Source organism: Carcharodon carcharias, chromosome 33 (genome assembly GCF_017639515.1).
Source record: "Carcharodon carcharias isolate sCarCar2 chromosome 33, sCarCar2.pri, whole genome shotgun sequence".
NCBI lineage: Eukaryota > Metazoa > Chordata > Chondrichthyes > Lamniformes > Lamnidae > Carcharodon > Carcharodon carcharias.
In genome coordinates this window covers 8,613,184-8,684,197 of record NC_054499.1, presented here as the reverse complement: position 1 = coordinate 8,684,197, position 71,014 = coordinate 8,613,184, and the positions used below count along the sequence as shown (strand labels likewise).

General features: G+C 47.4%; 2 protein-coding genes across 4 annotated transcripts in view; both read left to right on the top strand.

The window, feature by feature from the left end:
- The window catches only part of wrap53 (WD repeat containing, antisense to TP53), a 22,453-nt gene extending 6,768 nt beyond the window's left edge, over positions 1-15,685 (top strand). Inside the window, exons 5-11 of the mRNA XM_041178996.1 lie at positions 3,357-3,445; positions 5,255-5,345; positions 6,304-6,436; positions 7,476-7,684; positions 13,723-13,826; positions 14,253-14,396; positions 15,406-15,685. Coding sequence (XP_041034930.1) covers positions 3,357-3,445; positions 5,255-5,345; positions 6,304-6,436; positions 7,476-7,684; positions 13,723-13,826; positions 14,253-14,396; positions 15,406-15,634 — 999 coding nt within the window. The 3' untranslated portion in view covers positions 15,635-15,685. The remainder of the gene's footprint in view (positions 1-3,356; positions 3,446-5,254; positions 5,346-6,303; positions 6,437-7,475; positions 7,685-13,722; positions 13,827-14,252; positions 14,397-15,405) is intronic.
- Positions 15,686-25,061: 9,376 nt separating this feature from the next.
- Positions 25,062-55,393, top strand: LOC121272179 (schwannomin-interacting protein 1-like). Of its 3 annotated transcripts, none has more exons than XM_041178684.1 (8): positions 25,062-25,257; positions 27,707-28,189; positions 30,956-31,056; positions 31,680-31,785; positions 33,907-34,029; positions 35,924-36,032; positions 42,168-42,277; positions 55,359-55,393. In XM_041178684.1, exons 2-7 carry the CDS (start codon positions 27,722-27,724, stop codon positions 42,263-42,265), a joined length of 1,005 nt encoding a protein of 334 aa, XP_041034618.1. In that variant the 5' UTR covers positions 25,062-25,257; positions 27,707-27,721; the 3' UTR covers positions 42,266-42,277; positions 55,359-55,393. The 3 variants fall into 3 exon arrangements, with proteins under 3 accessions (XP_041034618.1, XP_041034619.1, XP_041034617.1); XM_041178685.1 differs by lacking the exon at positions 55,359-55,393 and adding an exon at positions 44,806-46,383 and having other exon boundaries at positions 27,713-28,189; XM_041178683.1 differs by lacking the exon at positions 55,359-55,393 and adding an exon at positions 44,806-46,383.
- Positions 55,394-71,014: the final 15,621 nt, after the last annotated feature.

The window sequence follows — 71,014 nt, the reverse complement described above, 5'->3', positions numbered from 1 at the left end:
CATTAACTAGTGAGTAAGCAGGGTTGTTTCTAGCAGGCAGAAACAGATTGCTTAATAGCACATCAACTGGCAACTTTGAAACTGGTGTTAAATGCAGATTTTTTTTTTGGACTGTATAAGCATTCTTTGGGCATTAGAAATCACCCTGTTTTAAATGTAAATGTTTTAAGTGGTAGGCAATCTTGTTTGAAATGTTAAAGTATTCCGAGAGGGCTTGACAAAAGGCTCTTTCCCCTTGGCAGAAAAGTCTAGAAGCAAGGGCCACAGTCTCAGGATAAGAGTTGGCCATTTCCAACTGAGGTGAGTTGAGGTTTTATGAAAGGGAAACCGTGTTTGATTTATTGGAGCTCTTTGAGGAAGCAACAAGCAATGTGGATAAAGGGGAATTTATGGATGTGCCATACTTCAATTTCCAGAAGGCATTTGACAAGGTGCCACATCAAAGGTTACTACACAAAATAAGAGCTCATGGTGTAGGGGTAACATATTAACATGGATAGAAGATTGGTTTGTGAACAGGAAATACAGTAAGTATAAACCTGTCATTTTCAGGCTGGTAAGATGTAACGAGTAGAGTACCACAGGGACCGGTGCTGGGGCCTCAACTATTTACAATCTATATCAATGGTTAGGATGAAGAGACCAAATGTAGAGCTGCTAAATTTTCTGATGACACAACAATAGATAGAAAATTAAGTTGTGAAGTGGACGTAAGGGGTCTGCCATGGGATGTAGATAGATTAAGTGAGTGGGCAAAAATTTGGCAGATGGAATATAATGTGCGAAAATGTGAACTTGTCCACTTAGGCAGGAAGAGTAGAAAAGCAGCATGGAGAGAGATTGCAGAACTCTTGAGGTACAGAGGGATCTGGGTGTCCTGGTACATGAATCACAAAAAGTTAGTATGCAGTTACAGCAAGAGATTAGGAATGCAAACAGAATGTTGGTGGTTAGTGCAAGGGAAATGGAATCTAAAAGTAGGGATCTTTTGCTATAGTTGTATAGGACATTGGTGAGACCGCATCTGGAGTACTGTGTACAGTTTTGGTCTCTTTATTTAAGAAAGGATATAAATGCATTAGAAGCAGTTCAGAAAAGGTTCTTTCGACTGATCCCTGGGATGAGGGGGTTATGAAGAAAGGTTGAACAGGTTGGTCTGTATCCATTGGAGTTTAACAGAATGAGAAGTGACCTTATTGAAACATAGGGGATTCTGAGGGGACTTGACAGAGTGGATGTCGAAAGGATGTTTCCCCTTGCGGGAGAGACCAGAGCTGGGGGACCCAGTTTAAAATTAAGGGGGTCTCCCATTTAAAACCGAGATGAGAAGTTTTTTCTCTGAGGGTCATGAATCTGTGGAACTTTTCCCCAGGGAGTGGTGGAGGCATGGTCCTTGGATAATTTGAAGGCAGATAGATTCTTAACTAACAAGGGAGTTAAAGGGTATCGGGGATAGGTGGGGAAAATGGCATCGAGGTCACAATCAGTTCAGCCATGATCTTATTGAATGACGGAACAGGCTGGAGGGGCGTAGTCCTAATTTGTATGTTCATATCTTATTGACTGGCAGAGCAGATTTGAGTGGCCATGTTGCCTATTCCTCCTATTTTTTATGTGTATCATCTCTCATATGAATAAAAATGAATGGCAGTTTTCCCTGAACACGGGTTTTTCAAATTTATTCTTTACGGGATGTGGGTGTCACATGCTAGGCCTGTATTTGTTGCAATCCCTAAATGCCCCTTGAGAAAGAGGTGATGAGCTATCTCTTGGGCCACTGCAGTCCATGTGTTGTAGGTACACCCACAGTGCTGTTAGGGAGGGAGTTCCAGGATTTTGACCCAGCAACACTGAAGGAAACCGATATAGTTTTAAGTCAGGATGGCATGTGGCTTGGAGGGGAACTTTCAGGTGGTGGTGTTCTCATGCACCTGATGCCCTTGCACTTCTAGATGGTAGAGGTTGAGGGTTTGGAAGGTGCTGTTGAAGGAGGCTTGCCAAGTTGCTCCAGTGCATTTTGTCGTTGGTACACACTGCTGCCACTGTGTGTCAGTGGTGAAGGAAGTGAATGTTGATGGTGGTGGATGGGGTGCCGATCAAGTGGGCTACTTTGTCCTGGATGGTGTCAAGTTTCTTGAGTGTTGTTGGAGTTGCACTCATCCAGGCAAGTGGAGAGTGTTCCATGAGGCTCCTGACTTGTTCCTTATGGACAGTTTTTGGGGAGTCAGGAGGTGAGCTACTCACCACAGAATTTCCAGCCTCTGACCTGCTCTTGTAGCTACACAATTTATATGGCTGGTTCAGTTCAGTTTCTGGTCAACGGTAACCCTGAGGATGTTGATGGTGGGGGATTCAATGATGGTAATACCATTAAATGTCAATGGGAGATGGTTAGATTCACCCTTGTTGGACATGGTCATTGCCTGGCATGCATTGTGGGAATATTATTGCCATTTAGCAGCCCAAGCCTGAACGTTTGTGAAACCAGGTCTCCTTCCTATTGGGTGCTAGGTTGAGAACTGTCTTAGTGCAACTTCCCTTTATTTCAAAGCTGGCTGCTGCTCAGGTCTACCCTGGGCTCCATTTGTGAGCCACCCACACATCCAGCTGACACTTAACACTCCTTGTGCAAGTTTTATGTATTGCCGTACAAACTTTGAAACATAGAATGATGCATAATGTCCATTTTTCACCCCCCCACCACCTGCTGCCTCAGCTCAACTACTGCTGAAACCCTCAGCCGTGCCTTTGTCACTTCTAGCCTCGACTGTTTTCCTAGCCAGACTCCCATCTTTTAGCCATCATAAACTTCAGCCTCATTCATCCATCACCCACTGCGTGTGCTGATTTACGTCAGCTTCCAGTTCAGCAGTGCCTCAGTTTTAAAATTCTCATCCTTGTTTTCAAATACTTCCATGGCCTCACTCCTTCCCTATCTCTGTACCCTTCCCCGGCCCTACAATCCTCAGATCTCTGCGCTCCTCCAATTCTGGCCTTTTGCAGGTTCCCAATTTTAATTGCTCCACCATTATCACCATGCTTTCAGCTTCATGCCCTAAGCTCTGGAATTCCTACCTTAAACCTTTCTGCCTCTCCACCTCTCTCTCCTTCATTAGCGTGCTTTTTAGATCCTACCTATCTAACCAACCTTTTGGCTATCTGTCCTTATATCTTCTTAGGTAGTCAGATGTCAAACCCAGTTTGGTAACACTCCTGGAAATGCATAGGGACATTTTAGAACATTAAAGTTGTTATTTAAATGCAAGGTGTCACAACTTGCCATGTAAGAATAAAGAAATAATTCTCGCCTCTGGTTCTTTTGCTGTTGTCTTTACCTCTTGCCTTTGAATTTGCAGAGTGCTGTATTGCGTATGTCTGAGGGAGATACCATATATGATTATTGCTGGTATCCAGTCATGTCCTCGATGGCTCCTGAGACCTGTTTGTAAGTGCTGGTTACTCGTAAGTGCAGAGCATTACTGTATATTCCTATATACTTGATGTTTTGTTTTAAGGGTCCGTCTCCCCCAATTCAACCCCCACCCGCTACCCCCCCAACTCCGACCTCTGCACTTAACCCATTAACAAAATTGCAGGAACATGCACCATTTTCAATTCTATTGGCCTGTTAGTTATTCAGAAAAGCGAGTTCACTCTCCTCTTGACTATTGGAATGTCTCACCCTTGAAATGGGGAGGCGGTGACGTAGTGGTATTGTCACTGGACCCGGGTTCGAATCCCACCACGGTAGATGGTGAAATTTGAATTGAATAAAAATCTGGAATTAAAAGTCTGATGATGACCATGAAACCATTGTCGATTGTTGTCACTAATGTCCTTTAGGGAAGGAAATCTGCCGTCCTCGCCTGGTCTGGCCTACGTGTGGCTCCAGACCCACAGCAACGTGGTTGACTCTTAAACGCCCTCTGAAGAAGGGGCACTAAATGTTGGCCCACCTAACATGAATGAATAGAAAAATGAGAGAGGTTTTTTGATCTTTCAGTCGTACAGCACAGCAGGAGGCCATTCAGCCTGTCATGCTAGTGCCGGCTCTGCGAAAGAGTTTAGAGACACTCCTCATAGCCCTGCAAATTTTCCGTTTCAAGTATCTATCTAATTCCCTTTTGAGAGTTATATTGAATTTGCCATCACTGCGCTTTCAGATCAAAACTCTGCTGTATAATTTTTAAAAGTTCTTACCTTTTTGTCAATTATCTCAAATCTGTGTCCTCTGGTTACCAACCCTCCTGCCAGTGAAAACAGTTTCTGCCTATTTACTTGATTGAAACCCCATGTCATGATGATGATCTTGATTAAAGCTTCTCTGCTGAATCCAGAACATGTGTAAAAATGCTGGGAATGTTTTTGATGAAGCAGATATCAGTACCGTCACTAACCCATCCTCCCACTTTACTGATATTGACACAGAGAAGGTGTTTTGCTTGTGGGGTGGGGATGCCAGGGCATGAATATGTGGCAGTTACTAATAAATCCAATTGGGAATTCAGGAGAAAGCTCTTTACCCAGAGATTAGTGACAATGTGGAACTCGCTACCACAGAATGGTTGAGGCAAATAGTATAGATTTGTTTAAGGGGAAACTTGATGAACATAAGGGAGAAAAAAATAGAAGGAAAAGAATATACTTTCAATGCTCAGTTATTCTTTGTAAATGATCCTTAAAGCAAAATGGAGGAGGCTTGTAATGGTGTTTAAAATCGTGAAAGGTTTAGCTAGAATAAAGAAAGAGAAATTGGTTCCCATTGGCTGAAGGGTCGACATTCAGAAGGCACAGCTTTAAGTTGCTTGGCAAAAGAACCAAAGGTGACGTGAGGAGAAACTTTTTTTATGCAACATGTTTGGATTTGGAATGCACAGTATAATAGTCGCCTTCAAAGGGGAATTGGACAAATGGATCGATTTTTTTTTTAAATTGCAGGGAAATGTGGAAAGAGTGAGAGGCTAACTGGGCTACTTTTTAATAGATGGTCTGAATGGCCTCTTTCTGTGCTGTACACATTCTGTGTAATATTGACTGAGCTGCCTGTATATTTCCAGTACTTGTGGGTTTTTATGTTGGTCTTATTTGTACTGCAGAGTAAACCTTACTTTCCACAAACCCAATTTCACTTCAGAGTTGCTTAGTTTGCTGAAAAGTTTCTTTGTACGAGTGAATCAGCATAACTGAAACGTGATGCGAGACAGCGGTCAGAGCATGGCTTCTGAACTCCACGATGTCGCCCTTCTTTTCACAGCTTGGCCAGCAGCAGCCGCGACAACCCGATTCACATCTGGGATGCATTCTACGGGGACCTGCGGGCGACATTCAGGCCTTACAATCACCTGGTGAGTCCAGATGCTGGGTTGGCATGACATGCTGCTTTATTCCCTCCAGCATTCACCCCACACGTTTATCCAGCGGATTTAACAGACTGGATCTTAGGGTATGAGGCAATGTCTGCCAGGGAGCATGCTGTGAGGGGGGAGCTGCAATTCTGGGCAGGGGTTAGGTTTGGAGGGGGAAATCTCCCTGGTTACCACTGCTGGTGAGCGGCTGATTTGGCATGCTCAGTATTTGTGGAATCAGGTTCGTCTGTAATTCCTTATTCAGCGAGATAGCTGGTGTTTACTGTCAGACAATTTTAGCCAGAATGGGCTGGAAGGAGTTGAGAAAGGGGTGTGGTCGTGAGAAGGAATTTCATTTTTCGTTACAGCCACAGATAATACACTCCAAGGAGCTTTACCAAAACAAAATTTGACACTGAGCTACTGAAGGAGAATTAGTGCAAGTGACCAAATTATTGATCAAAAACATAGGTTTTAAGGAGGGTCTTAATGGAAGGGAGAGGCAGAGAGGTTTAGAGAGTGAATTTCACAACTTATGGTCTAGGTAGCGGAAGACATGGCCGCCAGTGAAGCGATAAATCAGGGTTGTGCAAGAGGCCAGAATTAGAGGAGCATTGAGTTCTCAGAGGTTAATAGGACTGAAGGAATAGGTTATTGAGATAGGGAGGGAGGAGGAATGGTTTGGAAACGAAGGATGAGAATTTTAACATCAAGGTGTTGCTGGACCGGAGGCAGTGTGAGTTAGCAAGCACAAGGGGGAGATGAGTGAACGGGACTTAGTTGCGCAGTAGGATGCAGGCAGCAGAATTTTTGATAACTTTAAGGTTATGGGAGAGTTGGGCCTGGAGCTAACAAAGGCATGATGAGGTATATCTGGATACCCAGATGCTGTGGAGTGTCAGCCACCAGAGATAATTGCTGTCGTCAAGTGGGGTGTGTTCTTTTTTGTTGTTTGCAGGATGAGCTGACGTCTGCTCACTCTCTCTGCTTCACACCTGATGGGGCTCAGCTGTTCTGTGGCTTCGACAAGATGGTGAGGGTGTTCGAGACGTCTCGCCCAGGCCGGGAGTGTGAGAAGAGACCAACGCTGGGTACGCCTGACCACTTTTCAATAGCTGTGTGAGGGAATTGGGGTTTGGGGCTATATTGGTTGGAACAATAGAACTTGCTAATTCATTCTTGCATCACTTTGAAATGACTTTAAACAGTCTCTTTAAACACCATGGGTCCGACGTTTATTGCTCCTTTGTGTCAAGCTACGTGGCTGCAGCATCTTGCATGCCATCATCATCGAGTGCAACTTAGATTGGTCATCATGTCAAATTTATCTCAATCCTTTGAGTCAGGAGGTTGTGGGTTTGAGTCTCAGTCCAGAGACTTGAGCATAAAATCCAGGATGACACTTCCAGTGCATTACTGAGGGAGCATTGCACCATCTTTTGGATACAATGTTAAATTGAGTCTCTGTCTGCCCCCTCAGGTGGGTGTAAAAGATCCCCACTGCCACTATTTCAAAGACGAGCAGGGGGGAGTTCGCCCAGTTGTCATGGGCAATATTTATCCCTCAACCAACATCACAAAAAACAGTCTCCACAGGTCAGTGAGTCAGGAAGACATAAGATCATTACTGAATAATCGAAAGGAGAGGTTAGGAATTTTCTTTTAATTATGCAGAGGTTTGATAGGGAATATAATGCCCTCTGAGAAGCTATGGAGGGATCAGACTCTTCGGCTTTTAACAGGGGGAGCAAAGAAATATTTGAAGAGAAACATTTAAACAGGGCAAGGGGACAGAGCTGATTGGCCCTGCACAGCTGTTTGAGAAAGCTATCCAATGGGCTGAATGGCTGTATCCTGTTCTGTTCAATCCCCTCATTCATGGTTCACAGCTTCTTTTAAAAAGTCAGCCCTCCAAAGAATTGCTGCACTCCGCACCTTGACTTGAGATGTGGACAAAGGGAAAGAGACTAGTACAGCAGTGCCCCAAGGGAGTGGTGAGTTTTCTGTTGGGTGGTTGGACAGAACAGGCAGCAATCGGCAATGAATTTTCTGTGAAACAAAGATGGGGAATTCAGGCGTGCCCAAATCTGTGGTCTCCCACCGCTGACCCACTTCTTGTTTTGTTTCCAGTGAAAAAGCAGGGGCAGACCGGGATCATCTCATGCATCGCCTTCAGCCCTGAACATGACCTGTACGCCTGCGCCTCCTACTCGAAGACGGTGGGGCTGTACTCCCGGGACAAGGGGATCGTGCTGACCATTCTGCAGGGCCACCAGGGAGGGGTGACACACGTGATGTTTTCACCCGATGGAAACCTGCTTTATACTGGAGGGCGGAAGGTAAGCAGGGAATCTTTCAGATGTGCGGGAGGTAACTCGGTGTACAAAAGCAAGGAAGTTATGCTGATCCTTTAAATGTCATTGGTTAATCCCTAGCTGGAGTATTGTGTCCAATTCTGGGCACCACATTTTAGGATGTTTGTGATTTGTGATATTTGTATTTAATGTTTATGCTTTCTTCTAAAAAGACATTTTAGTAAAAAATAGAAATGTTATATAAAAAAAACCTGCCACTAGGTTGTGCGAAGTCCTGGATGTATTACCCTCTGGTGCAGAATAGGAATAAAGTTGGGGGGGTGGGGGTTGGTGGGGTGTGTGTGTGATGGCGACGAGGATGGGATCATCATTATTAGGGGCTTGTTATGAGGTAGCAGTTTGGTAAAACTGAATTATTTAAAGACCCCCAGAGGACAACTTTAAACAACTGTCATAACCTATATTTTTGTATGTGTGAGATGCAACTGTAAATTCAAAAGTCAGACTACCAGTTCTCAGGAGGTTTTATATTAAACTAAATGAAACATTTTATTAATTTACACAAGCTAAATACATACACATGACTGCAAATTACTACTAGCATAACCTTTAACAAATTCATAAACTAATCTCCATTAAGGCAACAGCAACCCATAGACTTAACCAGACACCAGGCAAAATATTTTCACCGTAAAAATTCAAAATGAGTTTCACTTTGGTTCCTGTGGAGAGAGTTGTAGGCTTACAATTACTTTGATCTTACATTCCCTCTGCCCTGCACAGACAAAACTGCTATCCTTATACCTAGCACAGCTCATTGAATATAAATTCTCATTGTATCACCAGCTCTTCTAACAATAAAACCCCTTTCATAGTACCAATTTTATTCATAATATAAAACATCAACTCTTTTCTTCTCCGCCGATGCTGCCAGACCTGCTGAGTTTTTCCAGGTAATTCTGTTTTTGTTTAACATTTGCTTGATCTCTGCTACTCTGCTAGCTAGGTGTCAGATTTCACTCGCCTTCTTGAATGCTCTATTCAAAAAATGCAAATTGCTCTCTTACATCTCAAAACTAGTATACATCAAAGCACCCAGACTAGCTGGCTTTAATCCAATTAAGACACAGCCACACACTAAACCTCTATTTTAAAAGAAAAATATTTCCCAATATTATATACATTAATAGCTTCATGACAGGCTTTAGAGGCTTTTGATCCAGCTATTATGGGCTTTGTAATTTATGTCGAGTAAATGGAACAGTTTCTCATTGCAAATGAGATTGAAGAGGAAGAGCAAGCTTCGGTGTTCCTTACAGTCATCGGAATGAAAAATTTCACTTTACTGAGAAATCTCATTGTTCTTGACAAGCCAGCAGATAAAAGCTTTAAGGAACTTGTGGACATTTTGAAAAAGCACTTTGATCCCAGACCGACAATTATTGCTGAGAAATTCAAGTTTCACTACTGAGAACAGCATGAGAGAAAGTCAGTTTCCCAGTTTTTGACTGAGTTGAGAAAGGTAGCAGAACATTGTAACTTTAAAGGTTATCTGGAAAAAGCATTGCGTGATCGCTTGGTTTGTGGACTAATAAATGAAAGAATTCGGCGTAGATTGTTAGTGGAGCAAGAGTTGACACTGAAGGAAGCATTCGAGATTGCGCAAAGTATAGAAATGGCAGAGAAACAAGCTGGCGATTTGAAAGCGCATTCTAACAATGCCAAAGTTAAAATAGTAAAGTCAGGGTATACTTGCTCTCAAACATGTTATTGCGGTAATGGAATAGGGCACGATGCAGAAGCCTGTAAGTGGAAAGCCTCTGATTGTCACTACTGTGGGGGGATAAAAGGGCAAATACAGCATGCATGTAGATCAAAGGCTGATCACAATAAAGCAGTACTGCCAAGAAAAGGGCATCACGAGGAGCACACACACAAGTTGCACTTGAAAATAGACAGCTTAAAAAAACACATTACTTGGAAACAAAATACAAAAGTGAGAGTCCAGACAAGACAAAGTGAAACAAACAGCGACAATGCAGAAGAGCAATTGTATTGCATTCAGTCTGATCTGAAACTAGACGAAGGACTAAAGTTGGCATTGCTTTAAATGGTAAAATGGTTGAAATGGAGATTGACACTAGAACATCTGTTTCTATTGCTTCAGAGAAGACATGGCAGAAAATTTTCAAGAAATGCCCATTGGAGAAAACCTTCCTCCAGCTTAGCACCTACACTGGTGAGCCTGTGAATATACTTGGAAAAATGTCCATTCGAGCTCAATTTGGAGATCAAATAGCCAGGTTGCCACTTATCATTGTGAAGGGGGGGGTCACCCATCGCTTATGGGCAGGAACTGGCTAAAAGAAATTTGGCTGGACTGGAATAAAATAAATAAGGTACATTGCAACCTCATGTTGCAGCCCTTGTTAGACAAGCATACTGATGTCTTCAAAGAAGGTCTTGGAGTCATTAAACACATTGAAGCCAAACTTGCTGTGAAGGCTGAAGCTTCTCCAAGGTTCTTCAGACCACATTCAGTTCCCTACTCAATGTGACAGAAAATCGAGCAGCATCTAGAATGACTTGAAAACTTACAGATAATTGAGAAAGTTGATTATGCAGAGTGGGAAGCTCCAATAGCCCCAGTAGTGAAGGATGATAGGTCTATCAGAATATGTGGTGAGTATAAAATCACCATTAATCCTTTCCTGAAAGTGCATCAGTAACCTATACTGAAAATTGTTCGCTGCTCTGAATAGAGGTGAATTATTCACAAAGCTTGACCTATCACAGGCATTTTTGCAAATGCAGCTGAGTGAAGATTCCAGCAAGTATACAACTATCAGCACACAACAGCTCTATACCAATACAAATGACTTACCATTTGGAATTGCGTCATCACCAGCCTTATTCCAGCAGGCCATGGATAAAATACTGCAGGGCCTCCCTGGTGCAATCTGCTTCCAGGACGGCATGCTCATCACTGGGAACTACCTCCCAACTCGTTTAGAGAACCTAGACAGGGCCCTGTGTAGACTGGAAAAGTACAGCATCTGCTTTAAGAAATCCAGGTGCTCGTTCCTGAAACCCGCAGTGGAGTACCTGGGACATGTGATCGACGAAACTAGTCTCTCAACCTCCATAGAAAGTTGGAGGCAGTGGCAAATGCCCAAAAATGTTAAGGAGCTTCATTCATTTTTGGGACTTGTGAATTACTACGGCAAGTTCATTTCCAGTTTAGCTACCAAGGCAGCACCACTGAATAATCTGCTGAAGAAGAATGCAAAATGAGATTGGTCATAAGCCTGTCAGGAAAGTTTCAACGAACTCGAGCAAGAGCTCACTTCTGCTAAAGTCCTGGCCCATTTCGATGAAGTTTTGCCTGTCAGCCTGGCTTGTGATGCATCTCGTTATGGTGTTGGAGCTGTCATCTCCCACATATTTCCTGCTGGCAGTGTAAGGCCCATTGCCTACATCTCATGCACAATGTCCAAGGCAGAACAAAATTATGCCCAAATTGAGAAGGAAGCTCTTGGACTGATTTACAGAGTCAAGAAGTTCCACCAATATTTGTATGGACGTAAATTCAGGTTGATTACAAACCACAAACCTTTGACTTGGTTGCTTAGCCCAAAGTCACAAACCCTGACACTTGCCACCACATCCCTTCAAAAGTTGGCAGTGATCTTATCTGCTTACCAGTACAAAATTACATTTCGCTGTACTGAGAATCATGGAAATGCAGACGCACTTTCCAGATTTCCATTACACCACAGCTGCACAATCAGAAGTCAAGTCACTGCTTTCAATGTGAACCAAATAGACATGTTACGTGTTAAATATATCAAATTCAACTTGAAACACAGAAGGATGCTGTGCTCTCCAAAGATTACCTGTACACACAGAAGGGTTGGTGTGTACCTCGAGAAGTGACTACTGAATTTAAACCTTACTACGTGCGTAGATTTGAGCTGACTCTGAAAGACAGTTTTTTGTTATGGGGAATCAGAGTTGTTGTTCCTCCAAAATTCCAAACCTGAGTGTTAGAAGAACTTCACCTCAGTCACATGGGAATCGTCAAAATGAAAGCATTAGCTCATCTCCATGTACGGTAGTCACACCTGGATAAAGACATTGAACCACGGTCAGTGATTGCCTTCCATGCCAAGAAATTAAGTCTTCTCCTGCACCTGCCCTATTACATCCATTGGCAGAGACTTCGTGGACTTTGCCAAACCACTTATTGAACACATGTTCCTGATTGTGGTGGATGACCACACAAAGTGAACTCATGTTATTCCCATGAAGTCGACTACTTTAGCAAAGACCATTGATGCTCTCCCGAATGTGTTCACTATTTTTGGATTGCTGGAGCAGATTGTGTCTGACAGTGGCACACAGTTCACATCATGTGAATTTCGAACATTCCTGCAAAACCATGGGATCAAGCAGATTCTCATTTCACCTTACCACCCATCCTCAAATGGTGAAGTGGAGTGCTTTGTCCAGACATTTGAAACAGCCATATTGAAGGGGAGGACAGATTGGAAGTTGAAGTTAAGAACTTTTTGATGATGTATCATACCACTCCACATTCGACGACAGGCGTACCTCCTGCTGAGCAGATGTTTTGAAGATGACTGTATACCCTTTGCTGTGTCCGGATTTGAAAGGATTGATTGGTTCAAGGCAACTTGATCAGAAAAGGTCACATGACACAAGTAAACTAGCTCGTGAGTTTAATCTGTATTGGTCTGTTTGGAACACCAAAGTGGCCAGCGTCGAGGACCACTGACCTATGATGTTGAATCTTCCTGTGGAATCTGGAAGAGAGACACTGATCAGATTAGAGAAGCCAAATCCAAGGAACTAAATTTTGAGGGATCTCCAGCACAGTGGGAGATTGCTAGGAAACATCTCCAGTTGGTGAAACCTGACTTGATTCAGCTGACAAACCTGTAGCTGCAACTGTTGAACCTGAACAGAAACAAGTTGAACAGCAGAACCTTCCATTTCTAAGCAAACAAACTGAGATACCGAAGCCAACACTCCTTTCTAGGCCAAAGCAAATCTGCAAACCACCTGACTGATTTGTTCCTGGCTAAAGGGGGAGGAGATGTGATGTTTGTGTTTAATGTTTATGCTTTTTTGTAAAAGGACATTTTATTTAAAAAGAAATGTTACATAAAAAAACACTGGGGTTGGGGAGGCGGTGGGGGGGGGGCCTAAGTCCTGGATGTATTGCCCACTGGTGTAGAATAAGGAATAAAGGAGCCTTCTTTTCACACAGGAAGCTGGGGTTCAGAAGCAGATAGCTGTGTGTGTGTGTGTCTGGTGTGTATATTCTTAATTGTTAAGAAGTGACAAAACACTTCAGATTTCAAAGCCTTAAAGAGAGTGCAGAAGAGATTTACTATTTACTTGAATGATACCAGAGATGAGGGACATCAGTTACATGGAGAGACTGGAAAAGCTGGGATTGTTCAGCATGAGAATTAAAGGAAGATCTAAAATGAAGGTTACGGGAAGATTTAGTCTATTATGGAGGCGAAGTCACTTTGTGCTTCTCTAATCTCCACTGCCAGGAGGGTCAATAACCAGAGGACACAGATTTAAGATAATTAAGAAAAGAACCAGAGGGGACGATGAAGAAAAATTTTGTTGTGATCTGGAACGCGCTGCCTTTAAGGGCAGTGAAAGCAAATTCCATAATAACTTTTAAAAGGGGGATTTGGATCAACGTCAAAAGGAAAATTTTGCTAGATTATGGGGGGGAAAAGCAGGGGTAAGTGGGATTCATTAGAGGAACCAGCACAGAAAGGATGGGCCGAATGGCTTTCTGCAGTGTATAATCCTATATTCTGTCAGACAGGGGAGTATGATTGGGGGCCGCCTATTTTAAACCACATCCCAATATCAATTTCAATCTTTCAGCCGGCCCAACGAGACTCCTTGATACCTGCTCAAGTGAGCACATGGTCCACCTCACCGGAGTTGTACTCAGTACTATTTTCTACTGCCTCTTTTCCGAGTACTCTGTTCTCTCATGTTCCCCTAAGGATCCCGAAATTTTGTGCTGGGACCTACGCCAGCCTGGCAAAGTGCTGTTCTCCATGCTACGCTCAGCGACCACCAATCAGAGAATGTACTTCGATTTGGATCTGTGAGTAATCCTTTAACTACTTTCAGTGAGTTGCCGGCTATTGGTTGGTGATTACAAGGCTTTTGTTTCCCCAGTATGTCTACTGACAAAGTTGTAGCCAGGCAGCAAGTCCCTCTGGTTCGCTACTGAGTTGGACGGAGTTTACACGCTGCACATCGTGGCCCCCCCCCCACCCGCACCCCCTCTGCTGGTGATCAGAGTCTGCTATTACACTATGCCCTCTTGGATGAACGTAAAAGATCCTGTAGTGCTTTTTGAAGAAGAACAGGTGAGTTCTCCCCCCACCACCTCTGGTGTCCTGACCAACATTTACCCTTCGACCAACCCCGAACAATAAAAGGCGATCTGATCATAAAGACATCATTTGCTGTGAACAAATTGCTGCGTCTCCAACATTGCATGAACACCCTGCTTGTCCCTCCACAGTTATGGGCGCTATGTAGTCAGCGGGAACACAGAGGGAACAGTTTCCGTGTGGGACACCACGTTACCGCCGGCTGAGGGGCCAGACTCTATCCTAGATCCAATTCTTCAGTTCCACACTCAGCAGGACTGTGTTAATGGGATAAGGTAAGCTGTAGCATGTTCTCCATGGAAGCTGTTTGTAGGTGCATTGGTGATGCCGAGTGGAAGGAGAAATAGGTTAGGGGACAAGGAGAGGGAGGTGGGCAACAATCCCAATGTGAGGATTAAAGGAACATCCTAAATGAAGATCTTGAGCCTGGTGGATATATTGAGATTTGTGCAGTTGTTGAAGTTGAACTGTTTGGGGAGCCACTGAAAGTTGTGTTTTTTGACCCTGAGCTGAACTTGCAAAGGCATTTCCTCTCCATCACCAAGACAGTCTGCATCCACTTCCATAACATCGCCCATCTCCTTCCCTGCCTTAGCTCATCTGCTGCTGAAACCCTCATCAACGCCTCCATTACCTCCAGACTTGACCATTCCAATGGATTCCTAGCCAGCTCCTCCACCCTTCATAAACTTGAGCTTGTCCAAAACTCTGCTGCCCATGTCCTAACTTGTGCTAAGTCCCATTCACCCATCACACCATGTGCTCATTGACTCACATTGGCTCTCCATCTGCAATGTGTTGATATAAAAATTCTCATCCTTTTTCAAATCCTTTCATGGTCTTGCCCCTCCTTATCTCTGTAAACTCCTCCAGCCCTACAACTATCCGAGATATCGGCACTCCTCCCATTATGGTCTTTTACGCATCCCCAATTTTAATCGGTCCACCATTGGTGGTTGTGCCTTCAGCTGTCAGGGCCCCAGACTTTGGAATTCCCTCCCTAAATCTCTCCGCCTTTCTACATCTTTTTACTCTTTTAAGACGTTCCTTAAAACCAACCTCTTTGACTAAGCTTTTGGTCACCTGTCCTAATATCTCCTGAAGTGGCTCAATTTCAAATTTCTGTGTGGAAATGCTCCTGTGAAGGATGTCGGGACATTTTACTATGCTAAAGGTGCTCTATAAATGCAAGGTGCTGTTAGAAGCCCTGGCAATCTCAGCAATGTTCTACTGCTTACCTCATACGTTAAACTCTGACCCCGTGGCTTGCTCCCCCTTCCGCAGCCTGCACCCGCACATGACCCTGTTGGCCACGACCTCGGGGCAGCGCAAGTTTCCGGAACCAGCCGAGAGCGAGGATGAGGGCAACGGGATCCTGATGACACACCGCAACATCAGGGCTGAGAACTCCATGAAGCTGTGGCTCTGCTCTCAGCGGCCTTCCCTGGCGACACAGGCCGGCTATCCAGGAAGCAACTTGCAAACCAAGGGCTCTGTGTTGGAGCTAGATTAACTGGTGCTCATAGCGCTGCCTTGTGTATGGTAGAGAGGGGGTGGGGGGGTGGTGTGGGGCGGGCATGGTGGAGTGTTTCCACATTGAGACAAAAATTGCTCCCCATCGAACGGGGTAACGTTATGTTTCTCTTGTTTTTCTGTGAGGCTGACTGTCTGCCCCTAAATGGGGCACTCCAAACCCGCAGGCTTCTTGCTTGAGATTAGTGAGGTCTTTCAGCTGCTCCAGGCCGCGAGAGAAAGGCTTCCCTTTATTTTTTTTTCAGGGCCTCTTAGACTTCAGGTGTTATGGAAACGTTAAGTAGAAGGGAGAGTGACATGTTTTTCTACTAGCCTGTAATTCATCACTGAATAGGCTTTGCGGTTCGAGAGGCTACAGCAATATGTGGAGTATCATCACTGTGGACACTAAACAGAGAGGGAGGAGCTTTTGTTCAAGGCAGTGCTGGGGCATGTTGGTGGGTCAAAAACGTAATAACTACATCTAATCCTGTTAAACCAAACCTGGGAGCACTTGGCAACTCTGGCTACCTGAAGTGGAAAGTATTCTAGATATCAGGGAGCTTGACTCTCTAACTAACCCTGTGCTGTACCTGCCCTGGGAGTGTTTGATGGGGACAGTGTAGAGGGAGCTTTACTCTGTATCTAACCCCGGCTGTGCCTGCCTTGGGAGTGTTTGATAGGGACAATGTAGAGGGAGCTTTACTCTGTATGTAAGCCTGTGCTGTACCTGTCCTGGGAGTGTTTGATGGGGACAGTGTAGAGGGAGCTTTACTCTGTATCTAACCCTGTGCTGTACCGGCCCTGGGAGTGTTTGATGGGGACAATGTAGAAGGAGCTTTACTCTGTATCTGACCCCGTGCTGTACCTGTCCTGAAGACAGTATGTGTCTGGGCGATCAATGTTCCAGCCCTTGCATGTAATTCTTCTGATCTTCTCAAGCAAAAAAATTCCAAAAGCTTGCGATTGTGAATGTCAAATGGAAGATAAAGGAATGGCTGTTGCACAAGGATTGAAAGGGCTGGGTGAGGGTGCCAGAGGGATGCAATATTCATCAATCATTTTAAATACTTTTCAAAGAATGATATTTTCATAGTCTCGAGGAACCATACTCACCATAAATACTATGATCCCTACATCTCCCTGACTCTCAATCCCTCCAAATAAATGCTGACATCTGGAAAAGGCAACAGTGTGACTGAGGGAACAGGTGGATTAGTGTTTTGAACAGAGACTCCCTGAGTCGGAGCCTAGGATTCTGATGGCGTCACGTTCCTTTCAGATGTTGACCAGCTGTTTAATATTTAGTGTGTGTTTTACCTTGTTTAAATTTTGCACTGGGTTCATCGAATGTGCAGGCAAGGCCTTGCTGCAATTGATTGCACCCCAAGATCCTGTTTGAGCAAAACATCCTGTAGCTAGAAACCATTGGAATAACCCCTACGTTTTCTGGATTGAAAAGGATAAGCCAGGGTCTGTGCTTCGGAGCCCTCCACTGTGCAGCTAACAGGGAGGACAGAGAAGGTGTCTGGCCCAACGGGTCTCTGTGCTCTACACGAGCCCCCTCCCACCTCTCTTCATCTCACCCTATCAGCATATGCGTCTGTACTATTCAACTCAACCTTTCCTGCATTCGTGAGTTCCACATTCTCACCACACTCTGGGTAAAGAAGTTTCTCCTGAATTTCCTATTGGATAAGATCATAAGAAATAGGAGCAGGAGTAGGCCATTCAGCACCTTGTGCTGCTCCACTATTCAGTAAAATCATGGCTGATCTGATTGTGGATTTAACTCCACTTTCCTGGCTGTCCCCCATAACCCTTGACCCCCTTGTCAATCAAAACTCTGTCTAATCCAACCTTGAATATATTCAATGACTCGGGAAGAGAATCCCAAAGACTAACAACTAACAACCCCCTCAGGAAGAAATTCCTCCTCATCTGCATCTTAAATGGGGGACCCCTTATTTTGAAATTGTGACCCCCTAGTTCTAGATTCCCCCATGAGGGGAAATATCCTCTCAGCATCCATCCTGTCAAGCCCCTTTAGAACTTATATATTTCAATAAGATCACCTCTTATTCTTCTAAATTCCAATGAGTATAGGCCCAACCTGCTCAACCTTTCCTCACAAGACAAGCCCCTTCATCCCAGGAATCAGCCTATTGAACTTTCTCTGAACTGCTTATTTGCTGGATTTATCAATGACTAAGTTTTATTGATTGCCTCATGGTTAGGGTTTTCCCTTACAGTGAAAACGTCTCTGCGTTTACCCTGTTAAACTCTCTCATGATTTTAAAGCCTTAACCCCTCATTTGTACATGTGAGAGCCCAAAGCTACATACATTATTTCAAGCAACCTAGTCACAGGAACAAAACGCTGAGAAACAGACCGGTGCCAGAGGCTTATATGCTAACTGATTAAAATTACATTCTGTTGATATCCATGGGATTTTTACCAGCTTCGGTGGTCCACAATTCCGTCTAATTTTCCATCGCTTGTAGCCCACAAAGGATTATTCCCTCTACTCAGGGACTGCCCGTGCAGACAGATTAAATTTCCCATCTAATTACTCGGGGATTTTTCAGAGAGCTGAGGGAAGTGATCAAATTTTGCAACTCTGGCTATTTATTTTGTAAAAAAACACAGGAACTGGCAGCCAGGACGATGACGTCTAGTCTTTGGCCTTTGCAGGGAGACCTCCTTGCTGCGTTTCCAAAAACAACCACAGTTGAAGTCGAGGCCAGCTAGCTGTGCTTGGGCTGAGATTTAATTGACTGCAGATGGGGCTCCCTCTTCTGCAGGGGTCCTGTAACTAGCAGCTGCAGCCTTCAGGTTAGGATTTTCAGTTCAATTTCTATCAGTCCTGGCTCTCTGGGATCTGAATACGGCCTAGCCTGACCGATGCTTGGTTTATCAAAGACTTTTGATGGCCAGCAGTCAGTTTATAGCAGCTCGCCTTGGCTGTTGCCCGTATCAGTCCTCGAGTCGCTGATCTCTTTGGCTTTGCTTATCACAGTCTTGGAGCTGGAGCTGGAATTTAGACCAGTCCTGGTCCTCCAAGACCACTGGGTCACACGCTTCTTGTGGGGAGAGGGTCGGAACATTAAATAGGGGGAAGGATATTGAACTTGCATAGCGTTTTTGTGCCTTGTCGATGGAGGGGAGGGGTCACCTGGATCAGTGCTGATGGAGCTAATGTCGATTTGAAGGCTACAATCACCCTCACTGCCCTTGGACAAGGAAGGGAGAGAATTCATCCAGGCGTAATCCTCTCCACCACTATCCAGTCCTCGAGTGTGTGTGTTGGGGACAGCCAGTTCCCCAGGGAGCAGAGCCAAGATGGGGGCAGCGACTTTAGGACAGAAGGGGTGGGAGGGTTTGGGCTCTGTGGTAGTTGGGGCAGGGTGGAGAAACGGGGACAGGGGGCTGCAGTTAGGGATTCACCACTGCTGAGACGGTAGTGGAAGCTGCAGCTTAAATAATGGACAGCGATAATGAGAATGGAGTTGAAAGCCAATTTCTGATGCATTGGAAGCAAATTGTGTAAAGAGGTAATCAGAGAGCCTTAATACTCTGTGTAACTGAGTTATTAATTGCTGTTTTGTTCGTACACAGTTAGGAGGATATTTTTGCTCTAGGTCTGTTGAATAAGTTGCATGGGTTTTTTTTTGTTTCAGAAATTTACTATTTTAATAAAATAATATCTCCCATTGCAGATAAGTGAAATCAGTTTCCCTGCTGGTTCCAGCCATTTTAGCACTTCCCACTCCATTGGCACCATTCTTGATGGGCTCGATCCAAGCAGTCGTTTGTTTAGCAAAACATAACCCGCTCCTTCCCCTCCCACCCCAGTGTTTAAGGTGGGCTGTTGTCTTCCCGTGTGAGGTTAGGAGTAAGGATGGGTGCGAGGCAGTTATTTGATCTCGGATTACTGAGTCAGCAGATTCCCCTCCCTATGTGTGGGAAGCAAGACCTGTTTTCACCTGTTTGGTGCTCAGTGGGGCGAGGTGTTTCAAGTTTTCTCGGCTGATGGTGGGAAGCAGGCTTTTTAGCCAGCTTGTTTCTGGGCTGATTTTGGGCAATTGTTTCACTGCTGTGCTGGGGTGGGTTGGGTGGAGAGGAACAGATTTACAAGAGAACAGGGGAGATGAGTGGGAGTATCCCATGCTTGAGAGAAGACTGGCAAGCCTGGCATATCACTCTGTAAGTATTAACACTGCCCGCTCAGGCCTGACCTGGACTGATTATCCCACACTGAAGTGGATGAGGAAGGTCAGTGCTTTCATACAACATCCCCTCCTTCCCCATCGCCCACTCTAACTGAGCTGTTAAGCCATTTATAACAAATGTGGGGGCTTTGGCCCAGAGCCTCTCTGTATGTCAACACCAGAGGCTCGTTACTTGAATGTTTATAAGAGTTCAATTTTTGTACAGTTTTATATGTTATCAATAAAAAAAATTAAAGATCAACTTGTGTTTGTGCCTCTTTGCTCATTTGAATTACCAGTCTCCGAGTCACATTCTGTCTCTGCTTCGCACTAAACTACTTTTACTAGGGAATCTACAGTGGCCCCGCTATCCCTGACTTGAATGGAGATGATTGGATCACACCCAGAGATCCCACTGCTCTCAGTGACTGGAATTGATTTGTTGCACAGAACTATCCGCCACTGGTTGCATTTTACTGGAGAAATCACCCTGCTGTCAGCGGGAAACTTTTCTGTGACTTCCAGTTTGCTGCACTTTTTTGAAACCGACAGCACAGAAGGAGACCATTCGGCCTGTCGTTCCTGTGTTGCTTTTTGAAGAAGCGGTTTGCTTAGTTCCACATCCCTGCCTTTTGTCGGTGACCCTGTAAGTTCCTCATGCTGTTGAATCGAGTCTCTGTGGAATTAAATTCTGTTTTCTCTAAGTATTAGTATGGTATTAGCCAGGGCCTCTGGATTACTTGTACAGTGACATTACCACTATGCCACCTTCTCCCTTAGGGCTGTGGCTGAATGGGGAGTATTATCACCACCTGAGTCAGAAGGTTGTAGGTTCAAGCGCTACTGCAGAGACTCGAGCATAAGATCCCTCTATTGCCTCGTTTTCTCCCCTCCACCATCTTTGTAACCTAATCCAACCAACAACCTTCCCAGATCTCTGCACTCCAATTCTTGTGCATCCCCGATTTTAATCACTGCACCATTGGCATCCGTGCCTTCAGCTGTCTGGACCCGAAGCTCTGGAATTTCGTTCCTGAACCTCTCCTCTCCCCCTTTAAGCTGGTCCTTAAAAACTATCTCTTTCACCAAGCTTTTGGCCGCCTACCCCAATAGACAGAAAATGTTGGAAAAGCTCAGTAGGTTTTTTTCATTTGTTCATGAGATTTATTGCCCATCACTAATTGCCCTTGAACTGAGTGGCTTGCTAAGCCAGTTAAGAGTCAAACACATTGCAGTGGGTCTGGAGTCACATGTAGCCCAGAATGGGTAAAAGCAGCAGATTTCCTTCCTTAAAGGACAATAGTGAACCAGATGGATTTTTACAATTGACAATGTTTTTTTTAATGGTCGTCATTTGACATTTTTAAGTCCAGATTCTTATTGAAGATAATTCCACCATCTGCCATGGTGGGATTTGAACCTGGGTCCCCAGAGTATTACCCTGAGTCTCTGGATTACCAGTCTAGTGACAATAACACTACACCATCACCTCCCCAGCAGCAGCTGTGGAGAGAGAAACAGAATTAACGTTTCGAGTCTGTATGACTCTTTAGAACTGAAGAGAACTACTACTCTTTAGCTCTGAAGAGTCATCCGGACTCGAAACGCTAAATCTGTTTCTCTTTCTACAGATGCGGCCAGACCTGCTGAGTTTTTCCAGCATTTTCTGTTTTTATTTCAACATCTGCAGTATTTTGCTTTTATCCTCATCAAATTTTTGTGAGCTCTCCTTGAAGCACCTTGAAATGTTTTATGATGTATAGGAGGAGATAGTGGTAAAAATCACTGGACTATTAATCCAGAGGTCCAGGCCTAATGCTATGGGAACACAGGTTCAAATCCCACCACGGCAGCTGGTGAAATTTGAATTCAATTAATAAATCTGGAATATTAAGCTAGCCTCAGTAGTGATGACCATGACAACTATCATCGATTGTTGCCCTTTAAGGAAGGAAACCTGCTGTCCTTACCTGGTCTGGCATGTGACTCCATGGCAATGTGGCTGAATCTTAACCACCCTGTGAAATGGCCACTCTGTTCAAGGGTATTTAGGGATGGGCAACGAACGCTGACCTTGCCAGCAACAACATGGATAACTAGGGATGAGTAATGCAAATTGTCCTGAGAACAGCTGTATGAGGAATTATGTAGGACTGCTATCAGCAACTGGGATTGCTGAATCCAGTATTATATTCTATAGCACTCATCAATGGTACATAAGTAGGAGATGCCATCTTCTGGCGATATGGGTGAGTGCAACTGCAGGATTCCAGACAACAGCAATCTGCATTTATCTAGCATCTTGAACATAGTAAAATGTCCCAAGGTGCTTCACAGGAGTGATTATCAAACAAAATTTGTCACTGAGCCACAAAGTGAGAAATCAGGACAGGCTTTGTCAAAGAGGTAGATTTTAGATAGCGAGGAGACGCTAATTGTGAAGTGAAGGGAATGGGAGAGATGTACAGGAGGCCGGAGTTGGAAAAGTGCAGAGATCTTGGAGAGTTGTAGCCATGGGAGCCTAGCTTCTCTAGTCAGTAACACCAATCATTCAGTTGTCCACAGGTATACACTGGTTTATTATTTGCCAGAGGAAATTGGTTCATTTATTGATTCTTTGTCTTTTTTGCAACAGCCAGAATGGCCTATACCTGTTCCTAGGTGATGACCTCTTGTCCTCTCACCCCACCACCAGATTGCTCCTCATCCCCTCTGCGCCACCATTTTTGGTAGGAGACTTCAGTCCCCATGCTCCACATTCTGCAACTCTCCTCAACCATTTTTTATTTCGGTACCTCTCTCCCATCCTTCAGGAATCCTGGAAAGAAGGAACTTCAAATGGGTCCTTACCTTATCCGAAAGTGATTTCTAATTGACAATTAATTCTGAAGTCACTGTGCTGCTTTTGCATGGCTTTAGGAGCAGAAACTGTGGTCGCAGTTTTAATGTCAAGTTCCCTAAGCAGTCCAATGCCCTGCTAGAGAGCAAGTGTAACATCCAGGGTGTCACCCACAGAAGGTGACATTTAGGGTATTGTGAGTCTTGTGATTTTCTAACTAGAATGCAGAGACGGTGGACTTGGCTAGGTTTGGCTGCAGTCTCTACTTGTGGAAATATTCAGCTGTTTTTGACAGGCCAGAGTTTAGTGTGGCTTCCATATCCTGGAAAGGTTTTGCCTGAGTTGTCAAGGTAATATTGTCGGCACAAATAAATTTTCATGATGTTGTGGGCATGTCATTTATGTTAAGCGTCAGTGCCCAGTGGGAAACCATTGTTGAGTGTTCTTGGAGATCTGACCGTGTGTTGTGGGCTGGCCTTCATCTCTCTCTTGCTCAGAAATGTCCACAGCAGCCGGAGTAGTTTGGCCCATGGCAGCAGCAGGGACAGTTTGGGCATCAGTCCATGTTTCCACACAGTATCATAGGCTGAGGAAAGTTCTATGAAAGTGGCTTCAGCCTTGAGCTTGCGATGAAAACCAGCCCCAATATGGTGATAGCAAGGACTATAACTAACTGCATTGCGACATAAAGCCAGCTTGCTTTTGGGGGAGGGATGAGTTGGTGATGAGGATATTTCTTAAATGTGTCACTCCCAGGAGCTTATAGGTTGTACAGAGCAGTGAATGGGGCCTGTAGCTCCCAGGCTCATCTGGCTTCCCTGGTTCTAGCAGGGCTATTACCATCGCCTCACACCAGTTTTGTGGAATGTGGCCATTCTTCCCCACAGTTGAGAAGAGAGACAGTAGCCATTGTATTGCCAGTGGGCCAAGAAGGTGCAGGAAGTCCAATGGGATACCATCTTTCTCAGCAGCTTTGCCCCTTTGTGTGGTTGTTAGGCCAGCATCCAGTTCCACGAGGGTAAAGTTGACAATGTGGAAGACTCTGGACAATTCACCATTGTGCTTGTGGTTGCACAAACAGTAAATGACTGATCATTTAATTTGGATGGGGTTGGTTGACAGAGGGACATTATCTGGAACACCAGAAGAAGCTCCTGCGATTCTCACTTACTGACATGGATACTTTCCGTCCAGCTGAATAGACGATCGGCCTTGATTTAACATGTCAGCTAAAAGATGGCGTCTCTGACAGTGTAGCACTCTCCAGACAGTGATAGGGATTGTCAGCCTGGATTCTGCCCTCAAGTCTCTGGAGCAGGATTTGAACTGGGACTCGAGCTTGAGATGTCTTGGGTTTCAGATGGACTAGCAAAGGCAACACGCCCCACCTTATAGTTCCCTTCCCCTTGAAATGATGAAGCCAGGCCAACACTCAACAAAAGACAGTCTCCAATCTTGCACAATTGGCAATAGGTTCAGAATGTGTACAGTCTATGGAATGAGGGGTCTCTGGCTCTTCACTTCTCTCCCCGTGGTCTTGTCTGTACCCAGATGTCCCTGTAAGGGGAGCACGTAATGTCCACTCAAGCCATTTGACCAGGATATTGAGTTTCACAGACAAATAATATTGTGGATTACCATTGTACATCTCTATAGCTCATTATCATTGTTTCAATGCTCTTCTGCCTGGCCTCCTCTTGTTTGTAAACCAAACCACATCCAAAACTGCCCTACCCCATATCATAACTTACAGCCAGCCCCAACCCTGTGCTCACTGACCTGCTTCGGCCACCAGTTCAGCAATGCCTTGATTTTAAAATTCACATCCTTGTTTTCAAATCCCTCCACAGCCCCGTTCCCTCCTTAACTCAATAACCTCCTTCAGCCCCACACCCTCTGCGACCTCTGTGTTCCTCCAATTCCACCCTCTTGTGCATCCCCCCCTATTTCCATTGCTCCACCATTGGCCGCCTTGACTTCGGCTGCTTGGCCCCTAAGCTCTGGAACTCCCTCCCTAAACCTCTCCACCTCTCTCTCTCTTCCCCCCTTTCAGAAGCTCCTTTTATTAAAAAAAACACCTCTCTGCTGAAGCATTTGGGGCCTGTCCCAATATCCCCTTAGATGTCTGGGTGTCAAATTGTGTCTGATAGCTCCTGTGGAATGCATTGGGAGGTTTTACCACAATATTAAACGTGCTAACGGCAAGTTGGCTTTTCTTAATAATTACATTAGTGATGAACTGCTCATAGCGTTTGTTGAAGCTAATTTTCTGTTTACTGACACTGGGAGCAACCCTGATTGAAAGATTAACGCGTGAGAACTCAATTATTGCTGGAGGGGGTTGGAAAGTGACAGCTCCCTAACTCTGGAATGAAGTGGGAGGAGCTAGACAGGGGAAAAAAAGTTGGAAAGGAACTGAAACAGTCTGATTTCATAAGTTTAAGAGGAAGGGGATCAGGAGGTTGGTGTGAGTTGGCTGCATTTGGGCTGGGTCGGTCTGCAGTTTGTGAGGCAAGGGAGGATTGAAGGATAAGGAGAAACTGACAGCCGGGAGTGAAATCTACATCCCCCTGGTGAGTTCTGCGCTTCGGAATGAAAAAATCACCAGACAGGGTGAAACTCCGTGTGGACCCGGAAGTTACACGGGACTAAATGAAATTAACTTTAAACCATTAAGACGCATATATGTGTGTGTTTAAAAAAGCACGAACGTTGGGACTTCCTGCAACTTCTACCAGTGAAGAAGTTGGCCCGATTACAGTTGTGAGCTGTTTTCGTTTGGAAACTGAATTGTGCTCAGTGACAAGTCAAGCAATTTAAAACCGCTTCACGTTTCAGTAGAAGTAGGGTCAACAGGAACGACGTTTTTTTTTTATATATATATATTCTCTCTGTTCATGCGAGCCTGCTCCCCACCCCTCCCTTCCTTTACCCAGTTCTCAAGACTGTGGGACCATCCTCCACTGTGTGTGACTCGTCTATTGAAAGTTGTCACATATATTCCCCTCTCTTCCTTGTCCAGATTGTCTTCAAAACTGGGCAGTTTGCGCCCAGTCTCTGCAAAGCTGTTCGCTGAGTGCCAGTCACCTCTAGTTGTGAACATGTGGGTGGGAGTGACACTCCTAGTGCCGGTACCAAGGGGGTTCCACACTGTCAGCCTTTCGGATGAGACATTGAAACCAAGGCCCAGTCTGCCCTCTTGAATAGCCACTATTTTGAAGAAGAGTAGAGTTGGTGGGGAGCTCTCATCAGTGTCCTGGGGTCAACATTTATCCCTCAACCAGTATTGCTAAAAATCAGATTATCTAATCATCACATTTCTGCTGTGCACAAATTGTCTGCCACATTTTTCTATGCTACAACTTCGTTGACTATAAGGTACTCGGTGATGGCCTGAGGTTGTGAAAGGCACTATATAAATGCAAGTCTTTTTCTTACAACCCATTTATTGAGGGGTTTTAAAAGCTTGGGTTATGTCCTCATTTCATTCGTGAATCGCTTCGCTCTAGTTATAAACTTATGCAGCCTATTCTGGTTTCCGCCCTTGGAGGTAATAGTTTCTCTGCACCTACCTGATCGTATCCTTTTAAAGATTTTAATCAGATCACTGCTCAAATTTTCTGTAATCAAGAAAATGCAAGCCAATTTAAAGCAAACTGTCCTCTTAACTTAACCCTGAAAGCCCTGGTCTCATGGTCCATCTTGTTTGTGATGTCTCTCTGAAAGAGCTCATCCTAATCCCTACCCCCCTGTCCTTTCACCTCACCATTTCTTTTCCAAATATTTCACCCCTTAGAACAACTGGTTCTTTATCCTGCTGCTGCCATTTTTTTTCCACGTGGAACTCGTGATCTAACATCCTTTGGACCCACGACGTTCCGACTAAATGATCTCTTTAACCTCCTCCAGCCCTACAACACTCTGAGATATCTGCACTCCAATTTCACATCTCGAATTTCAAATACTCCACCAGTGGTGGCTGTGTTTTCAGATCCCTGGACCCTAAGCTTTGGAATTCATTCTTTAAACCTGTCCGTCTGTTTCTCTGTCTGTCTGTTTCTCTACCTCTCTCCATCGCTCTCGCTCTCCTCCTTTTTAAGATGCTCCTCTTTGACCAAGCTTTTGGGTATCTGTCCCAATATGTGGCTCAGTGTCAGAAATGCTTTTATTGATAGCTCTTTTGTTAAACACTGTGGGAAGTTTGAGTGTCAGTTGCTAGATAGTACAGAACTTAAATATTGCTGAAAAGAGAGACATGCTGCTGAAGCTTTTTATCTTGCACTCTACAGGACAAATGCAAGAATGCCAAATTTCAAACAATCACAACAATTTATACGACAGGAGAAAAGGGTATTGATTAGGCAAGGCATTGCCATGGAGAAAGCAATAGGGAACTATAGGCTCCCCAAGCTCCCGGGTAATTCAAAAAAGGGGCCAGACTTAAACAAATTCCTTTTGTTTGCAGAGAATGAGTCCCTGTGTGTGAAGATATGTCACTTCTAGCAAAAGAAGTGACCAAAATTGGTTGCTAGTGTAGCTATTGGCACATTCAGAGTTGTTCAGCAAGTGCTGCCCAATCGCAGAATCACATCGAAAAGTGGACAAGATAATCAGTTGAGTTTGTAACATGGCTCATTTACGCTTGCTAGAAGCAACATACATTCACATGCAGGAACTCATTCTCTGCAAACAAAAGAAATACCCAGGAGCTTGGGGAGCTTATAGTTCCCCGCTGCTTTCTCCATGGCAACACCTCAGCCAGTCAGAGTCGACTTGCCAATCGGCATCCTTTTCTCCTGTAAAATAAATTGTTGCGATTGCTTGAAATTTTGTATTCTTGCATTTGTCCTGTTGAGCAAGATGAAAAACTTCAACAACATGCCTCTGTCTTTTCAGCAATATTCAAGTGTTACTATGTCAAAGGTGCCATATAAATGCAAGTTGGTAATGAGAAAATGCTACCCACTGATCCACAGTTGCTTCTCTAACCTGGTGTCCCTTCTCCTCCTCCCCCTTCTTAAGCTCTAGAAGTATGGTATGGATTCAGGAGGAGAATTGCTCAGTTCCCTGATATCTCACTCGGACTCCAGTCAATCACAGCTCATCGAGCAGAAGCCACTGGCAGGACCAGGATCCGGTTCCTCCGACGACGATGAGGGCTTTCAGGACTGCGAGCAGAAGACGCCTGAGGGTCAGGGAGATGCGAGTCAGAGGGGTTTGGAAGCCTCAAGGGAGTCAGACGGCCTCCTGGTTGGAGGGAGCAGTGCTGCCAATCCAGTAGAGGGCCTCTCGGCGCCGAGGAACAATAACACCCCAGCAGCAGCTCAGCCAACCAAGGCTCCTCCAACGCCGGGGACCTTACTGCCAGATGAAGCAGGGAATGATATGCCCATCATGGACTGGGAGGCCTTAGAGAACCACATCGCTGGCCTTCAGCTCCGGGAGAATGAGAAACAGGCACGAGAACAGAGCCGCAACCCAACCGTTGTGGCCACAGACCATTTGGTGAGTGGACGTTCGCTGGGGTTTTGGTCAGTTATGTGTCTGATACCTGGAAGTTCGCTGCAAGAGAGCTTCTGAACCAATCGAGACCGGAATCTAAAATATAAACAATGCTGGAAACACACAGCAGGTCTGGCAGATTTTTTGGGATGGACAGATTTTTGGTGCCTCAGGAAATCGAGGGATATGGGGATGGGGATGGGAGCAGGAAAGTATAGTTGAAGCCCAAGATCAGCCATAATCGTATTGAATAGCAGAGCAGGCTCGAAGTGCCACTCCTGTTCCTATTTCTTGTGTTCTTTGTGGCAGCATCTGTGCAGAGAGTAAAACATAGTTAATATCTCGGTGGGGGGTGGGGTAAAGGTGGTGGAGAACTGCTGAAGTAAAAACAGAAAATGCTGGTAAAACTCAGCAGGTCTGGCAACATCTGTGGAGAGAGAATTAGAGTTAACAACTGGAGTCTGTTTGACCCTTCCTCAAAGCCAATTGCCATCTCCTTTTGCCTTACACCACAATCCCTTTTTTGTCTTCTAATCTCTCCTGCTTTCCACCCTATCCCTTTTGTTCTTAATTCTTCTCTCTCCTTTCTCTTCCTCTGTACTTGCTTAAAACCCTGTTGCATCTTGAACGTTTTCCAGTTCTGATATATGTATGTCTCTCTCTCTCTCTCTCTCTCTCCTCTCTCTCCTGAATGATTGCAGCAATTTCAGTTTTTATCTCAGATTTCCAGCGTCTGCAGTATTTTTCCTGTTTTTTGCTATAACCAGTGGGAAAACCATACGGAGGTGTCCGAGTGAGCATCTCTCCCTCAGCCCTCCCACTTAAGCCCTGAGAATCTAAGCTCAAGTTGGCAAGAGTCGACGTTGAGGAGGCCCACACACCTGTGTGAAGGGAACTGCATGGGTTCAACCGCCTCATGTCGTTCAGCTCACTAGCAAACTATCCAATGCCTGTCTATCCTAGTGAGACACTTGCTCCATGGAGTCTATGCCTCCATTAGCAAGACTAGTTTTGCTGAAAATAGAGACATGCTGTTGAAGCTTTTCATCTTGCACTCATCATGAGAGATGCAAGAATGCCAAATTTCAAAGAGAGTAACGATTTATACCGCATGAGGAAAGGGGTCTGATTGGTTGAGGTGTTATCATGGAGAATGCACCTGGGAATGACTGACTCCCAATGCCTAGACATGTGACTTTTGCTAGCAGAGGGCTTGTCCTTGCGTCTGAATATATGTAAATTCTAGCACATAAGTGAGCCACATTGTGAGCCTGATTGATAATATTAAATTGGCTATTAGTGTAGTTCTTTGCACATTTGGGATTGTTCAGTATGAGCTGTCTAATTGCAGAATCACATTTCACGTTAGAGTTTGGCAAGCATGGGCTTGTTGAGTACGGTCAGTACTCTGCCTATTGTCAGAGGCCCGGGAGAATGTGCAGGGAATTACCAGTTCCAGGCTCCCATCTCAGTTCCAGGCTCCCATCTCAGTTCCAGGCTCCCATCTCAGTTCCAAGCTGATCCTGAGCAGGCTACCCCCCTCCATCTTGTCCCCAAGAATAGATGGATGACTGGGAATTTATTTACTAAAACTAGGATGAAAGGTTTGGTAGAGGTGGTCAAAACCAGGAGGGGTCTGGACAGAGCAGAGAGGGAGAAACTGTTCCCATAGGCAGACGGGTCAAGAACCAGAAGACACTAAGTGAAGGTGAATGGCAAAAGAAGCAATGGCAACAGAGGGAAAAACATTTATTATGGTTAGGATCAGGAATGCACTGCCTGAGAGTGTGGCAGCGGCAGATTCAATTGTCACTTTCAAAAGGGAATTGGATAATTATATGAAGAGAAGATTGCAGAGGTATGGGGAAAGGCGGGGGTGTGGGATGAGCTGAGTTGTTCTTGCAGAGAGCCAGCACAGACATGACTGGCCAAATGGCCTCCTTCTGTGGAGTAACCATAGACTCATAAATGTTTACAGCACAGAAGGAGGCCATTTGGCCCATTGTGTCCGTGCTGGCCAACAAAGATCTGACTGCACTAATCCCATTTTCCAGCATTTGGCCCATAGCCCTGGGGGCTATGGCAACACAAGTGAATATCTAAATACTACCTAAATGTTATGAGAGTTTCTGACTCAACCCTCCTTTCAAGCAGTGAGTTCCAGACCCCAACGTCCTCTGGGTGAAAAGATTTCTCAACTCCCCTCTTAGCCTTCTACCTTTTACCTTAAACCTATGACCCCTGGTTACTGACCCCTCTTCTAATGGAAAAAGTGCCTTCCTATCCACCCTATCTATGTCCCTCAAAATCTCATACACCTCTATCTGATCTCCTCTCAACCCCTTCATTGCTCCAAGGAAAACAACCCCAGTCTATCCAATCTTCCCTCATAGCCTACCCAATCTTCCCTCCAGCCCAGGCAGCATCCTGGTAAACCTCCTCTGAACCCTCTTCATTATAATGTGGTGACCAGAACTGCACACAGTACTCCAGTTGTGGACTAACCAGCGTTTTATACAGTTCTAGCATAACCTCCCTGCTCTTGTATTCTATGCCTCAGCTAATAAAGGCAAGTATCCCTTACTCCATATAACCACTCTGTGATAAAGTGAAGGATCTGGGAGAGGTACAGCATATGGCATACCTATTCATGCTATTTTATTCCTGGGTGGGAGAGAGTCCGAGAGCTGTTTGAGAGCGAGAGAGGGGTAGATATATCAGAGAGTATTATGTTAAAAGGTTATGATATGGTTCACTTTTCTATTCCAGCCCTTGGGGAGGAGAAAGATGGATGGTGCACACAGATTCACATCCCGGGAAAGAACCGATAATAGTAGTTGGCAGATGACGGGTTTTAGCTGCACCACACGGTAAGGAGCAGGTAGCATTACCTGGAAACTATATTCTGTTACCCAGAGCCGAGACTGACCAGGTGCAAAGTCACCACATCCACCCTCCGAGCAGAACCTGTCTGCCGTGGATCAGTAGGTAGCTTGCTTGCCCTTGCTCTCGTGCTCCCCCTTCCTCCCCTGAGTCAGAAGGCTTGTGGGTTCAAATCCCACTCCAGAGACTTGAGAAGAGTGTGGGGTGCGGCGAAAGCCTTCATACGGTTTTCTAGCCTCTTGGCCCAACAGACAATCCGCACAGGAAAATCCCTTCAAGTGAGGGGTTTGCGACAAGGGGAGTACTGGGGAAGAGCGGTGCAGCACGCCCTCAGCACTGCCCCTCCGACAGTGCGGCCCTCCCTCAGTACTGCCCCTGAGACAGTGCGGCCCTCCCTCAGCACTGATACTGGGAGCATCATCCCACACCTGGTGCTCAATTCTCTGGTGTGGGCCTCGAACCCATGAATTTTTTTTTTATTCGAGGTAATAGCATCACCCGCTGAGCCATGACTGAGATTAATCACAGGCTCCAAGTGCTGCTCAAATCCCTCGGACACACAAAAAGCCAATGATCCCCTGCTGTTTGTTTCTGTCTCTGTCTCTCTCAGATTCCACAGTCGGATGAACCTGCAGTTGTGTTTTATCAACGACAGCAGCAGTGAGAGTGACACCGAGGAACCTGTCAGCAGAGCCTCCGCCACGTCATCTCCTCAGGTAACAAGACTGACCCTTGATCTTTTGCTCCTTTTGTTTGATAACAAGGTGAAAGGTCATCCTGCTGCCCTGCAGTTTATTTGTGTCCTTACTCGTCAATGCATTTGTGTCAAAATTTCTGTCCCTACAATTGTTAAGCAGCTTGACAGTGACCCATTGTGACTTTGACCCCTATAGTCAGGAAGGGTTGGAGCCCAGGAACCAACGATGAGGGGTCAGCCCAGGGGATGAGTCATTCCGTGTGTTGTCGCTAAAATTCCTTTGTCACACAGGAAACAGAATCTTTTTGTACTGTTAAAAGCTTATTCTATCGAAATCCTTGAATGACCTCAACATAAATCACAAAGATTACAGAAGAGAAGGTGGCCATTCAGCCCAGAGTGTACATGCTGGCCCCCTGCAAGACCTTGAGTCTAAAGAGCATCATTTCAAGGTGCGTTGACGATGGAAAATTTGGAAATGTCATAAACAGCGAGGAGGTCGATGACAGACTTTAGAAGCATGCTAACAAGCTGGTAAAATGGGCAGACACGAAGTAAATGAAATTTAACATTGGGAAGTGGAGTATTTCATCCAGTTGTGGATGCTGCACTTTAGGAAGGATGTGGAGGCATTAGAGACAATGCAGGAAAGATTCATGAGACTGGTTCCAGGGATCAGGAACTTCAGCTACGTAGATAGATTGCAGCAGATGGCACTGCTTTTTTTTTTGGAAAAGAGAAGGTTGAAAGAAGATTTGATCGATGTGTTCAAAATCATGAAGGATCTGGACAGAGTAGATAGGGAGAAACTGTTGCCATTGGTGGAAGGATCAAGAATAAGAAGGCACAAACTTAAGGTAATTTTATTTCTTCCATGGGATGTGGGCATAATTAGTTAGGCCAGCATTTATTGCCCATCCCTAACTGCCTCTTGAGAAGGGGATGGTGAGCTGCCTTCTTGAACGGCTGCAGTCCACGTGGTGTAGGTACACCCACAGTGCTGTTAGGAAATGTTCCCGGATTTTGACCCAGCGACAGTGAAGACAAAAGGAGCAATGGAGATATAAGGAAAATCTTTTTCACCCAGCAAGCGGTCAGGATCTGAAATGCGCCCGCTTGAGAGCGTGGTGGAGGCAGATTCGATCAATGCTTTCAAGAGGGAATTGGACTATGACCTGAAAAGGAAGATGATAACACATGGCTACAGTGGGGGGGAAGGTAAGGGAGGCAGCACTAAGCCCAAATGCTCACTTCGAGGTTGGCGCAGACACAATGGGCCAAATGATCTCCATCTGTGCTGTAACAATTCTATGATTCTGTGAAGTGATGCATTTTGGTAAAAAAGGATAAAAAGAGGCATATAAACTGGTGCAATTTTAAAAGGGAGTGCGGAGATCTGGTGGCGGGGGGTTGGGGGGTGGTGGTTTATGTGTGGCAGTCTCTGAAAATAACAGGACAGGCTGAGAAAGCCACTTTTCAAGAAAACATATGGGATCCTTGGCAGAGGGATAGAATATGAAAGCAGTGAAGTTTTGCTAAATATTTATAAATCACTGGTTAAGCCTCAGCAAGAGCATTGGCTCCAGTTCTGGGCACTGCGCTTTAGGGAGGATGCCAAGGCCTTGAAGAGGGTACGGAGGAAATTTACTGGAATGGCACCAGGGATGAGGGACTTTCAGTTACGTGGAGAGACTGGAGAAACTGGAATTGTTCTCCTTGGAGCAGAGAAGGTTAAGGGGAGATTTAATTGAGGAGTTCAAAATCGTGAGGGGCTTTGATAGAGTAAATAAGGAGAAACTGTTTCCAGTGGCATTTGGGTGGGAAACCAGAGGGACACCGATTGAAGAAAATTGGTAAAAGAACCAGAGTGGGGGGGGGGATGAGGAGAATTTTTTTTTTGCACAGAATTGCTGCGATCTGGAAGGAGACAGTGGAATTAGATTCAATGGGAACTTTCAAAAGGGAGAATTGGATACGTACTTTCGAGAGAAAAAAAAATTGAAGGGCTTTGGGGAAAGGGGTGGGAAATGGGAATAGCTCTTTCAAAGGGCCAGCAGGGGGCACGACAGACAGAATGGCCACCTCCTGTGCTGCATGACTTTATCATCCTTGTGCTTACCAGCTGTGTGAATCTTTCCAGGGGACTCCAGATGAGGGCAGGCACACTGAAGGAAGCCTTCTGTCTCGCAAGAAGGAGCTGGAGAGTGAAGCAAAGCGAGGCCTCGCCTTGGTGAAGAGGAGACTCGACCTGGAGAGGCAACAAGTGCGTGCGGCCTCTGAGCGCGTGAGCTTGGCCGATCTCGTTCACCTTGACTCGCTGTGGGTCAGGGAAAGAATGTTTAGGCCGATGAGGACTGATTTTCATCAAATGGCTTTACACGCTCCTGGCTGACACTCCTAGTGCAGTAGTAAGGGGGGCGTTGTACTGCTGTGGGGGTGGTGGCAGTGAGGGAGGGGCTTGCCGCCCGGGTGGGAGGGGGCTCTGAGGGAGGGGCTCGCCACCCCGGGGCGGGTTCGGTGGGCATTGAGGGAGGGGCTTGCTGCCCCGGGTGGGGGGGGGGGGTGTGGGCACTGAGGTAGGGGACGCCGTCCGGCGTGGTGGGGGGGAGGGATGGGCACTGAGGGAGGGGCTCACCATGTAGGGGGGCACTGAGGGAGGGGCTCGCTGCCCAGGTCAGGGGGGGGGTGTTGGCACTGAAGGAGGGCTCGCCGCTCAGGTTGGGGGTGCACTGAGGGAGGGGCTCACCACCTGGGGGGTGCACTGAGGGAGGGGCTCGCCACCCGGGTCAGGGGTGCACTGAGGGAGGGGCTCACCACCTTGGGGGGGGGGGGGCACTGAGGGAGCGGCTTGCCACCTGGGGGGGGCACTGAGGGAGGGGCTTGCCACCTGGGGGGGCACTGAGGGAGGGGTTTGCCACCTGTGGGGGCACTGAGGGAGGGGCTCGCCACCTGGGGGGGGCACTGAGGGAGGGCCTCGTTGCCCGAGGTGGGGGGGACACTGAGGGAGGGCCTCGCTGCCCGAGGTGGGGGGGACACTGAGGGAGGGGCTCACCACCTGCGGGGGGCACTGAGGGGGGGCTCGCTGCTCGAGGTGGGGGGGGGGCACTGTGGGAGGGGCTCACCACCTGCGGGGGGCACTGAGGGAGGGGCTCACCACCTGGGGGGAGCACTGAGGGAGGGGCTCACCACCTGGGGGGGGCACTGAGGGAGGGGCTCGCCACCTGGGGGGGGCACTGAGGGAGGGGCTCACCACCTGCGGGGGGCACTGAGGGAGGGGCTCACCACCTGGGGGGGGCACTGAGGGAGGGGCTCACCACCTGCGGGGGGCACTGAGGGGGGGCTCGCTGCTCGAGGTGGGGGGGGGCACTGAGGGAGGGGCTCACCACCTGCGGGGGGGCACTGAGGGAGGGGCTCACCACCTGGGGGGGGCTCTGAGGGAGGGGCTCGCCACCTGGGGGGGGCACTGAGGGAGGGGCTCACCACCTGCGGGGGGGCACTGAGGGAGGGGCTCGCCGCCCGGGTCAGGGGTGCACTTAGGGAGGGGCTCACCACCTGGGATGGGGGAGGCACTGAGGGAGGGGCTTGCCACCTGGGGTGGGGACGGGCACTGAGGGAGGGGCTCGCTGCCTGGGGGGGTGGGGGTGGGCACTGAGGGAGGGGCTCGCCACCTGGTGTGGGGGGGGGGGAAACCGAGGGAGGGGTTCGCCACCTGGGGGGTGGGGGTGGGCACTGAGGGAGGGACTCGCCGCCTGGGGTTGGGCACTGAGGGAGAGGCTCGCCGTCGGATATTCCTTCTTTCAGTTGAAACGTGAAATGGAGGCCCTGTCTGCCCCCTCATGTGAATAAAAGATATTGAACGGCCAGTATTATGAACAATTGATGGGGGGAGTGTTCCCTGGAGCACTGGGACCAATGTATATCCCTCAATCAGCATCACGTAAACAGATTACCTGCTTATTATTACATTGCTGCTTGTTGGATTTTAATGTGTGCAAACTGACTGCACCATTTCCTGCAATGGTGATTACAGTTCAGAAAGTATCTCATTGACTGTAAAGCGCTTTGTAAAGTCCTGAGGTTGTGAAAGGTGCCATAGAAATGCAAGTTTTTGTTTTATCTGCAAGTTCCATATTAGAATTAATGTTTTTCTTCCTCAGTCGAAAGATGCTGAAGGGAGGGGCAGAGCTCTGGAACTGAGTCACCTGCAAGAGATGAATGTGACAAAACTTCAGAATCTGCAAACCAGCATCTTCTCCCAAATTCATTGTAAGTCTGTGGGGTTCGGGGTGTGAGTGGGGGTGGTTGGAGCTTCCCTGCTTGGGAGTGTTTGATGGGGACAGTGTAGAGGGAGATTTACTCACTATCTAACCCCGTGCTGTACCTATCCTGGGAGTGTTTGATGAGGACTGTGTAGAGGGAGATTTACTCTGTATCTAACCCCGTGCTGTACCTGTCCTGGGAGTGTTTGATGGGGACAGTGTAGAGGGAGATTTACTCTGTATCTAACCCCGTGCTGTACCTGTCCTGGGAGTGTTTGATGGGGACAGTGTAGAGGGAGCTTTACTCTGTATCTAACCCCGTGCTGTACCTGTCCTGGGAGTGTTTGATGGGGACAGTGTAGAGGGAGATTTACTCCGTATCTAACCCCGTGCTGTACCTGTCCTGGGAGTGTTTGATGGGGACAGTGTAGAGGGAGCTTTACTCTGTATCTAACCCCGTGCTGTACCTGTCCTGGGAGTGTTTGATGGGGACAGTGTAGAGGAGATTTACTCTGTATCTAACCCCGTGCTGTACCTGTCCTGGGAGTGTTTGATGGGGACAGTGTAGAGGGAGCTGTAGTCTGTATCTAACCCCGTGCTGTACCTGTCCTGGGAGTGTTTGATGGGGACAGCGTAGAGGGAGGTTTACTCGTGCTGTACCTGTCCTGGGGGTGTTTGATGGGGACAGTGTAGAGGGAGGTTAACTCTGTATTTAACCCCGTGCTGTACCTGTCCTGGGCTGTTTGATGGGGACAGTGTAGAGGGAGGTTTACTCTGTATCTAACCCCGTGCTGTACCTGTCCTGGGAGTGTTTGATGGGGACAGTGTCGAGGGAGCTTTACTCTGTATCTAACCCCATGCTGTACCTGTCCTGGGAGTGTTTGATGGGGACAGTGTAGAGGGAGCTTTACTCTGTATCTAACCCCATGCTGTACCTGTCCTGGGAGTGTTTGATGGGGACAGTGTAGAGGGAGATTTACTCTGTATCTAACCCTGTGCTGTACCTGTCCTGGGAGTGTTTGATGGGGACAGTGTAGAGGGAGCTTTACTCTGTATCTTACCCCGTGCTGTACCTGTCCTGGGAGTGTTTGATGGGGACAGTGTAGAGGGAGCTTTACTCTGTATCTAACCCCGTGCTGTACCTGTCCTGGGAGTGTTTGATGGGGACAGTGTAGACGGAGCTTTACTCTGTGTCTAACCCCGTGCTGTACCTGTCCTGGGAGTGTTTGATGGGGACTGTGTAGAGGGAGATTCACTCTTTATCTAACCCCGTGCTGTACCTGTCCTGGGAGTGTTTGATGGGGACAGTGTAGAGGGAGATTCACTCTTTATCTAACCCGGTGCTGTACCTGTCCTGGGAGTGTTTGATGGGGACAGTGTAGAGGGAGATTTACTCTGTATCTAACCCCGTGCTGTACCTGTCCTGGGAGTGTTTGATGGGGACAGTGTAGAGGGAGCTTTACTCTGTATCTAACCCAGTGCTGTACCTGTCTTGGGAGTGTTTGATGGGGAGTGTTGAGGGAGCTTTACTCGTGCTGTACCTGTCCTGAGGGTGTTTGATAACTGAAATCAGGTGCCTAGAATAGAACTTGTTCATTTCCAGCAGTCCTTAATGTCCCTCTTTTCTTGCTCCTGCACCATTACCTCTGGTGTCCCCCAAAGATCTATCCTTGGCCACTCCTATTTCTCATCGACATCATTTGAAAACACAGCATACATGTACAGTATACTTTCACATGTATACTGATGACACCCAGCTCTACCTCACCACCACCTCTCTTAAACTCCTCCATTGCCCCTACATTAGCAGCCTGCCCATCCAACATCCAGTACTGGATGAGCAGAAATTGCCTCCAGTTAAATATCAGGAAGATTGAAGCCATTGTTTTCAGGACCCGCTACCAATGCTGTTCCCGAGCTACTGACTCCACCCTTTTCTCTGGCAGCAGTCTGAGATTAAACCAGTCTGTTTGCAACTTTGGCGTCGTATCTTACTCCAAGATAAACTTCGGACCTCCTATCAATGCCATCACTAAAATCACCCATTTCCACCCTCGTGACCTCACTCTACTCCACTCCTGCCTCAACTGATCTGCTGCTGTAAACCACATCCATGCATTTGACTCAACTATTCCAATACTCTCTCCTGGCTGGTCTCGCAAAGTCTACTCTCTGTAAACATGAAGTCATCCAAAACTCTGCTGCCTGTGTCCTAACTCGCACCAAATCCAGTTCCCCTGGGCTCACTGACCTACATTGGCTCCCGGTCAAGCAACAGTTTGATTTTAAAATTCTTATCCTTGTTTTCAAATCCCTCCAGGCCCTCACCCCCTCTCCCCATCTCTGTAATCTCCTGCAACCCTTCAAGATCTCTGTGCTCCTCCAATTCTGGCCTCTTGAGCATCCCCCATTGGCAGCTGTGCCTTCAGCACTGGAATTCCCTCCGTAAACCTCTCTGCCATTCTCTCCTCCTTGAAGAAGCTCCTGGAAAAACTTACCCCTTCAACTAAGCTTTTGGCCATCTGCCCTGATATCTCCTTTAGAGGCTCAATTTCCTTCTATAATCTTCTTCCTGTGAAGTGCCCTGGGCCATTTGTTTTGCATTTGAAGGTGTTATACAAACATGAAGTGTTGTTTGTGGTTTAAACCTGTTTTGCCTTGTTGTGCTGTCATGGTTTAGCTTGAAGCTGAGTTTGTGAGCTTTGTGTGCCAACTAGACTTAATGAGATTCTACTATCCTGTATCAGAAGTTCACGATTCAAGTCCCAACTCAATGTTAATTGCTGTAACATTCATTTTAACATTCAGGTTGTTGATAGAGTTTATCCTGTTGTACAGCAGTACAACTGAGAAGCAGAAAAGTGTTGTTGAACCTGTATTGGACCTTGATGCAACCACACTTCTGTGCACCGTTCTGGTCTCTGTTATAACAAGGATATAGGGGCACTGGAGAAAATGCAAAAAAAAAGATTTACTGGGATGATATCAGAACTGAAATGTTATGCCCATCTGGAAAGTTTGTTCTGTCTGGGGCTCTTTCCTCTAGAAAAGAGAAGGCTGAGGGGTTCAGACCTGATCAAAGTCTTTAAAATTATGAAAGGGTTTTATCAAGTCAGAGAAGATGTTTGCATTGTCGGGAGATGAAAAGGAAGTGAGGGAGGAGACCCATGTGGGATTGGTGGGGGGGAAAGAATTGTTCCACAAAAAGGCAGGCCAGATAGGTTATCTTAGCAGCACTTCTAATTTGGAGGAAGTGAGTGCAGTTACAGGAGAAGTTATTCAATGTGAGAACAAGTTCAGCCAGGCAGAGTAGGGTGGTGCTTGAGAATGTGGAACTCGTGACCACAAGGTGCAGTTGCGGTGAATAATGTCGATACTTTTAAGAGGAAGTCATAATTGAAGAAGCACTTGAGCGAGAAATGACTAGAAGGTTATGGTTGTGGGATAGGAGGAGCCTGTGATAATGTGGAACATAAACACCAGCATGGGTGTGTTGGGCCGAACGGCCTCTTTCTGTTCTGTTCTGTGACATATGTTCCAAGTAGTTATCCATTCAACTGCATTTGATGGGACAACCAGCAGAGGGCGATCACCGTTCAGAAACATGGTCCTGTGCTTCACGCGCAATGAATTATTTTGAGTAGGGCTCAAACATAGACTCCAAAGGAACAGGTGGAATAGAGACTCACTGGCACCCAGCTTGGTGAGTGGGAAGCCCTCTCCCTTTCACCTCTGAGTCAGCATGTCGTGGGTTCAAACCCCACTTCCGACATTCAAAGGCAAAATCTAGGCTGACACAGCCTGTGAGGGAAATGCTGCAATGCCTGAGGAACCATCTTTTTTGGATGGGACGTTAAACCAAGGCTCCATCTGCTCTCTCAGGTGGACATATAAGATCCCACAGGTCAGTATTTTGAAGAAGAGCAGGGGAAGAATTTTCCCCCCCATCGGGAGGTCGGGGGGGAGGTGGCGGGGAGTGAAGGAGCGTGTGGACGCACCTCTGTTTGGGCCACCATTTTATGTGGGTGGGCCAATTAAGGCCCACCCAGCGTGACGACCGCCAGGAAGTGCTCTGCGCTCCCTGTGCGGATGGGGAATCCCTGAGCCAAAAGTGCTCTGTCACGCATGCCTGTGAAAGAGTGCGCTCATCTCCCTGAGGCTAAGTGCTGCCTCAGGGAGATCGGCGCCAAATTTAAAAATGGTGAAGGGGCAAAAATAAACTTTCCCTGACATGTCCCCTCATGTGACACTGTCCACATGAGTTGGGACACGTCCATCACTTTTAATCAAACATTTATTAAATTTTTTAAAACCCTCATGAAACCTCATCCCGCCCGTGGATGGGGTTTGATGCTTTTTCTGAAGCCCGCCAGGGCTCCCAGCCAGCCCGCCGACCTTAAGACTGGACGGTCAGGTCCGTTAATTACTTCAATTACTTTTTAAAAGGCCTCAATAGGACAGGTCGGCGGGCACACAGCTGATTCGGCTGCGCCCCCGCCGACCTGAAAATGGAACTGACGTCAGGAGTTCCGCTCGATATCATCCTGCATCATTTTACACGCTGGCGTGTGGGCCCCACCTCCCCGCTCGCTGACCTAAATATCCTGGCCCAGGAGACTTCTCCCCGGTGTCCTGGGGCCAATATTTGTCCCTCAACCAATATCACTTTTTAAAAGAAACAACTGATAATCTGGTCGTTATCACACTGTTGTCAATGGGAGCTTGCTGTGCACAAATTGAGTGCTGAGTTTCCTGCATTACAACAGTCACCACACTTCAAAAAGTACTTCGTTGGCTGCAAAGTGCTTTGGGAAGCCCTGCGGTGATGAAAGGTGTATAAATTTGTACATAGTAGGCAGTCTTTGAAGCTGCAGATTCCCTTGTATTCCTCATCCAGTTCGTAACTTGGCATGAATCCCAGAACAGTCATTTAGTATGTGTGGAACTGGGCTTTGGGATAATGTCCTTGTTTACGATTGTCTGGATTCAAATGGGAATTCTGCTAAATCACTGTCTCCCGTCCCCTCCCCCTAGCCCTTCTCCTCCCAGGGTTAACACCTCACTAACCTGAGGACTATATTCCTCTCCAGAAGCTTTGCTCCAATACCAGAGTCACTGTTTGGCAGTGCCTGAATAAATGAAACTCCATTCTCGGTACACTAGACTACAAATTAGTCAAAAATTCAGAAGAGCACAGAAAGAGTCCAGTGTGCCTGTGGTGGCTCTTTGAAAGAGCTATCCAATTAGTTTCCCCATATCACTGAAAGCTCTTCTTTTTCAATTATTTATCTAATTCCCTTTTTTGAAAGTTCCTATTGAATCTGCTTCCACCATGCTCCTGGGCAGGACGTTCCAGATCACAACAACTGTGTTTTAAAAAAAAAACTCCTCATCTCCCCTCTGGTTCTTTTTCCAATTACCTTAAATCTGTGTCCTCTGGATACTGACCCTCCTGCCAGGGGAAATAGTTTTTCCTGATTTATTCCATCAAAACCCTTCACAATCTTGAACACCCCTATTCAATCTCCCCTTTGCTCTAAGGAGAACAATCTCAACTTCTCAAGTCTCTCTCTGTGTGACTGAAGGCTCTCAGCCCTGGTACATTCCAGTAAATCTCCTCTGTACCCTCTCCAAGGCCTTGACATCCTTTCTAAAGTGCGGTGCCTAGAGTTGGACACTATCCTCCAGCTGAGGACTGACCAGTGTTTTATAAAGGCTCACCATAATTCCCTTGTATTTGTGCTCTCTGCCCAAGACTCCACGTGTTTAAGATTTTGACCCTGGATGGTTCAAACAGCAGACTTGGCGGGTTATGACCCCAGCTGTTAGTTGGATCCCAAGCCAGCTGGTGAAGTATGAAGCTGGACACAAATACTTTTTTTGATAGGTTTATTTACAGAATGCAGCGTTACATATGTCTGCCCTCTCTCTAATGCCCCAGAAGTCTGTCTTTATACTCTTTCAAGAGAAAGCATAAGCGTAAAATAATTAACCAAATAATCAACCCCTTTTAAGGGAAGTCTTTCTTTATATGTGCTCAAGATACTTAATCAATCAATGGCCTTCAGCTCTGTATACTTAACCTTAATAATACAACCGATTGTTTGGTCAATATTGACCCTGATTCTGTTCTCCTGGTCAGGTCTCAACACCCAACTGATGGAACTTCTCGAAACTCGGGATGACCTTAAGACCAAGCAAGATGCCATGTTGGTCGAAATTGGAGACTTGACACACTGAATGCCAACGAAGGTGAGTGGATGGGTCACTTAAAGGGGACAGGTGCCTCCTGTGATAGCCTATCATCTCAGGCATCCCCAGTGTGTGAAATGGGTTGAATGGCTGGGCTCTATTTCTTTGGTCAGGGATGTTTCTCTGTCCCCATTTGGATGATGTTCCATTTACTTGGCTGAGTTGATTTCCCGCCTTTCTCTGGGCCACAAGGCTTCGTTCCAGAGGGAGTGCTACATTGTCAGAGGTGCCTTCTTTTGGTTGAGAGTTTGGATCAGGGCTCTGTCTGTTATATCGATTATAAGCCAGTTGGTGAAGTATGAAAGTAGACGCTAATACTTTTACTGATAATAGGTTTATGCTGCATTACTACTTCCTAACTTACTAACCCAACGTCCCCGCAGTCTCTCTCTATAAGTGCTCTAGGTACTTATTTAAACAATGTCTTTCACCTGTATATCTTAATATAACTAACATACCATTAACATTTTCTCCACGCCCCAGGGCCTCAGTTGGGGGTATAAGAGCCTAATGAAGAGCAGGGAGCTTTCCTGGTGACCTCACCAACATTTCTCCCTCAATCAACATGCCTGAAAGCAGATTCTCCGCTCTTTCATCTCATTGCTTTTTCTATTATGTTCCCGGGCAAAATGGCTGCCACAATTGGCCAAACAGCTTTGAGACTCCTGGCGTTTTAATATAATAAAATGGCTATCGTATCCTAACTCTCAAAGTCCCGTTCGCTCATCACTTCCCCTGTGCTCGCTGACCTACATCGGTCCCTGATCCGACAACATCTCCATTTTAAAATTCCCATCTTAGTTTTCAAATCATTGCCATGGCCTTGCACCCCCTCCCTATCTCTAACCTCCTCCAGCCCTACAACCCTCCGAGATCTCTGCACTCCTTTTGGCAGGAAGAATGGAAAAGCAGTATACTATTTAAATGGAGAGTGATTGGAGAACTTGGTGGTACAGAGGGATCTGGCTGTCCTGGTACAAAAAGTAAGTTTGCAGGTACAGCAAGTGATTAGGAAGACAAATGGAATGTTGGCATTTGTTGTAAGGGGAATGGAATGTATAAGTAGGGAAGTTTTACTGTACAGGGCCTTGGCGAGACCACATCTGGAGTACAGTTTTGGTCTCCTTATTTGAGAGAGGATTTAATTGTGTGAGAAGCAGTTCAGAGAAGGTTCACTGGACTCATTCCTGGGATGAGGGGTTTATCTTATCAAAAAGGTTGAGCTGGTTGGGCCTATATCTGTTGGAGTTTAGTAGAATGAGAGATGATCTTACTGAAACATCTAAGACCCTGAGGGGATTTGCTAGGGTAAATACCGGGAGGATGTTTCCACTTGTGGGAGTGACTAGAACTAGGGAACACGGTTTAAGAACAAGAGATCTCCAGTTTAAGATGGAGATGATTTTTTTTTCTCTCTGAGGGTCATTAATATGTGGAATTCTCTCCCTCAGAGAGCAGTGGAGGCTGGATCATTGAATTTATTCAAGGCTGAGTTAGACAGATTTTTGATAGGGAGTCGGACTATAGGGGGCAGACAGGAAAGTATAGTTGAGACCACAACCAGGTCAGCCGTGATCTTTTTTAGGATGGCAGAGCAGGCTCAAGGGGCCAAATGGCCTACTCCTGCTCCCAAGTCCTATGTTTCTATTACTCCTCCAATTCTGGCCTCTTGAGCATCCCTGATCTCCATCCCTCCATCGTTGGTGGCTGTGCCTTCAGCTGCCTGGCCCCTGAGCTTTGGAATTCCCTCCCTAAACCTCTCCACATCCCTCTCCTCCTTTAAGACGCTCCTTAAAACCTACCCCTTTGATCAAGCTTTTGGTCACCTGTCTCTAATATCTCTTTGTGTGGCTCGGTGGCAAATCTTTGCTTTGATAACCCTCCTGCGAAGCACCTTGGGCTTTTTTTTTTCATTTAATCACATTAAAGGCGCTATATAAATGCAAGTTGTTATCATAAGTGCCTTCTCTGGCCCTCACCCATGATGGAGGTGTCAGCTGTGATTCTGTGTGGGTAGCACTCTCGCCTCTGAGTCAGAAGGTGGTGGGTTCGAGTCCCACTCCAGAGAATTGAGCACAAAATCCAGGCTGACGATTCCAGTGCCAGTACCGAGGGAGCTCCGCACCGCCAGGAGATGCAGGGTTTCGGATGAGGCGTTAAACCGGAGGACCCCGTCTGCCCTCTCGGGTGGATGTAAAGGATCCCATGGCTACAATTGGAAGGGGGTGTTCTCTCCGGTGTCCAGGCCAATATTTATCCCTCAACCAACGGCACAATAATCGGGTGATCTGGGTCAGTATTACCTCGCTGTGGGTGGGAATTTGCTGTGTGAAATTTGGCTGCCGCATTTCCTATATTCAAAGATACTTCATTGGCAGTAAAGTGCTTTGGGGTGTCCTTGAGGTGGTGAAAGGCACTATACAAATGCAAGCTCTTTAGTTAAATGATTCCGCCATTCTCTGTGTAAACTCGCCAGCCATTGTGGAAGAGTGGACCTGAATGGATTTGTTCTTATTTTTCTCTCTCAGGTTCTGCATAGTTCAACCAAAGAATAACAAAAATGAAGAGGTTTACGTGATAGGGATCTTTTCTTGTGATTTTTTTTTTTTGCGGATTTTGCACCTGAGGGGGATATCTCCGGTTCCGGGATCGGATTCCAGTCAAGTCTCAAAGCCCTGGTTTCACGAGGAAGAGAACGTTGCACCTTCAGACGTACGTCCGATCCAAACATCTGCTTCAGTGTTGGAGGCCTGCGGGAAACACAAGAGGAGGAGGACTCCATTCGGCCCTTCTGGTCTGTCCCCACCGCCATCTAGTGAGATCGTGGCTGATCTGATCTTCACTCCATCTGCCACCCTTTTGTTCTGTAGCCCTTAATCTGCCTTACCCAGCAACTAATTCCAGGCTGACACTCTCCCACTGCCAGCACTAGGGCGAGTGCCGCAGCGTTGGAGGCGCCACCTTTGGGGGTGAGACGTTAAACCGAGGTTCCGTCTGCCCCCTCGGGTGGGCCTAAAAGATCCTATGACCGCTATGTCAAAGAAGACCAGGGGCATGTCCTTCCCCCAAGGACAATATTTATCCCTCAACCCAACATCACCAAAAAAAAACCCAGAGTATCTGGTGATTATCACATTGCTGATTGTGGGATCTTGCTGTGCACAAATTGGCTGCTGCATTAGAGCTTCGTGAGGATGTGAGAGGCCATACATGAATGCACAGTCTTTCTTTTCTATGATAAAGGTGGGGTGCCCGCTCGTCCTGAGATAAACTGAGTTCATGAAAGAGGGGAGGGGGTCTCGACTTGTAAAATGAGCCACGATCCAGGAAATCCCTGGAAGAACAACAGCTTGCGTTTATATAGTGCCCTTAACATTGTCAAACAGTCCCAATGCTTCCCAGGGAAGTTTGACACTGAGCCACATAATGAAACATTAGGATAGCTGATCAAAAGCATCTTAAAGGAGGAGAGCGCGAGTGAGAGAGAGATGGGGAGGGAATTCCAGAGCTTAGGGCCCAGGCAGCTGAAGGCACGGCCACCACTGGTGGAGCGATAGAAATTGGGGATGTCCAAGAGGCCGGAATTGGAAGAGTGCAGAGATCTCGGCGGGTCGTAGGAGTTTGCAGAAATGGGGAAGGGCAAGATTATGTCCTTAGACATATGAAGGAATTTGAAAACTAGGACAAGAATTTAAAATGGTGGCGTTGCCAGATCTGGAGCCAGTGTAGGTCAGCGAGCACCGGGGTGAGGGTGGGTAGGGTCCATTTAAGTCTGTTTTCTATCTGTCTGTTTTGCAGAAGTGGAATTGGACGCCTGTGCTAAGGTGCCTCTGATCCATGTTTGAAGGGCTTTTGTGTCCACTTGGTTAGAACAGGGGCTGGTGGTGGTAGCCAAAGTGGTCCACCACTCACCACACCCCTGATGACCAAAGCTCCATTGTTTTAGAATTCTAGTACTTAATCTGGAAGTTCCAATATACAGACTGCAGAGCTCAGAAACAGGCCATTCAGCCCAACTGGTCCATGCTGGTGTTTATGCTCCACACAAGCCTCCACCCACCCCCTCAGCATGTTCTTCTATTCCTTTCTCCCTTCATGTGTTTATCCAGCTTCCCCTTTAAATGTTTCAATATTGTTCACATCAACCACTTCCTGTGGTAGTGAGTTCCACATTCTGTTGCCCTGAACTGGAGCCATTTCAAAGGGCAATTAAGAGTCAAGCACATTACTGTGGGTCTGGAGTCATGTAGGTCAGACCAGGTAAGGATGGCAGATTTCTATCCCTGAAGGATGTTAATGAACCAGATGTCTTTTTTTGATAGTTTCAATGTGACTATTACTGAGACTAGCTTTCAATTCCAGATTTCTATTAACTGAATTTAAATTCCACCATCTGGTGGTGGGATTTGAACCCACAACACCAGAGCATTATCCTGGGCCTCTGGATGACTGGGCCAGTACATTATCACTACGCCACCATTTGCCCTGTAAAGGAGTTTCTCCTGAATTCCCTGTTGAATTGTTTAGTGACTATCTTATGTTGACGGCCCTTAGTTCTGATCTTCTTTGCAAGTTAAAATATCCTCTCTATGTCTACCCAGCCTCAGTCTTTTCTAGATTAAAGAGTCCCAGCCTAGTTCAGTCCCTCTGGTTTGTGTTTACTCGAGGCTAACTTATGGTACATCACTCCAGGTTGCATTAAATATGCTGCAGATACGTGTCTGTGTTGACCAGCCAGCGAGATTAAGCAGAGAAGAGTCTGGGCCGAACACACGGGAGGAAATCGTTTCTCCTCCTTTAACCTGTTGAGTTCTCTTAAAGCTTTTCAAACCCTTCGAACGGACCACCTGTCAACCTCTGGAACTTGAGCCAAGTTTATGCCCCTTCCCTGCCCTGAATCCAGGTCCACATCATAGACTAGAGATTCAGAATAACTATCCTCCCCATTCGCCCTCTCCCCCCATCCCTACACCCATTGGGTTGCCAACCCTCCAGAATTGGCCTGGAAATTCCCAGAATTGAGAGTTCATCTCGTGGCTACTGCAAACTAAATATTCACCGAGCCGTATTGTTTCAGCACTTTTATGGGTTATAGAAGTATTGGAAATGTAGGAGATATTGACTGGGATTCAGAAACGTGGGAGGGTCCTGTGGGGGGTGGACGTTTCCAGGAATATGTCCAACTTGAAGGTGGCAGTTGTATCCCAGTCCCCACCACCTTGTTCTGGTGTCTGATCCAACAACCTCCCAGCTCCATCAGTGGTCCTCCCACTGCCCCACACGGCCCCAGACAGACTGGCTGGAGCCTTGAGCCTAATTGTGGAGGCCGTAATATACCCTACAGGCAACTATAGACAGGCCTGTGCCAACAGGTACCCAGTGTCACTGGTCAATCAGTATTCTCGTTAATCCTTTTATGACTTTTTTTATATTTAAATATATATTTTTTTAAATTGCTGCTTTCCTCACATTAACTGTTACCACCAGGTGTTGCTGAAATGGAAAAACAATGTTCAGTATGAAAATAAAGGTTCATAAAACTGAAAAATATGCTTTTGTTTTTGCGCCTTTTTAAAAGCTACACTGTCGGCAGTATCTCAGTGGGCAGCTCTCTCTCTCTCTCTCAGTCAGAATGTCCTAGTGCCAGTCAGAAATGTAAGCACATGATCCATGCCAACCCTCCCAGAATAGCATGTACTCGGGGAGTGCTGCACTGTCGGAGGCGCTGTCTTTTGGATGAAACTGAGGCTTCAATCTGCCCTCTCAGGTAGATTTAAAAGATCCCATGCCGCTTTGGAAAATGCATAGGTGTTTTCTTTCCCTCCACCCCATCCTGGACAATATTCCTCCCTCAATCAACAGTATCAAAAGCAGATTAACTGGCTTTTTGAGCGTTAGCAATTTGTGGGATTAAGCAGTGCACAGATTGCCTGCACCACAACAGTAACTGGACTTCAGAGGTGCATCATTGGCTGTAAAGAATGGACGAAGATGCTATATAAAAGTTTGTCTGTTTACTCTTTCACCTTTTGCTCTCTCAAAGCAGACTGCAAGGGACAGTTTTTCAAAATGGGATGTGGATCACTGGCCAGGCCAGCATTTATTGCCCTTGCCTAATTGCCCCATGTCAAAGTGGTGGTGAGCCGCTGCCTTGAACTTCTGCAGTCCATGTAGTGTAAGTATACCCACAGGGCTGTTAGGGAAGGAGTCCAGAATTTTGACCCAGTGACAGTGAAGGAACAGCAGATATAGCTAAGTCAGGATAGTGTGTAGCTTGGAGGGGAACTTACAGGGGATACTGTTCCCACGCATCTGCATCCCTAGTCTTTCTAGATGTTAGAGGTCACAGAGCTGTGTGCTGTGTTCTGCTCAGAGACAAGGTGAGAGTGGGATCACATGACATACTTCCCTTCTAGTGATGTCATGCTGCTATCCCTTAAAAGGCCTATACAACAGTTGTGGGTTTGGAAGGCGCTTGTCAAAGGAGCCTTGGTGAGTTGTTGCAGTGCATCTTGTAGATGGTACATGCTGTTCCCACGGTGCGTCAGTGGTGGAGGGAATAAATGTTTAAGGTAGTGGATGGGGTGCCGATCAAGCGGGCTTCCTTGACCTGCTTTGACCCACTCCTGTGTGGATGGTCTGAGTTTAAAAGACAGCCCTTCTTTCCATGAGTGAATTATAAAGAGAAGAGGCAACATCAACTGTGACACACTCCCCCATAGAGAACTGTACAACAACAACTTGCATTTATATAGCACCCATAATGCAGTAAAACATCCCAAGGCAATACCCTGGAGTGTTATCAGACATAATTAGACACTGATGTACGGACTCGAAACGTTAACTCTGCCTTTCTCTGCACAGATGCTGTCAGACCTGCTGAGTTTTCCGGCATTTTTTTGTTTTTGTTTCAGATTTGCAGCATCCACAGTATTTTGCCTTTAAATTATAATTAGACACTGAGCTACTTAAGGAGATATGAAGGACAGGTGACCAAAAGCTCGGCCAAAAAGGTAGGTTTTAAGGCGCATCCTAACGGAGGAGGGAGATGTTGAGAGAACAGGGCCCAGGCAGCTGAAGGCACAACTGCCCATTGTGCAGTGATAGAAATCAGGGGATGTGCAGGAGGATAGAATTGGAGGATCACAGAGATCTCGGGGGGCTGTGGAGCTGGAGGTGGTTACAATAAGGCCGTGGAGGGATTTGAGCACACAGATGAGAATTTTGAAATCGAGGCTTTGCTTAGCTGGGTGCCAGTAGTTGGTCAGCGAGCATAGAGGAACTGGATTTGGTGTGAGTCAGGACACGGGGGCAGCAGAGTTTTGGATGAGCTCAAGTTTATGGAGGGCGGAAACTGGGAGATCAACCAGGAGGGTTTTGGAATAGTCAAGTCTGGAGGTAACAAGGACTTGGATGAGGGTTTCAGCAGCAGGTGAGCTGAGGCAGCTGTGGGGGACGAATGATGCTGGAGGTGAAGGAAGGCTTTTTTTGGTGCTGGCACTCGTTGACCCTTTCACTCTTTCAACGTTTTTTTTCCACTTTAATGTACTCATTAGCTACCACTGCCCTGACTTGCAGAGGGGAATTGGCAAATGTTGTTCTTTTTTCTGTTGACAGATACTCTTAATGGCTTCAATTAACCGTTAGGTGCTCTCTATAATTTGTCCTCCTCTGAACAATTATCTCTCAAGCTAGCAGTCCCCTCATCCTGTTTTCCCTTCCCGAACAAACATTTCGGGATCAAAATGTGTTGAGCAAGCAGTCAAAGACCAGCTGTTTTCACAATCAGCTCCATTAAGCATCATCTGTACCACACGTGATTTTTCTTATCGAAAGGTAAAGGGTACAGGCTGTGGCCGATCCCACATTGGAAAACTGAATCCAGCTCCCTCCTCACTCCTGCATCATTTCGTCTAGTGCCCCGGCTAGGATTTACCCTAAATCACAGCGTATACATCCACCCGGCATATAAGACCACCCCATCTTTCCAGCCCCCAAAACAATCATGTTTTTGCATATACTCGGTGTATAAGTCAACCCCGCTCCACCGCACTTTTCAGCCACAACTTGCTGTACTCACATTAGTTGTCAGCCTTCATTTTACACCCCCACAGATGCCATGTTTTACTTAACCGATACCTTATAACTGGGCGTATGGGATCAAGCAGGTGATAAAAGCCATGTCATGAAGCTGTGCAGGAACTTAAGACAGGTCCACTCTTTGCAGCGACACCGATCACATTTCAAAACGGCGATCACCCACACCCACAGCCACTCTGGCCGTTCACTTTCATACTCGGCCTTTAAGCCAACTCTTTTTTTGTTGGGATTTTTCAAAGGTCGACTAACATGCTGACATCTGTCTTTGGCCCTCTCTTGTTTCTCATCTACATGCTGCACCTCAGTGACATCACCCAGAAGTAAAATGTAAGCTTCCATATGTACACTGGCGACACACGGATATACTTCACGAGCATCCCTCGCAACCTCTCCACTGCTTTTGTTTTGTTACTTTGAGCAGGAATTACTCCTCAATAAACATTGGGAAGACTAAAGTCCTCAGTCATTCTGTTTCTGAGCCACCGACTCCATCTTTCTCCCTGGCCGCTGTCTGAACCAGGCTGTTCAAAACCTTGACGTCATATTTGACCCTAAGTTGAACTTCTGATCAGATATCCTTTCTGTTGGTCCCAGACTTATTATTGTGTCGGATTCTGGGCACTGCACATTAGGAGGGATGTCAGGGTGGAGAGGGTGTGACAGGAGATTTATTGGAATGGTTCCAGGGATGAGGAACTTCAGTTAGACGGAGAGACTGGAGAAGCTAGGATTGCTTTCCTTAGAGCGGATCAGGGAAAGGGGAAGTTTAATAGAGACATTTAAAATCATGAAAGGTTTTGATAGAGTAAATAAGGAGAAACTGCTCCCAGTTGCAGGAGGGTCAGTAACCAGAGGGACACAGATTGAAGCTAATTGGTGAAAGAACCAGAGGGGGAAATGTAGAGATTTATTTTACGCAGTGAGTTGTTGTGATCTGGAAGGCGCTGCCTGAAAGGGTGGTGGAAGCAGATTCAATAGGAGCTTTTGAAAGGGGAATTGGATAATTTTGCAGAGTTAAGGGGATAGAGCAGGGGAGTGGGACTAATTGGATAGCTCTTTCAAAGAGACAGCCCCCTTCTCTGCTGTACCATTCTATGATCACCAAGACCACCACCCTAACTCTGCCTGACTCTACCCTTGTCTAGACTTTTGTTGATCCCACACTCAACTATTCTAATGCCCTCATGACTGGCCTCATCTCAAATTCCATAAACCTCAGCTCATCCACAATCCCCTCGCTAAACCTCTCCACCTCTCTCTCCTCCTTTAAGACAATCTTTAAAACCTCTGACAAAGCTTTAGGTGATCTGCCCTAATGTCCCTTTATGTGGCTCAGTGTCAAATTTTGTTTGATAATCGCTCCTGTGAAGCATCTTGGGACCTTTTACTCTGTTAAAGGTGCTTTATAAATTCAAGTTGTTGTTGTTATCTCTAGAACACACTCAAAGGGTGGTTTATGCCCCAGAACTTTGATTTGAAGTTGCAGTGGTTTTATGTAGGCTCTTAACTCTATCTCTATCTGCCTTCGTTGTATAATCTTTAATATCCTTACCCAACAAAAATCTACCTATCCAGCGGATAGCCAACCGGAGAAGGGACTCTTAGCCGATTGCTTTGCCTCTCTTCTAGGCTGGGATCACTTGGACAGATTGGATCACTCCCTTTGAGGTCCCATTTCTTAGGTCCTTCCCAGCCCATAGATACACAGACACCTGGCTGACTGAACCATTGAGAGACTGGAGGTACAGACTTTCTGTTGACATGGGTAAGTGCCTGGGTTACTCACTGTTTCTGTTTGAACAGAAAGCTGTTGTTTACATGTTTAATCTTCTCAAATGACCATCATTTCATCAAGCTCTTTGAACCCAACACTCATTCTGCTGACATGGGCTCTCTCAGTCCCTGTCTATCTGTCTCTCTCTCTCTCTCTCACTCTGCGTCTCTCTGTCTCTCTCTCTCTCTCTCTTTGTCTCTCCTTCTATCACAATCTCTCTCTCAACTGCCTCTTGCTTTGTCTCTAATGTCTGTGTGTCTCTATCCCTCTTTCTCTCTCTGGCTGTCTCTCACTGTACCTCTCTCTTTCAATTTCTCTATCTCTCTGCCTGTCTCTCTTACTGCCTGTCTCTGTCTGTCTCTCTTTCTGTCTGTCTGTCTGTCTCTCTGTCTGTCTCTCTCTGTCCTTGTTTGTCTCTGTCTCTTACTCTCTCTGTCTTTCACTCCCTGTCTCTCGCTCTCTCTGAATTTTTCTCTGTCTCTCTCTGTCCAGTTTATCTCTCTCTTCCACTCTTTCTGTCTGTCTCTGCCTGCTCCCCCCACTCTCTCTCTCTCTCTCTCACTCAGAGAGACAGTGGATGAGGAAATCACCCATAGACTAAATGTTCCATCGATCAGTCAGCCCTGCTTTTACCTGGTTGGCATTGCGCTGCGGGACACGCAGAAGCAGGGAGGGGATAGGGATCAATCCCAACTCCCAGCTCTCCCCACCACAAAATAGAGTTGCCAACCCTCCAGGAGTCTCCAGGAATTGGAGAATAAACTCTAAGCCTCTCCTGGGAGCAAAAACCAGGGAGGGGAAAATAAATGTATTTTGTTTTCATCTAATTGAACACATCTGTTGATTAGTCATTTATTAGAAATCTAGCAAATGGGGATTTAAAAGGCTGTTCAACTGGTTGGGGGTTGCAGGGGTTCATATGATGAACACTCCAAGAGGACATCCAACCAGAGTTGGCAATCCAACAGCCAAGCAGCCCATGACAGAAGGCCCAGAGTCCACATGAGCCAAAATGAGAGAGAGAGAGAAAAAGGACTGAGGGGAGGAGAGCATCAGATCCTTTACTGTGACAATCATTGGTGCATCTGAACAGGAGGAGGCCATTCAGCCCCTCGAACCATTCAGTCATTGAGATCACGGCCGATCTGTATCTGAACTACACTTACATAACTTGGTTCCCTATTCCTAAAGACCCTTTACCCAACAATAATCCGTTTATGTTGGTCTTGAAAGCTTCAGTTGACCCCGCCCCATCCTTTTGGGGCTGAGAGTTCAGGTGTCACAGGAAGGTTGTGCTGTGCACCTGATCAATGTCGTAAAGGTTAAGAAATGGGAAGAGGTTTTTGGGTCTGTTCCTTACATCACAGCTTCATTACAGCACAGAAGAAAGCCATTCAGCCCAGCGGGTCCATGTCAGCCCTCTGTAGAGAAATCCAGTCAGTCCCATTTGCCCCGCTCTATCCTTGTATCCCTGCAAGATTATTTCCTTCAACTCTCCATCCAATTTCCTTTTGAAATCACTCATCGTCTCCACTTCCACCCCCCCTTGTGGGCAGTGAGTACCGCTCACTGCTTAAAAAAAAATCTTCCTCATATTCCCCCCCTGCATCTCTTGCCCAAAACGTTAAACCTAGTGTCCCCCTAGTGCCCGTCCCATCAGCCAATGGGAACTACTTCTTCTTAGGCAGTCCCTGGGGGTCGAGGGTGACTTGCTTTCACACTAAAAATGAGTTCTCAGGTGACTGAAGAGTCCAATGCGCGACCTACAGTCTCTGTCACAGGTTGGGGGGCAGACGGTGGTAGGGGGACAGGTGGGTGGAGTACCCGAGTTGGCACATGCTCCTTTCACTTGGCTTCAGCTAGCCCTCGGCGATGGGACTCGAGGAGTTCAGCTCCTTCCCGGGATGCTTTCCCTCCACTTCGGGCGGTCTTGGGTCAGGAATTCCCAGACGATGGCAGGGATGTTGCAGCTTCTCGAGGAGGCTTTTAAGGAGGTCCTTGAAGTGTTTCCCCTGCCCTCCTGGGACTCGCTTTCCGTGTTGAAGCTCTGAGCAGAGCGCTTGTTTCGGGAGTCTCGCGTCAGGCATGAGGTCAGTGTGGCCCGCCCAGCAGAGCTGATGGAGCTTGGTCAATGCTGCGATGCTGGGGATGTTGGCCTGAGTGAGAACACTAACGTTGGTGCCTATCCTGCCAATGGATTTGCAGGATCTTGCAGAGGTGGTGGGATTTCTCCAGAGTTTTGAGGTGCTTGTTGTGCATAGTCCACGTCGCTGAGCCACATAGGAGGGCGGGTATCACTACTGCTCTGTAAACCATGAGCTTGATGCTGGGTTTGAGGTCCTGGTCTTCAAACACGCTCTTCCTCAGGTGGCTGAAGGCTGCGCTCGCAAACTGAAGACAGTGTTGAACCTAGTCGTCGACGTCTGCCCTTGTTGACAGTCGGCTCCCAAGGTATGGAAAGTGGTCCATGTTGTTGGAGGCTGAGGGCCAGTGCGCTGTGGAGGGGGCAGGTTGGTAGAGGACTGTTGTCTTACGAGCGTTTAGTGTAAGGCCCACGCTGTCGTACGCCTCGGTGAAGATGTTGACGATGGCTTGGAGCTCGGCCTCTGAGTGTGCACAGACGCAAGCATCGTCTGCATCCTGTAGTTCAATGACAGAGGATGGGACGAACTTGGATTTGGCCTGCAGGCGGCGGAGGTTGAACAGGTTCCCGCTTGTTCTGTAGTTTAGCTCCAGTCCAGCGGGGAGCTTGCTGAGGGTGAGGTGGGGCATTGCGACAAGGAAGATTGAGAAGAGCGTCGGTGCCTCGCTTGACCCCGGTCCGAGTGTGGATTGGGTCTGTGGTAGATCCATTGGACAGGATCACGGCTTGCCTGTCATTGTGGAGCAGGCGGAGAATGGTGACAAACTTCTGGGGGCAGCCAAAACGGAGGAGGGTGCTCCAATGGGAACAGCTTTTCTTTGTCTACCTTATCTAAGCCTGTCATACCTCTACCAAACCTCCCCTCAATCTCCTTTGCTCCAAGCAGAACAACCCCAGAGTCTCTACTTTTTTTGTCAGATACAAGATTTTATAAACAACGCCCTTTTTAATTAAAAAGAGGACTGAGATGCTCAGCCGTTCAGAGCGTGCAGTCGTACACCAGAAAACGTGTGTGAGAGGGAAAGAGTCAGTGAGTGTTGCTAATGGCTGATTAACTTCATTAGGTCACAGGTGGACAGGATGGGAAAACAGGACAGGAGAACACAGCCCTCTGAATGATCGAGACAGGAGCAGGGAGCTCGAGAGGACCCCCTTACATCCCATTCTCTTTCCCGAAACTCAGTTCACAATTGCCGGGAATGAGGAGGAACCAAGAGGTGAGTGACAGATTATTCTGAAGGCAATAGCTTATTTCTACAGCTGTTGTTTCTCTTATAATATCCACAGAAGTGTTTCTGTGCATGTGTGTGTGTGTGTGTGTGTGTGTGTGTCTGTGTGTCTGTATGTGTGTGTGCATGTGTGTGTGTGTGTGCGTGTCAGTGCGTGCGTGTGTGTGAGTGCGTGTGTGTGAGTGCGTGAGTGCGTGTGAGTGCGTGTGTGTGTGAGTGAGTGTGTGCGTGTGCGTGTGTGTGTGTGTGCGTGAGTGCGTGTGTGTGTTAGTGCGTGCGTGTGTGAGTGCGTGTGTGTGAGTGCGTGTGTGTGCTTGTGTGAGTGTGAGTGCGTGTGCGTGTGAGTGCATGTGTGTGTGTGAATGCGTGTGTGTGTCTGCGCATATTTTTTTTCTCCTGATTCTCTCCAATCCCTGAGCGTGACTTAAACATCTCCAAAGATTTATCCCAACTAGCAAGTGCTTTAAAGGGGAATGGGCATTAGCTGGGTTTCTTGGGGAGACCAAACCAGGGAGCACTGTCTTGGGTCATGATCACAATCCTGCCCTCCCCTCCCCCACCAGCAGAAACATGGGCAGATGTCCCATTAGGTGTCAATTTAAGCATTCCTGAGATGGGCCCTTTAAATGTCAGCTTAAGCATTTCTGAGGGAGTCCCTTTAAGCATCAGTTTGAACAGTTCTGCAAGGATCCCTTTAAGTGCCACTTCTCTCTAAATGCTGACGAGAGGGGGGCGGGGCATGAGTCCGTGTGAATCACGAGGGTCCCTGGCGAGGTAACCTCAGGCTTGGTGGGGAGAAGGGAAGGCCCATTCATTGTGGTTCCAGGGTCTGTTGACAGGTGGATTAAAGGGGAAGGGGTGAGAATATTTAACCTCTCCACCAAACAGATGACCTGGCCGGTACATCGTGGCTTGTGGGAGCTTGCTGCACACAACTGGCTGCCACATTTCCTGCATTGCAATAGCAACGACACTTCAAAAGAAAAAAGTGCTTCACTGGGGGCAAATTTTGACCAGTTTCACAGTACGCACATAGAACATGCTCAGATGCACCCGTCATCCTCTCTCTTAATGCACAATCCAGGCAAAATAAAAGCAGAATTAGGGTGTTGAGCAAAGTGCACCTGAGCAGATACATCCCATAATTTCAGTGGAATTCTGTAGGGTGTCTTTAGGGGGCAGAATATCCCAGCAACAGAAGAAACTTAAAGCTGTCCAGATATTGCCTCATTGGATCATATCAACGGGCAGGTTGTGCCTAATCGGCAATTGGAGAAGTTCCTGTGACCCGGGATTGTGGGGTATTCCCTTCTCCCACGAGCTCCTGGGTCCAGAGATTTGAGCATAAAATCCAGGTCTCAGGGCAGCGATGCACTGTCGGAGGTGGCCACTTTCAGGTGAGAGGTTAAACCGAGTCACCCCCCCACCCCCCCCGGCCACCGCCAGACAATGAGAGCTGGAGCGAGGTTTCGCTGGTGGATTCGGAGCACGGGCAGGATTGGGCTCCGACTGGATCCTCCTGGAATCGGAAAGCCGGCAGGTGCCCAGGGGCAGGATCCGGAGGGATCCGGGTGAGGTGCTGCAAAGCTGTAATGTGGGAAACACGGCCGCCGACTTGCGCACAGGGGGAGGTGGTGGCATGGTGGTATTGTCACTGGGCTCGTATCCCGAGACCCAGGGTATTGCTCTGGGGAACCGGGTTCGAATCCCACCGTGAGTCCCAGAATTCAATAAAGATTTGGAATTAAAAGTCTGATGATGACCACGAAACCATTGACGATTGTTGTAAAAACCCCATCTGGGTCACTAATGCCCCTTTAGGGAAGGAAATCTGCCGTCCCAGGGCCTCAGTTTAACATCCCATCCGGGAGACAGCACCCACAACACTGCAGCACTCCCTCGGATTTGCCTGCCCAAGTTTCCCAAGGGGGGTCTTGAACCCACAACTCTCATGACTAAGAACTAAGAGGGCTGCTTTCATGTGACGCTTCGGAACTCACGCGATATTAAGAGGAATAGGGAGTGTAGATAGAGGGAGACTATTTCTATTGGTTAGGGAGTTAAGGATTAAGGGGGGTGTGCGGGGAAATGTCGGCACACAGAGAGAGAGGGTGGCGGAAGTTTTGGAACTCTCTTCCGCAAACGGCAACGGATGCTGGATCGATTGTTAATTTTAAACCTGAGATTGATCGATTTTATTGAAAGGTATAGAGTGATATGGAGCGAATATGGAGTTGAGACACAGACCAGCCATGGTCTGACGAACATCTGAAATAGGAACAGAATTAGGCCATTCGGCCCCTCGAGCCTGTTCTGCCATTCATTTGCGTTTCGAATCCCACATTCCCATCTACCTTCCTGATAACCTTTGATTCCGTTGCCTAACAAGTATCTATTTATTCCCGCCTCAAAAATATTCGATGACCCTGCCTCCCGAGGCAGAGAGTTCCAAAGTCGCACGACCCTCTGAGAGAGTGAATTTCTCCTCATCTCTGTCCTAAAAGGGCGACCCTTAATTTTAAAACAGTGCCCCCCCCCTCCCCGCCCACAAGAGGAAACATCCTTCCCCACGTCTCATCGCGTGGTGGAGCAGGCTCAAGGGTTCTACGGGGCCGCCTCCTGTTCCTATTTCTTGCGACGGGTGGCGTGGAGAGGGCTTGGGGGTGGAAGGGAGACAAACTGAGATTGGACAAGAGAGGGGCTGAGGTGTCCTGATGGGGGAAGGATTAAGAGAGGGGACACAGGTGCTGGCCTGGCTGGGAGCTGAGACCTCCAGTCAGTGGTTGCCTGGCGACACGAGCGGGTGACTTATTAACCGGGGGTAACGAGGTGCATCTGCAAGCTGACACAGCTTTACTTGGTACAGCAGCAAGCGTAAAGGACTGTGTTGGAGATTCCCCCCCCGCCCCGTGTCCCAAACAGAGAGAGTAAAGGGGTGTTTAAAACTGTTCGACGTGCCTCTACAGGAACGGGACACTGAGAATCGGGGGTGTTGGGGGCGGGGGGGGGGGGGGGGGGGTGTTGGATGGACACGTGTGGAGGAGAAACGCCGGAAGCCTGCGTGGGAGCCGTCCTGTGTTCCTGACCCGTGAGTACACCGCTCTGTAATCGTGTCTGGCAGGAGCTTTGGGTTGTCCTTTTGAAAAAAAGGAGCGGGTTAATTGGTTGAAGGGACGGGTGTTGTAACGGACTGTCGGCCCGACAACCCCGCCCGCGCGCTCACGCTCGCGCGTTGAGATGGGCAAGGTGGGTGAGCCCTGAGTAGCATTGTGTGGTGCGGGCACACGTCGTTAGTGAGTTCCCTACCTCGGCTGCGCTGCTGCTGGGGAGACACGGTCATTGGTGGGGGTGTGGGAGGTGGCTGGGGGGTTGATGGTGGGAGGGTGAGGCACTTTTAGCAAAAGTTTGCAAAGCATAAACAATGGAGGTGAGGAGATTTTGGTAGATGGCAAATTTCCCTCTTTCCCCTCCCCCTCATCTATTACACAGTACGATCGCACGCACACAGACGCACACACACACACACACGCACACACACTGCGATGGCTGACTGTTACCTAGCAGGACGCGCACATGCGAAAAAAGAGAATCCCTATTTCAGGTCAAGGAAGGGAACTTGCATTTATATAGCGCCTTTCACAAACTCAGGTCATCGCAACGAGTTTTACAGCTATTGAAGTACGTTTGAAGTGTGGTCACTGTCGTAACATAGGAAACAGGGCAGCCAATTATTGTACAGCAAACTCCTGCTAACACCTGTGCAATAATGACCGGATAATTTTTTTAAGTGGTGTTGGTCAACGGATAAATATTGGCCCCATGACACTGGGAGAGAACTCATCCGAATCTCTGATGCCTGTATGTGAACTCACACCGTAAGATGTTCACCCAGTCTGCCCTGAACCCACTGACCCACACTGGCTCCTGGTGCATCAATAACACAATTTTAAAATTCTCACCCTTACTTTTAAGTTCCTCCATGGCCCCTGCCAGTTCCCTTGCTTTGTAACCTTCTCCAGTCCCTCAACTCTTTGAGATCTCTGCGCTCCTCCAATTCCGGCCTCTTGAGCATCCCCCGATTCCCATCGCTTCCGCCATTGGCCGTGCCTTCAGCTGCCTGGGCCCCTAAGCTCTGGAATTCCGACCCCAAACCTCTCCGCCTCTCCCTCTTCCTTCTAAGATGTTTCTTAAAACTGATCTTTGACCAAGCTTTTGGTCACCTGTCCCTAAATATCTCCTCGTGACTCAGATTTATCTAATAATCATTTCTTTGAAGTCCTTGGGGACAGTTTACTGTGTTAAAGACACTATATAAATGTACGTTATTGTAGGTTTTCCCTCTGTCTTCCATTTAGCCACTGTGAATTTCTCTCTCTCTCTCTCTCTCTCTCTCTCTCTCAACATGTTGGCTCTGAACACTTTCCATGATGCTTGTGTCTGTTTTGTCTGTGTGGCAAGTGTTCCCCCTGTGGGTGCTCAGTACTGCCTCTGGCCCAAAGACAGGAAGCTGGTGTTCCTGAATTTCTGCTGATGTGTTTGTGAGGAGGTTTCCCTGCAATGGTTCAAGAGGATGTACATGCTCTCGCCAGTTCAAAGGGCAGTGTTAAGGGGTGAAGAGCTCGCCTTCAATTTGGCTATAGCATCTCAAAATGCTCCGCATGCAGCGCCAAAGCAACGGCTGCTGGAACATAAACAGCTCCAGCAACTGGGGAGTGCACAGTAAGATCCCACAGACCGCCTTCGGTCGAGGGAGGAAAGACCAGAGGAGAGAAACCTTCTTTCAATGGTGATGAGATCTTTAATGTCCAGCTAAGAGGACTCAGCGCTGAACCTCAGACAAAGGCCTCAGTTTAACGTCTCATCTAAATGGTAGTCACCCTTCCCCACAATAACCCTAGACTATGGCGCTCCCTCAGTACTGACCCTCTAACAGTGCAGCATTCCCTCAGTACTGACCTTTTGTCAGTGCAGTACTCCCTCAGTACAGATCCGATAGTGTGGCACTCCCTCAGTACTGACCCTCTGACCGTGCAGCGCTCCCTCAATACTGACCCTTGGTCAGTGCAGCACTCCCTCAGCACTGATTCTCCGACAGTGCAGCACTCCCCCGGTACTGATCCTTCAACAGTACAGCACTCTCCCATTACTGATTTTCTGACAGTGCAACGCTCCCTCAGTACTGCCACTCTGCCACAACAGAGCTCTTTCAGTATTGACCCTCTAATAGTGCAGCACTCCCTCAGTACTCACTCTCCAAAAATGCAGCGCCCCCTCAGTACTGACCCTCCGACAGTGCAGTGTTCCCTCAGTACTGATCCTCTGACAGTGCAGCACTCCCTCAGTACTGAGGCTCTGACAGTGCAGCACTCCCTCACTACTGACTCTCTGACAGTGCAGCACTTCCTCAGTACTGACCCTCTGACAGTGCAGCACTCCCTCAGTACTGACCCTGCGGCAATGCAGCACTCCCTAAGTACAGACTCTAAGTCAGTGCGGCGCTCCCTCAATATTGACCATGTGACAGTGTGGCACTCCCTCATCACTGATCCTCCGACAGGGCGGCACTCCCTCAGTACTGACCCTCCAACAGTGCAGCACTGCCTCAATACTGACCCTGCGACAGTGCAACACTCCCTCAATACTGACCCTCAGGCAGTGTGTCACTCCCTCCGTGTTGACCCTCTGACAGTGCAGCACTCCCTTACTACTGACTCTCTGTCAGTGCAGCACTTCCTTAGTACTGACCCTGTGGCAGTGCAGCACTCTCTAAGTACAGACTCTATGCCAGTGCAGCGATCACTCAGTATTGACCATGTGACAGTGTAACACTCCCTCACAACTCACCCTCCAACAGTGCAGCACTGCCTCAGTACTGAGCCTGCGACAGTGCAGCACTCCCTCAGTCCTGACCCCCTGTCAGTGTAGCCCTTCCTCAGTACTGACCCTTCGACAGTGCAGCACTCCCTCACTACTGACCCTCAGGCAGTGTAGCACTGCCTCAGTGCTGACCCTCTGACAGTGCAGCATTCCCTCAGTACTGACTCTCAGGTAGTGTGGCACTCCCTCAGTGTTGACCTTCTGACAGTGCAGCACTCCCTCAGTACTGACCTTCCGACAGTGCAGCGCTTCCTCAGTACGGACTTCCTGTCAGTGCAGCGCTTCCTCAGTATTGACCCTCTGACAGTGCAGCACTCCCTCAGTACTGACCCTCAGGCAGTGTGGCACTCCCTCAGTACTGACCTTCCGACAGTGCAGCGCTCCCTCAGTACGGACTTCCTGTCAGTGCAGCACTTCCTCAGTATTGACCCTCTGACAGTGCAGCACTCCCTCAGTACTGATCCTCTGAAAGTGCAGCACTCCCTCAATACTGACCCTCCAAAAGTACAGCACTGCCTCAATACTGACCCTGCGACAGTGCAGCATTCCCTCATTACTGACTCTCAGGCAGTTTGGCACTCCCTCAGTGTTGAACCTCTTACAGCGCAGCACTCCCTCTGTACTGACCCTCAGACAGTGTAGCACTCCCTCAGTACTGACCCTTTGACAGTGCAGCACTCCCTCAGTACTGACCCTCAGGCACTGTAGCATTCCCTCAGTACTGACCTTCTGACAGTGCAGCACTCCCTCAGTACTGACCCTCAGGCACTGTAGCATTCCCTCAGTACTGACCTTCTGACAGTGTAGCACTCCCTCAGTACTGACCCTCAGGCAGTGTAGCACTCCCTCAGTACTGACTTCCTTAGGAGGGCAACACTCCCTCAGTACTGACCCTCTGACAGTGCAGCACTCCCTCAGTACTGACTTCCTGTCAGTGCAATGCTCCCTCAGTATTGACCCTCTGACAGTGCAGCACTCCCACAGTACTGACTTCCTGTCGGTGCAGCACTCCCTCAATACTGATCCTTAGGCAGTGTAGCACTCCCTCAGTGCTGACCATCTGACAGTGCAACACTCCCTCAGTACTGACCCTCAGGCAGTGTGGCATTCCCTCAGTGAGTGTTGACCCTCTGACAGTGCAGCACTCCCTCACTACTGACTCTCTGACAGTGCAGCACTGTCTTAGTACTGACCCTGCGGCAGTGCAGCACTCCCTAAGTATAGACTCTATGTCAGTGCAGTGCTCCCTCAGTATTGAACATGTGACAGTGCAACACTCCCTCACTACTAACCCTCCAACAGTGCAGCTTGCCTCAGTGCTGACCTACTGTCAGTGCAGCCGTCCCTCAGTACTGACCCTCCGACAGTGGAGCACTCCCTCAGTACTAACTCTCTGTCAGTGCAGCAATCCCTCAGTACTGACCCTGCGACAGTGTAGCACTCCCTCAGTGCTCACCCTGCGACAGTGTAGCACTGCCTCAGTGCTGACCCTCAGGCAGTGTAGCACTCCCTCATTACTGACCTTCTGAAAGTGCAACGCTCCCTCAGTACAGACTTCCTGTCAGTGCAGCACTTCCTCAGTATTGACCCTTTGACAGTGCAGTGCACACTCAGTACTGACTTCCTGTCAGTGCAACGCTCCCTCAGTATTGACCCTCTGACAGTGCAGCGCTCCCTCAGCACTGACTTCCTGTCGGTGCAGCGCTCCCTCAGTATTGACCCTCTGAAAGTGCAGCACTCCCACAATACTGACCCTCCAATAGTACAGCACTACCTCAATACTGACCCTGCAACAGTTCAGCCCTCCCTCAGTACTGACCCTCCGACAGTGCACCTCTCCCTCAGTACTAACTCTCTGTCAGTGCAGCACTCCCTCAGTACTGACCCTGCGACAGTGCAGCATTCCCTCAGTACTGACTCTCAGGCAGTTTGGCACTCCCTCAGTGTTGACTCTCTGACAGTACTGACCCTCAGGCAGTGTAGCACTCCCTTAGTACTGACTTTCCGACAGTGCAGCGCTTACTCAGTAAGGACTTCCTGTCAGTGCAGCACTTCCTCAGTATTGACCCTCTGACAGTGCAGCACTCCCTCAGTACTAACCCTCAGGCAGTGTAGCACTCCCTCAGTATTGACCTTCTGACAGTGCAGCATTCCCTCAGTACTCACTTCCTGTCGGTGCAACACTCCCTCAGTATTGACCCTCTGACAGTGCAGCGCTCCCTCAGTACGGATTTCCGGTCCGCACAGCACTTCCTCAGTACTGACTCTCTGGCAGTGTAGCGCTCCCTCAGTACTGACCCTCCGAGAGTGCAGCACTCCCTCAGTACTGACTTCCTGTCAGTGCAACGCTCCCTCAGTATTGACCCTCTGAAAGTGCAACACTCCCTCAATACTGACCCTGCGACAGTGCAGCATTCCCCCAGTACTGACCCTCAGACAGTGCAGGACTCCCTCACTACTGACTCTCTGACAGCGCAGCGCTCTCACAGTACTGACCCTCTGACCATGCAGCACTTCCTCAGTACTGACCCTGTGGCAGTGCAGCACTCCCTCAGTACTGACCCTCTGACAGTGCAGCACTCCCCCAGTCCTGACCCCCTGTCAGTGCAGCCCTCCCTCCGTACTGACCCTCCGACAGTGCACCTCTCCCTCAGTACTAACTCTCTGTCAGTGCAGCACTCCTTCAGTACTGACCCTGCGACAGTGTAGCACTCCCTCAGTACTGACCCTCAGGCAGTGTAGCACTGCCTCAGTGCTGACCCTCTGACAGTGCAGTGCTCACTCAGTATTGACCCTCTGACAGTGCAGCATTCCCTCAGTACTGACTCTCAGGCAGTTTGGCACTCCCTCAGTGTTAACCCTCTGACAGTGTAGCACTCCCTCAGTGCTGAGCTTCTGACAGTGCAGCGCTCCCTCAGTACTGACTTCCTGTCGATGAAGCGCTCCCTCAGTATTGACCCTCTGACATTGCGTCACTCTCTCAGTACTGACCCTCTGACAGTGCGTCGCTCCCTCAGTACTGACCCTCTGACAGTGCAGCACTCCCTCAGTACTGACCCTCTGACAATGCAGCACTCCTTCAGTACCGACCCTGCAACACAAATACACAAGCAATAGCTTCAAATTACCTGGCTATTCTCTACTCTGTATGTGACAAGTGCAGCCTGTGAATTGTTCGATTCCTACATTGCAGTTAACTTGCTGCAGCGTAATTCAATTTCCCACCACGGGCAAAACCCCGTGGAATTTTTGAGAGTTCAAACACAGCGGCTCTTCGAGCTTCTTCTTGTTGCCTCAACTGAGCAGCCTCCCACCCTCTACCCTCCATCTACTTCAGCTCATCCAAAGCTCTGCTGCATGTGTGCTAACCATGTCCCGTTCAGCCATCACTCTCGCACTCACTGATCCCACGTTGGCTCCCGGTCCAGGAACACTTCAAATTTCAAATTCCTCTCCTCCTTTTTAAATCTGCTCAGGGCCTCGCCCCTCCTTCGGGCCCACAGCCTCCGGAATCCCTGCGCCTCTCCAATTCCGGCCTCCACCCCTCACTTCCGTCAGTTCCCCCATTGGCGGCCGTTCCTCCAGCTGCCCAGGGCCCCTAAGCTCTGGAATTGTCTCCCTGAACCCCTCTTCGTCTCCCTCTCCTTCTTTCAGACGCTTCTTAAAACCTCCCTCTTCGATGAGCTTTTGGTCAGTCGCTCCCAATATCTCCTCAGCTGGGTCAGTGTGTACTTGTTGTTTGGTAATCTCTCCTGTGAAGCGCCTTGGGGGGGAGGTGTTACACTGCATTAATGGCGCGATATAAATACGAGTTGTTGTTGCAGTTTCTAGCTGAGTGGGGCTACAGTGCCACTGCTGGTGCAAACGAGGAAAGCAGGACGTTGTGTCATATTTATTCAATCCCTTTCAGTTCTGTTCCTTTTTAATGATACTAGTGCCCTAGGATTTGTAGAAACAGTCACCAGAAAACTGGGGTAACATGCGTACGGACTGAGGGAACAACAGCGTCATTGGCTCATAGGTGTTACTTGTCCTTCCAGTTGTAGCCTTTCCATGGAATGGCTTGTATTTGCTTGATTATTGAAGATTAAGAGATGAGCTAAATGCAGATTTGAAGATAATTAATGGATTCAAGAGGGTTGTTAGAGAGAAACTGTTTCCTCCGGTGAGGGGAGTCCAGAACCAAGGCAACGGAACTTAAAGATTCGAGCCAGGCCGTTCAGGGGTGATGTCAGGAAGCATTTCTTCACTCAAAGGGGAGTGGAAATCTGGAACCCTCTCTCTTCCCGCCCCCCGCTGAAAAAGTTGTCAAGGCCGTGGGTGTCCAATTGAAAATCTCAAAGCTGAGATTGACAGTGTTTCGTTGGGTAAGGAGATTAACAGCTACGGAACCAGGGCGGGGAGACAGAGTTAAGATATGGATCAGCCAAGTTCTAACCGAATGGTGGAACAGACTCAAGGGGCTGAATGGCCTATGATCTCACATTGTGCACAAGAAGTCAAAGCTGAAGGCAGAGTGAAAAGGAAAAGGTTCTTCGTTAACTCCCTATTTTAAAGTTATTCATACCATTTTAATTTTACAGAATTTTTGTCATTTTTAAAAATTCTTTCTGGGGATGTGGCCATCGCTGGCTAGGCCAGCATTTGTTGCCCATCCACAATTGCCCATTGAGAAGGTGCTGGTGAGCCACCTTCTTGAACTGCTGCGGTCCGTGTGGTGTAGGTACACCCACAGAATTGTTAAAAGAGTTGTCACTTCAACAGTACATGTGTGTGAACTAATGCTGCACTTGCACATGATCTATTGGGTTGGGTCCGATTACATAATTACAATGAATTTCCAACACAGAAATCGGCCATTCAGCCTTAGAAATATTCAAGGACTCTACTCCCACTGCATTTCGAGGAAGAGAGTTCCAAAGACTGACTACCCTCAGAGAAAAAAATTCTCCTCACCTCTGTCTTAAATGGGCGACCTCTTCTTCTTAAACAGTGACCCCTAGTTCGATATTTTCCCACAAGAGGAAACATCCTCTCCACATCCACCCTGTCAAGACCCCTCAGGATCTTATATGATGCTGAGTGACTAATTCCAGGTTCAAATGGGAAGGAGTTTAGTCCATTGAGACTCTCTGCTATGAATAGGTTGAGTAAATTGGGCTTATATTCTCTGGAGTTTGGAAGAATGAGGGGTGATCTTATTAAACATACAGAATTCTGAAGGGTAGAGACTGAGAGATTGTATCCCCTGTCTGGGGAACCTAGAACATGGGATGCGGGACAATCTCAGGATAAGATGTCAATCATTTAGGACTGAGGCGAGGAGGCTGGACTAGTAATCCAGAGACCCAGGGTAATGCTCTGGGGACCTGGGTTTGAATCCCACCATGGCAGATGGCGGAATTTGAATTCAATAAAAATATGGAATTAAAAGTCTAATGATGACCATGAAACCATTGTTGATTGTTGTAAAAAACCCATCTGGTTCACTAATGTCCTTTAGGGAAGGAAATCTGCTGTCCTTACTTGATCTGGCCTACGTGTGACTCCAGACTCACAGCAATGTGGTTGACTCTTAAATGCCCTCTGAACAAGGACAATTGGGGATGGGCAATAAATGCTGGCCTAGCCAGCGATGCCCGCATCTCCATGAATGAATACAAAAGAAAAACTCAAAGGGTTGTGAATCTTTAGATTTCTCTACCTCAGAGAGCTGTAGATGCTCTGTCATGCAGTATATTCAAGGCTGGGTTTTTTACCTCTTGGGGAATCATGGGGAGTGGGCTAGAGGCAGAGGATGAGCCATGATTGTATTGAACGTGGAGCAGGTTTGAGGGACCAACTGGTCTATCCCTGCTCCTCGGACTCTTATACTACGCAGCGAGTGGTTAGGATCTGGAATGGAGGCAGGTTCAAAAGCTTTCAAAAGGGAATTGGATTAAATCACACTTAGAGTACTGTGCGCGGTTCTGGTCGCCATATTATAAATATGATATAGAGGCACTGGAAGAAGATTTAGAAGGATGATGCCAGAAATGTGTGGGTATACAGATCAGGAAAGGATTAATAGGCTGGGCCTCTTTTCTCTTGGGAAGAAAGAAAGCTGAGGGATGACCTGTTCGAGATCCTTAATATAATGAAAGGTTTTGATCAAGTGGATCCAGAGAAAATGTTTCCTCTTGTGGGGAAGAGCAGAACTAGAAGTTGTCAATATAAGATAGTCCCCAAAAAATTCAATAGGATATTCAGGAGAAACTTCTTCAGAGAGTAGTGAGAATGTGGAACTCATTACCACAGTCAGTGGTTGAGGTGAATAGTTTAGAGACATTTAAGGGGAAAGCTAGACAAGTGAATGAAGGAGAGGAGAATCGCGGATTATGATGGTAGATTTAGATGAAGAAAGATGGGAGGAGGTTCGAGTGGAGCATAAACACCAGCATGGACTTGTTGGGCTGAATGGCCTGTTTCTGTGACTCAAATCCTGTGTAATCCAATTGGTAACTATCTGAACAGAGAGAGTTTACAGGGCTATGGGGGAAAAGGTGAGGGTGCGGGGCTGGGTGAGTTGTTCTTGGGGAGAGCCGGCATTGTGTCGATGGGCCAAATGGCCTCCTGTGTTGTAACCATTCTAGGATTCTAGAACATGACAGGGATATTATCACAGAGGGCCTGTGCAGACAGGCCTGGGGTAGTATAACATGGCTCTGTACATGATTCCTTGACATTGACTTGTCCAAAGGTAGGAACAACCTTGTAATATGGTTTCAATAATGTAAGGGCCTTGTTCTACAATAATTTCAGAGGTTTTTTAAATTCAATCATGGGATGTGGGCATCATCGGCTAAGCCAGCATTTATTGCCCATCTCTAATTGTCCTCATTCAGAGGGTATTTTCAAGTGTCAACCGCATTGTTGTGTGTCTAATGTCACATGTAGGCCAGACCAGGTAAGGATGGCAGATTTCCTACCCTAAATGACATTAGTGAACCCCCTGGACCCCCTCTGTGTTAAAATTGGGATTCATCGCACCCTCTCCCACCTTTCCCAGGATTGCTTCAACTCTCTGTGTTTCCTTTCTAAATTCTACAGGCTTTTAGGCCTCATGCTTCGTGTCATGTCTCCATTTCTTCACCCAGAGAGTGGTAATCCTGTGGAATTTGCTACCGCAGAAAGTAGTTGAGGCCAAAACATTGTATGTTTTCAAGAAGGAGTTAGATGGGGTCGAAAGGGATCAAAGTGTATGGGGAGAAAGTGGGAGCAGGCTATTGAGTTGGATGATCAGCCATGATCATAATGAATGGCGGAGCAGGCTCGAAGGGCTGAATGGCCTACTCCTGCTCCTACTTTCTATATTTCTATGTTTCCCTTGTCCATTCTACTCATCTCAACCTTGTGGTTTGGCTTTCTCAACTTAAATCAAATAACAATTCTCTGTCGTGAGATAAATGGAATGTTTTTCTCTGTTGTACAAAAAGCTGTTGACAGATTGTCCACAAACGTATTGTCAAACTACGAGGTATTACTGTCCATGAGGCATCAAGTACCATGAACGACAATAACAGCTTGCATTTACATAGCGCCTTTCAGGTAGCACGTCAGCTCAAGGCGCTTCCTAGGAGCATTGTCAAACAAAGAAATTTGACTCTGAGACAAATTATAGGACAGATCTCTGAAAGCTTATTCAAAGAAGTCGGTTTTAAGAAGTGTCGTAAAGGGGGGAAAGAGAGAGAGAGAGAGAGAGAGGTGAAGAGGTTTAGGGAGGGAATTCCAGAGTTCAGGGCCAAGGCAGCTGGAGGCACAGCTGCCAATGGGGGAGCAATGGAGATTGGGGGATGCACAAGAATTCGAGCAGCGCAGAGATCTCAGAGGTATGTGGGATCAGGAGATTAGAGAGATAACAAGGGGGTGAGGCCATAGATTGATTCGAACATAAGAATGGAGATTTTTAAATCAAGGCATTGCCAGACCAGGAACCAAAGTAGGTGGGCGGGGAGAGGGGGGGGTGGTTCTCGGCAATTAGAAAATGCCACCTGACGTTTGAAAGAGACATAGACATTGGGTGGGGGTGGGGGGGGGGGGGGGGGGGGGGGGGGGGCGGTGTGTGTGGCGGGGGTGAAGAGTCAGAGGCACACTCACTCTCGCACATGCACATACGCCCACACACATTCACACAAAGCACATACAGCATCTCATAGTGCACACACACTCACTCTCACACATGGACACTCACACACATTCACACACATGCATACAGCACACACGCGCATGCACACGCAAACACACACGCACACATAGACATAAACACGTGTGTGCACACACCGACACACATTCACACACATGCACATAGATGGACACACACATGCATGCACACACACATGCATACGCATACACACACACACTCATACACACACACACATACACGTGCACACACATACACACACACACATACATGTGTGCTCACACACACCCTACACACACATGCGCACACACACATGCAGAAATAAACTGGAAAGGTTGAAATGGAAAATGAGAGAAAGGGATTATATGAGCTCTTGAAATGCCATTGTGTGAAAGGCTATGGACCAAGTGCTGGAAAATGGGATTAGAATAGAAGGTGCTTGATGGCTGGCACAGACACGATGGGCCAAAGGGCCTGTTTCTGTGCTGTATAACTCTATGCCTCTATAAATACTTTGGAAGGTTGGATGGCAGAAGCACCCCATCCAAATCTCTTCCGTTATGCTGGCTCACAACCAAGGAACAGTGTGTGTTGTGTCAAATTTGGGAGAGTGCTGTGTGCGTTCTGCACACATTGCAATCATGGGGAGCCAGGCAGTAAAATGGTTGCTGTGATATGGACCCTTGTCCCTTTGTGGAGGTTTCTCAGGTTATTGGTTAACCAGCGAAGGCCACGATGTCCCGTTAGCCATTTAACCAGTGAGTTTGGAAGGGCTGCAGTAGCCGTGAGTGCCCGGAACTAACGGCTCCTACCCTTGTGATGTTTGCAAAACAAAAATCGCAGCTCATCAGAAAATCCCATGCTGTGTTAAAGAAGGAGATGGCGGGGGATGGAATAGGGTTGCCATGTCTAGTTGGGTGGATTTATGGAGGCTCTGTCATGTGACCTCCTGTCACCCACCCCTACTCTTCCACTTTTAGCCCATCCTCAGGGCACACCATCTGCCCACTGAAACATTTAAGTACCTTATCCTTTCCTGGGAAGTGGGTGTTGCTGGCAAGGCCGGCATTTGTTACCCATCCCTCGTTACGAGTCAACCCCATTGCTGTGGGTTTGGAGTCACATGTAGGCCAGACCAGGTAAGGACGGCAAATTTCCTTCCCTGAAAGACATAGTGAACCAGATGGGTTTTTATCACAATGATTTACAGTTTCATGGTCACCTTTACTGAGACTAGCTTTTAATTCCAGATCTTTTAATTTAGTCCCTTGGTGGTGCAGAACTTGAGCGTTGCTGATAAAAAAGACATGTCGAAGCTTTTTGTCTTGCACTCATCAGGATCCTTGACAAGAATACCAATATAAGGGGGAAAACAAGAATTTATGCTGTATGTGAAGAGAGTGCTGATTGGTTGGCAAGTGGTATTGCCATGGCG

What these genes read in the sequence shown, in the direction of transcription:
- LOC121272179 (XM_041178684.1), top strand. Translation starts at nt 27,722, where the DNA reads ATGGATTCAGGAGGAGAATTGCTCAGTTCCCTGATATCTCACTCGGAC. An exon ending in TTGTGGCCACAGACCATTTG is followed by an intron (nt 28,190 to 30,955) that starts GTGAGTGGACGT and finishes TTTCTATTCCAG; the next exon opens with CCCTTGGGGAGGAGAAAGAT. An exon ending in CCGCCACGTCATCTCCTCAG is followed by an intron (nt 31,786 to 33,906) that starts GTAACAAGACTG and finishes GAATCTTTCCAG; the next exon opens with GGGACTCCAGATGAGGGCAG.